The 69,244-nt window shown below is 56.1% G+C and overlaps 2 protein-coding genes and 1 long non-coding RNA gene across 4 annotated transcripts in view; 2 read left to right on the forward strand and 1 right to left on the reverse strand.

The window, feature by feature from the left end:
- The first annotated feature begins 5,160 nt into the window (after positions 1-5,160).
- On the forward strand, positions 5,161-42,185 carry THRA (thyroid hormone receptor, alpha). Of its 2 annotated transcripts, XM_019550336.1 has the most exons (9): positions 5,161-5,227; positions 18,114-18,413; positions 28,263-28,324; positions 32,001-32,101; positions 34,240-34,387; positions 34,973-35,178; positions 37,127-37,273; positions 37,501-37,759; positions 39,161-42,185. In XM_019550336.1, the coding sequence occupies exons 2-9, from the start codon at positions 18,361-18,363 to the stop codon at positions 39,409-39,411; spliced, it is 1,227 nt and encodes a 408-aa protein (XP_019405881.1). In that variant the 5' UTR covers positions 5,161-5,227; positions 18,114-18,360; the 3' UTR covers positions 39,412-42,185. The 2 variants fall into 2 exon arrangements, with proteins under 2 accessions (XP_019405881.1, XP_019405880.1); XM_019550335.1 differs by lacking the exons at positions 5,161-5,227; positions 18,114-18,413 and adding an exon at positions 27,977-28,107.
- Positions 42,186-49,186: 7,001 nt separating this feature from the next.
- Positions 49,187-60,669, reverse strand: NR1D1 (nuclear receptor subfamily 1 group D member 1). The gene is made up of 8 exons (XM_019550334.1): positions 59,883-60,669; positions 54,248-54,580; positions 53,806-53,894; positions 52,780-52,924; positions 51,651-52,285; positions 50,760-50,945; positions 49,973-50,183; positions 49,187-49,615 (listed from the first exon to the last, which is right to left on the reverse strand). Exons 1-8 carry the CDS (start codon positions 59,911-59,913, stop codon positions 49,416-49,418), a joined length of 1,830 nt encoding a protein of 609 aa, XP_019405879.1. The 5' UTR covers positions 59,914-60,669; the 3' UTR covers positions 49,187-49,415.
- An 8,265-nt stretch (positions 60,670-68,934) lies between these two features.
- The window catches only part of LOC109320303, a 20,058-nt gene continuing 19,748 nt past the window's right edge, over positions 68,935-69,244 (forward strand). The window contains exon 1 of the long non-coding RNA XR_002103773.1: positions 68,935-69,050. This is a non-coding gene — a long non-coding RNA (uncharacterized LOC109320303). The remainder of the gene's footprint in view (positions 69,051-69,244) is intronic.

A 69,244-nucleotide genomic window follows, 5' to 3' on the forward strand; every position in this document is an offset into this window, starting at 1 on the left:
GGGGACAGAACTAGACCTCACGGAGTCCCTTCCAGCCGTACTTTCTTATGATCTCTAGCGCAATTCCCTTATGCACCTGGGGGCCAGCCACACAGCTGCCCCTCAGCCCCTCTCTGCAGGGACTTCACGCACTGTCAGCCAGAGCACCACTGCCCTGTCCCATGGCACATCTGGGACTTCGCATACAGCTCTGGCGACACACGGTGCCCTTGAACTAGCTAGCTGGCTGCCATGCCAGCTCCTAGCCTGTGCCCAAGCCCTAAAATCCGCCCTGCAGCACTCCTTGCTATTACAGAGCTGAGTGTTGCATCCCCCAGCCCTGCAGGGCTCTGCTGACATCCACCCCCACCACCCCAGCTGGCACCCCTACCATCCTAGCCCTGGGCTCCCTCCATGATCTGCTGATGCCCCACCATCCTCAGCCACAGCCCCACCTCTGCCAGCCCCGCTCTGGTCTGCCCCCAGTTCTTCCCATTCCCTTCCCACCCCCAAGGTCCCACATTTGTGCTCTTCCAATAGCTCCTCTCCGTGAGTCACCTGCAGTCCTCACCTCTTTCTTCTGGGCTGCATAACAGGAGCAGCCTCTGTGCCCTTAGGGGGGTGAGGAGGGCAGCAGGTGCTGGCTCAAGAGCAGCAGGGCCCAGGCCTGGGGCTGTGCAGGATACTGCTAGTAGGTGGCACTAGCAGACACTGACGCATGGGAAGGAGATTGAGTGTGGGCTGGGGGCTCCAGTTGGCATCAGCTTAGCACTTGCCCCATGGAAAGGTGGGGTTGTTGCATCCAGTGGGCTGTGTGCGATGGGAGCTCATACAGCTGGGCCTAGAACAGGGGTCGACAATATTTTTGGGCAGAGTGCCAAAAACACCTGCACCTTCAACTTGTAAGATGTTGGCATGCCAGGGCAGATGGCAGGGGAACCACAAGGGGCCAAATTCTTGTTGCTGTGTAGCCCCGGCCCCCTCCCTGACATCCACCCAGTCACATATGCCAAGCAAAATGCCTTTGAGCGCCACACTGGCACCTGTGTCGGGGTTGCCTACCCCTGGCCTAGATAGAGCCTGTTGTCTGGGCCAGAGGCGCTCAAAATGGAGTAGATGCCACAAACTGCCCACCCCTTCCATGAGCTGTGGCCTCTGTCCAAGCCCCTGGCACCTGGGATGGGCTCCCCTTGACCCTGTTGTTCTGGTTCCCCGCTGTGCTGAGGAAGTGGGGGAAGCAGCTGGGTTGGCATGAAACCCCTATTTCTACCTCCTGCTGCCTGAGGAAGAAAGGGTTAAAGCCCCCAAGGCCCCCCCCGCACCTGCGATGGAGGGGCATGGGGAGGGCATAACTGCAGGGTGCTGTCCTGGAGCCCACTGGGGCAAAGGCATAGGCCCTGGCATCAGGACCCTTGGGTTCCCTCGCAGTTTCCCACAAGTTTGGTAACCTGGACTCTGCTTTGTGCTAGGAGAGGCTGGGGCCAAATTTGCCGGATGCCCTGAGACCCACTCTGTTGAAGGGCAACGCATGTATGTTGTGGACTGGAGGTGCCCTTGAGAACACAATTGGGACTGAGCCCTCTTCTGTGGGTTTAGCCTCAGTCACCCTCTCTTGACTTCTCTAGGGACTCTCTGCTTTCTGTAGGGGCTTCTTGGTTTTGCTCCCTTATGCCTTATAAGTTCTCCTTGAGAACTGTCTCTCACCACCCACCCGTTAAGTCATGGTCCTGCCCGCCAGAGGGGTGGAGGGTAAGGAAGTCCCTTATCCCCTGCCCCCCAAGCAGGTGGGGGGCGCATTGCTGTCGGTTGGGCAGGGGCTGTTATGGGAGGAGCCTTCCCTCTCACCCCCACCAGTAGCCCATGAACCAGGCAGGGCCATGGTAGGGCCTTGTGGAGCTTGCAGTAACATGTCCATCTCCCTGCAACATGTCCTTCACTCCCATGGCTCCGTACCAGTGAGCCGCGGGCACCTCAGAGTGCTCAGGGGGGCAGCCTCCCTGGCTGTGGCCTGCTCTGGGGCAGGGCCCACAGGATCACACCAGTGGACTAGCACCAGAGTGGGGGCATGGGACAGAATACTGGGAGTCCCCTTGGCTGGAGCCTGTTCAGGATGCCAGGGTTTGTGCCCTGGTTCCTGGGGAAGGGATCATGGAAGCTTTCAGCAGGGGCTGGGGGGGGCACCTCTGTGTTAGAGATTTGGCCTGTTCAGCCCTGACCAGAGGGCTAAGTACCCCATGTTGCCCCATGCAGCACAGCACCCCCTAGTGCAGTGCTGGGGACCCCACCGTAAGCAGAGAGCACATGAGCATGCTGAGATCCTGGGGCCAGCCCTTGCCCCCAGCAGCGAGACACTGACACTCCCAGCAGCACTTGGAGCACCCCAGCAGCTTCCTCCTCCAGTTCTGTCACCCCCAGGCATCCCTACCATCGCTGGCTCCTTTGAGAACAGGGGCCCCACTGGGATGCTGGAGATGGGAAGTGGGGACCCCCTCACCCCACTTCCCTGCTGCCTCCCCTCTGTGCTGCACTGTGTGGTTGTTGCTGTGCTATAAATCTGTACAAGGAATCTCTCCCTCCGCCAAGACAAACTTGACCTACTTTCCCGTTTGTCCCTGCACTGAGATGGGAGCTTTCGGCAGAGGCCGCTGGCGAGCCAGCCAAGCCCCATGCCCAGAGCCCCGCTGTGCGTCTGGGGTGGGAGATAGCTGCATGACTGCTCCTGGGACTACAGGCCCTGTCTGGCAGGCAACAGTGCCTGGTCCCTCTAGGCTGATGTCCCACCTCACTGGGTCCTGGGCCGTTTAGCTCTTCCCCAGCCAAACACCTGCTAGGGAAGTGCAGTTCTTCCCACAACCTGGTGACCTACAGGATGAACCCGGTGATGCCAGCCACTGCCTGGGCAGCCATGCGGTGTGTATGCATGCAGTGTCCTGGGGTGTGGCAAGGTGGACAGCCCAGCACACCCTTCATGGATGCCCCTGCCTATGCCCACTGCATGGCCTAGCTGATAATGGCTGGACTGACCTGCTCTGGATGATGCCTCTGTCACCTCCAGCATCCATGTTAGGGTCTGGGTGCCCTGAGCAGGGGCCTGGCACAGAGCAGAATAGGCCTGGAGCTGTGTCCTGTGTGGCAGGGCAGGGCAGGGCATTTGTTTGCAGCATTGTTCCTGGGTAGGATTATCTGGGTATGCTGGCACATGTTGTGAGGCAGGAGACAGGCAAGAGCCTGCAGAGAACATGGGTGAGGGCAGGGGTCTTGCATGGGTGTGGGGGGGAGTGGTGTGACAGGGGCCTGGAGGAGGGGAGGTCTGCTAGGTTGCTTCCTGCTCAGGTTGGCATGAGGGTCTATGTGGAAGAGGATGGTCATGGGAAGAAGCTCTGTGCTGGACCACTGCTGCTCTAATCACTTGTAAAGGACCCTACACGTGCAGTCCATGGTACAGAGCACTACCCCTTCTGCCATGGCATGAGCACAGGGTGCATCAGGCAGGTTAGGGCAGGATGGCAGGGGGCTGTGAGGCAGATCCAGCTCCTAGCTCTGTGGGTGAGTAGGGAGCGACCTACATGGAAGCTGGGCAGGGGTTGGGTGTGGGGGGGTTTCAGCCTCCAGCGGCCCTTGACGCCATTGAGGTGCACTGCTGGGACCTGCATATTATGGGCATTTTGGCCCTGGGCATGTCCCTCTCCTGGCAGACTAACCTGGGAACCTGTGACCAGGGCACCCTTTGACATCCCCCCCACCCTTTAGGCAGGCTTTGTTTGGGCTGGAACAGAATGCAGTGTACCCTGGAAGCATCATCTGGAGCAGTGGTTCTCAAGGTCTTTTGTACCAGGACCATGTAAACATTGATGGCCAGTCCCAACCCAGTAAATAGTTTAAATAGAAACTTCTCCCTGGCCCTGTCAATGCCCTTCACTCCAAACCTGGTGCCCCCTGCCCCAAGGCCCCCAGCACCACAGTGTGTGGGGCAGGGGGCCTCAAACAGCCCCTTGCAGTCTGGGACTCTGACAGCCTGCAAGAGAAAACCCACCATTTCCCATGATTTTCTTTTAAAGGAGAATCTACTTTTAAAGTTTTTTTGTGACCCTTTTATATATTCTTGTGACCCACTTTTGGATCGCGACCCATGGGTTGAGAAACATTGACCTAGAGCCTCTTGGCCTGATCCCAGAGTGGCAGGCCTGCATGGGGAGAGGAGCCGCCTTCCTGATATGCCTGGCCAGGACCACGCCAGCTATCATGGCCAGCTGTGGCCACCATGCCAAAGCAGGGCACTCACGGAAGGGCCTGTCCAGGAACAGCTCCAGCCCCCTCTGTCTGGAGCGTAGCCACACTCCTGCTGGGGATCCTCCACAGGGATCTCAGGTCATCCCCAGTGGGTGGAGGCCACTTCCCAGACCACCCACCTGCACCCTGCCCTAGGCTGGTGTCCCTGTTGCGCTCAGAAGCCTCTCAGACAGCCCGTTAGGTGGGAGCAGTGGTGGATAGGGATCCTGGGCAGGAGAATCCAGCATTCATACCCAGGCCAGCCTGGTGAGCTTGCGGTGGGCAGCGGGAAGGCCTGGGCAGCTGAGCTGCTGCTCCTGGGAGGCTCCAGCTAGTGGCATCCAGCCCTGTAGAGATGAGCCCACGCCATGGCCAACGGGAGGAGGTGCAAGCTGTCCTGTTAGTGTCTGAATGCTCCCAGCGTCCTTGGGCTGGTTTGGCGCAGGCCACCACCTTCTCCACTAATAAAATGCCTGTCCAGCACCCCGCCTCCCCACCTCAGCCTCCCCCCACCTTGGCCTGACTGTGGAGCGATTGAAGCAGGGATTAGTGCCCTGGCACCGGCGCCCGGAGCTGTTTGCTCAGCACCACACCCGCTGCCAAGAGCTCATTCATTAACGAGCAAACAAATCTTTGTGCTGCACAAATCGCTTTCCTATGGACTTCTTCATTCACAGCACATCCCATGCTGCCCAGTACCCAGCGCGGCTCAGCCAGGAGGGGGCACCAGACAACCAACTACCCTGGCACGGCCTGGGCATGGCCCTGACCTCCTGACCTCTCCTCACCCTGCACACCAGACACCTGGGTTCTAGGCTTAGCTTTGCTCCCACATCTCTGTGCCTCAGTTTCCCCCTGTTTGCTCAGCACATTTGGGTATTATTGACTGATTTTGCTGTTGATCTTTTTTACAGGCAGGATCTTCAGGGTGGAAGAGTGAGACACAGCTGTTTCCAACCCAATCTCAGCATCTGCCACCGTAAGTTGCTCTCTCTAGACTTTCCAAAAAGCCTGTGTGCTGCTAGGTGTCCCCACAGGGCAGCTCTAGGGGGCATCAGGGTGGCTCAATGTCTCCCTCTAGTGGTTGGTTCACAACCAGGGTTAAAAGCCTCCTGTTGTCACCAGTCCATTCAGCTGCTCCTTCAGCCCCAGTGCCAGAGAGGCCTGTGTTTCAGGAGTGGGAGGGGCTGGGGTCCCACCCTTGCTGGCAGCCAATGTGTCCTTGAGCTCTTTACACAGGTGCCAGCACTGCTAGCAACTGCCATGGCACAGGTTGTCCAGTTGTTGGGTAGCTCATGGGAATAGACCTTGGGGCCTTTTATCCCCTGGTCAATGGATGAGTAGTTTCTTTCCAGCCCTTGCATGCAAGGTGAGTTTGGGCTTGGTCTCCGCTTAGTTCCTGTTGCAAAACCTGCCTCTGTGCCAACCTCCAAGCTCAGCACCTGGCTGGTGAATGCCCTGCACCATCCCTGCAGCCAGCCAGGGTCGCCATGTCAGCAAAGGAGCTCGGCTGGGGGGACATGGACCCCCTCCTTCACTGAGGCAGTCAATCCAGTGCCAAGACCATCCCCCACTTCCAGGAGCCAGGCAGCTAGAGACCTGGTGTAAGAGGGGGCAGAGACTCCATGATGGCAGCAGGTGAGGGGCAGGCAGACGATGCCCCCAGGCGTGGGCAGTGTTGTTCTGACTAGAACTATCTGAGCCCAGGAAAGATCAGGGCAACAGCTGTTGGGGGAGGATGTGCCTGTGGGAAGGGTCTCCCTGCTTAGGACTGACGCCCAATCTCTCCCATGAGAGAAAGGGGTACTGGGGCCCATGCTGGCAGGGGTGAAGCATGAAGCAGAAGTGAACCCTTGGCCCTCAGAGCAGGAGCACTCTCCCAGTGTGCTTTTTTCAAGCCATCTGTGATCAGGTCCAGCAAGAGGTGTAGGCAGCAGTGTGAGGGGCTCTTCTCTAGTGTGTGGCCCTGGGATCCCGGTAAAGAGCTCCAGCCAGGCATGGGGTGTCTGAGTCCTTCAGCTCCCCTGCCCCTTGCTCTCCACCCTCAGAAGTCTTTAAGATGTGGCTGAGCCCATGGTAAGACAGACTGGGGGGCTTGGTGGAGGTTAGTGTGGGGTGCTGGATCAGCCTGGCCTGTGCCCGGAGTAGGCTGGCTGCAGCATGCACCCCTGGACCTGTGACCCCCTGCCCACCTCACAGCTTGACCCATGGAGGTTCTCCAGCTGTGGGGCACCCTCTGCCTCAGCCTGCCCAGGGATCACCCAATAGGTCAGGGCCAGCCTGGACATAGTGCACCTGGCTGTGGCACCTCTTTCCCCTGCCACCCAGGGGTTAACACAGCAGTCACACTAATGGAGGGGCTTTCACAGCCTTCAGTGCTGGTTTGTGTAATCTCCTCATGGCAACTGCTTCAGCCTCCCAGCTCCCTTCATGCCACAGCTAGGGCCCTCTTGTTCCCTTGGGGACCCAAGTTTCTTCACAACCAGCTTCTCAGGCACTTGTGAAGCCGGTCATGGAGGGCACTGTACCAGGCTGGCCTTGCAGTGGCATGTCCCCTTGCCAGCATGGGGTGAGGCAGGCCTGGGCAGACCAATGGCAATTCCACTGGCCCCTGTGCATGGAGCAAAGCCTTAAGCACATGGCTACAGCAGGGGTCCTTCTCTGCTTATAGGCCAGAGCTGGCCGCATCTGCCCCCTGCCCTCCAGCAGGGATGCCCCAAGAGCTTCTGAGCTGAGAACCTGCACCAAACACCAAACTTGTCTCGCCCAGAGCCCCCAGGCTGGCCTTGAACCTGTGTCCCTGAGAGTGGAGGGTGGGGCGATGCTTTGAGCATGAGGTCACCAGCCTTCCCTAGCTGTGTTTCTCCCATGCTGAATGCAGTGACTCAGGTGCATGCCTGTGAGAGGAAGGGGGCAACAAGGATTCTTCCCCACTGTTAGCTAGGGGTGGGATGAGGGCCATTTTCCCCATAGGGGCTGTAGCTGGGCTTCCAGAAGAGGCAGGAGACTGGGTGCAAAAAGGGTAAGAAGGGTCTGCTCTGGGACAGCAGGGACCTGTGGAGGGCTGTGGGGATGAAGGGTTCTACAAGTTGGCTGGACCTATTGGTCCTGACGTGGGGACAGGCCTGGCTGATTGGTGTAATGAGGAAACATCCCAATGTCTCTCTGTCTCCATACTCTCCTGCCCCCTTCTCTCTCCCCAGCTCCTCAGAAGGTTTCTCTCCCTTTTAGCTTCAATAGACAAATTCTGCCCTTCCCAGTATACATTTCCATAGGACTCAGTGTGGCACAAGGCCTGCCCTGCTTAATGTCCCAGCCTCCTCCTGTCCCCATTCTCTCCAGCCTTGGGGCCACTAGTGTCCCTAGAGCCAGCTCTGCCCCCTTTCCTCGTGGGGCAGGACATGGGGCTGGAAAGCCACCCCATGGCCCATCACCAGAGGCCAGGATGCCCCTCAGGCCTGGCCACAGGTGCGGGGATTAATTGTCCTGGGAGATGCAGCAACAAAGCAGAGCTCTGCTATTTCAGCTGCTCCACCAGCCACGCCTGGAAGGGGAGGAGGGGGCAGATAGGACCTTCTGTCTCCCAGACCCTCTTGTGACCCTAGCATTGGTCCAGGGTCTAGCCCCCATGTCCTCTCCTACACCATTTGGGATTTCCTGCCCTGAGCTCTGGCTTTCAGGAGGGACACGGGCAGTGTAGGGCTGTGCGTCCCACGCTGCCCCACCCTACTGGAGCAGACTGGGCTAATCCTGTGCAGGGCCCCTCAACTGAGTTAGGGCTTCTCCTGCCAGGTGTCTGGGGTGTGGGGGGGGCGGTGTTTGAAGCCACCACTCCCTCCCTGTGGAGCTGGCGGGAGCTGGTTTTGCAAGACTTGTGTGGGGTTCCATCCTCTCTCTCCCTACCATGCAGCTCCCAGCGCAGTAAATCATGCTGCGTCTCCAGGCCAGGGCCTGCATTCCTCATGCCCTGCCCCAGGCAGCCGCCCTTCTGTGTTGCTGTGGGCTTGGGAGACGGATGCTGTGCCCCACCCCAGAAGTGGTTGCATTTGGGTCCCAGGTGAGCGAACCCTCTGCAGCATTACTGTGTAGCTACCATGGTCCATCCCAGAGCTGGTCGCATTTGGGTACCGGATGAGCAAACGCTGCCCATCGTGTTGTCCAGCTGCCATGTTCCACGCCAGAGGTGGCTGCATGTCAGTGCTGGGGTGAGTTCATAGTGGTATATTTACAGAGCCAGCCCTGATTTCCTCAGTTCCCCTACCCTGTCGCCAGTATTGCCCCCTTGCCTTACGAGCTCACTAGTGCTTCCCCTCCTCTGACAGTCCCCCCCCCCACATCCCCTTGCTCTCTCTCTGTCTCTCCCTCTCGCAAGGAATGGTGGGGGGTGGGGGCAACTTCTGTTTCAGCCTGGCACCCAGCCAGCCTCCAGGGATGCCTCTGGGATCTGTGCTGGCTCAGGGAGCGAGTCGGCTTTCCCCATCGACACTGGATAGCGCTGATCAAATAGCTTTTCTCCAGGGGCCCATGTGCCCAGTGCCCAGCCCAGGTCCCAGGCTGCAGTGGGAGATTTCTATTTATGGGAGGGCTGTGGGGCCTAACAGTTAGAGTGGGATTGGAGGAGGCGGGAGGGAGGGACAGGGAGTCAGGTCTCTCCGGGGTTTTGTTCCCAGCTCTGCGGCCGACCTGTACGCGACCTTGGTAAGCCCTGTCTGTCTCTGCCTCGCTTTTCCATCTCTGTCTTTAGTCTTGGGAGACGAGGGCTGCCTCTTCCTCAGTGTCTGTGCAGCATCTGGTGTGATGTGTTCCCAGCCACTGCCACTACTGTAAAACACCTAGTAGCAATCCAAGCTTTGTAGGCTCAAACGGATGCAGCCAGGCATTCCCACCCACTTGCCTGCTGCCTGCTTTGGGTCACAAAGGGTTACACAGCACATCGGGCTCCATCAAAGAAAGCATTCCTTGTCCAGGGGAGGTTGTTCTCCTCTTTGCCCAGTCCCGCGGCTTCTAAAATTAAACACTGATTGGTCACTGTGGGGCCTGGCTCTACCCAGGTGCTCGGTGCCAGGGGGCCCTGCCAGCTCCTCCACCTGGCTCCCAAACAGTAACTCAATACAAAGCAGCCAGGGCTGCCCAGTCCCACTCATCGGTGGGCTGGCTGCCCCTGCTGCTGGGCGGATCTGTGCCTTTGCAGCCAGCATCCGAGGCAGGCCCTGCCTGTTTAAACCATGCCTGGCCCTGCTCAAGGCCTGGGCCCTGACAGCGGGTGGTTGGACAGATTGGACTGGGTTATAGCTGCCTCAGTCAGAGATTGCTGTGTTAGGTAGAGGGAGCAGAGAGCTGCCAGCAGGGAGACCCATCGCTGGAAGCGTGCAGAGTTCAGAGAGGTGGTAGTGCCCAAAGTGATGGTAGCACCTAGCAAGGTCCACAGCCTCCTGGGTGTTGTACACAGCACACACACACAGAGGCTGCACACGTGTGTGTGTATCCAGAGCCATGGACCATCCAAGCCCCTGTGAGCTTAGAATTAAACATGGGTCATTTGGCTTCTGGGTTCCGTCCTCTGCTCTCCACGTTCAGTGCTGGATAGGCCGTAGTCTCTGTCTTGGTTTCCTGGCCTGCATGACAAGACAGGGCCTCCCCATCCCAGTCAGGAAATAATTGTGCTGTGCACGGTGCTCAGTGGAGGGCACTAAGGACAGGCAGAGGGATCCAGATGGGACCTGCAGACTTACATGCTCCCTGGCCTGTGGCTGTGCCAACGTGATAGGGTGGGGGCTGGCGGTGCATTATGAGTGGCCCCCAACAACTGGCTGTCATTAACTAGCCCAGGGGTGCTCAACTCCTGGCCTGCAGACCAGATCTAGCCCCCAGCACTGTGTCATCCAGCCTGAGGCTGTGACTCTGCATGCTATTGAGTGCAGAGCTCAGTCCCAGCACACAGGGCTGGGCAGAGGCAATGCAGCATCCTATGGTCTCAATCCCCACCTATGAGGCAGGACAGGCAGTGCAGGGCCCCACAGCCCTGATCATAGCACATGGGGCCAAGCAGAGGGTACATGGGGCTCCAAGGCCCTGATCCTGGCACACGGGGCCAGACAGAGGCTATGTAGGGCCCCTATCCTGACACCCAAGGTCCAATCCAGCCTGTAGACTGGCCTCTCACCACTCATTTTGCCCATGTAGCCAAAAGTTTGAGCACCACTGAAGTAGCCTGCTGGCTGTGGAGTCTGGCTCCTCACCTTCCGGCCCCGCCCCACCTCCACAAGCAGAGGGACCTTTGAGGTTTTTCTCCTCACTGCCTGCCACATGCTGCTGCTGTGTGACTCCTGCCCAGCTGCTGTGCTCCCCCCGGCCCTGTAGCAATGCTGCGTGGCTGCTACCTAGCCATGCCATGCTCCACCTCAAGTGGCTGCAGCAGTTCAGGGAGTGAAGCAATCCCTATGCTCAGGAACAATCCTTCAGGGTGAGGGCACGTTGGCGTGACATGGAGGGATCTTCCCCACATGGGTTCCGGGGGGGAGGGGAGGGGCTGCGCCCCACAGCCCACCCACCCGCCACAGGGTGACGGTGGTCAGGCAGGGGTCTGGCTTGTGCAGGCTGGCAAGCCAAGGCACAGTGTGTCTCCAAGGGATGGCACCATTCATTCCTGCTGAGTCACTGCTCCAAAACTGGGGAGACCAGTAGCAAGACACGTCAGCGTCCCAGTGAAAGTGAGTTTGCAGAGCACCCAGGCCCTGTCTCAGAAGGCCTATTACTCACCAGGGCAGCGACGTCTGCTGGGTTCATATGGAGTTCCTGGGGCTTTTCAATACCTGCCCCTCCTCCAAGGGGAACGAGGAATGGGGAAAAAAGAAGAGACAGGCTGCATTTCCCGTCCCCTCTTGCATGATTCCCAGCCCTAGGGCTGGGGAAGGTGCAGGGGCTGTAAGTCTCACCCGAAGTCCATTAGGAAAAGCAGAGTCATCCTATGCCGCAGTCCCTGGCAGGGGTGCCAGCCCCCACCCTCTTGCTGGGCTCTTATGACAGGCAGGGAACACCACTGAGTTCAGCCAAGCTCCCAGTACTGCTCTGGATTTCCCTAAGGACCACCAAGACAGAGGTGCGTCCATTGCAGGGGTGAAGTGTGTGTTTGCAGGGGCTGGGGCTGTAGGAGGCTGTGGCAGTACTGGTTTGGGGGAGACCAGAGCAGATGGCTAGCTCATCCCAGGGCTTTGGGCTGCTTTTGGTCCAACATGTTTCAGGGAGAGGGGCTGAGAGTCAGAACTCCTGGGTTCTTTTCCCATCTCTGACACCATGTGACCACAAACCAGTCACCACCACCCTACGCCTCTGGTTCCCCATCTGAACGATGGCTTATGAGGTCCAGTGAACTCTTTCCAGCCAGCTACTTTAAGATCCTTGGGCCACTTCAAAGATTCCTGCCTACCCTCTGCCTGGACCTGTCAGCTTCCACAGGCCCCGTCCAGCCACTGGCTACTCCTACACCACATCCGCTCAGTGACACTGCCTCTGTAGCCTAGTCCCTAACAGTGCCAGCTCCAGCTGTGGTGCCCCAGTCTGCTCCCTGCAGTTAACTGGTGCGGCCCCAGGCTGATCCCTGGGTTAGCTGCTGCTCTGTGGGCATATGGATTTAAATGCAGGAATTTGTGGGTTTCCCTGAAAAGTGTTGAAGGAGTGTCTTCAAGGGGGATTCAGATCTCCATGCTGCATTCACCCCTGTGGGTAGCTGATGCCTCCATTCCTGCATCATGCATCATGTCCACACCTATTTGATCTCTCACCCCCTCTGCTCAGGCTGGAGCATGTGCAAGGGTTGCTGTGTAGATGGCCATGCTGTTACGTGTCTCCAGCACAGCAGGTCAGTCTCAGGAGTGCACTTCACGTTCAGGGTTAGGAAGGTCTCTGGAGGGCCCAAGGGAATTGACTCCAGTGTCTGGGACCAGCTAGGCTCCAACTCCCATGGGGGTGAGCTTGGCCCTAGCTGTGGAGAAGCTTCATGAGCCAATGGATTGAACAGAGTTAAGCCCAGGCCATCGCTGCTCTCCTGGCCTCAGTGCTCACCTCAGCTGCATCCGAACATGGGTGTGGGGATGCCCTAGGTGCACACTCAGCCTGGGCTGCAAGGTGCCCCAGGGTGGGCAGAGCAAGGCTGTCTGAATACACTGACCCCCTCAGCACCTGCTGGGATTGGCAGGAAGGAAGACAGGAGGTGGACTGGCATCTGTGTTTGGCAAACAGACATGTGTCCGCACCTGCTAACCTGTTTGTGTGCATACAAATACACTTGCCAGCTGGAGTGGCACAGACTCACGCGCATGCACACTCTCTCTATGTCAAGGGTGCTCAACCCCCAGCCCATGAATCTCCCCACAAGTCAGGAAATTGGGTGGCAATTAACTCTGCCATCTCTCCCCTGCTGCCGAACTTCCAAGCGCTGCACAGTAGGGCTGTGCGAGGCTTTGGACTGTGCTTCAGATCCAGAGAGGCTTTGGACACTTCAGCTTCTGAAGCATTGTGTCCAAATCGAAGTGCTGGCTTTATTAGCCTTTCTGAAGCAGTTCGGAGCTTCCTGAAGCTTCTGAACTTTGGAGATCTGGCCATAGGGTATAATGGGGAATCAATGAAATATCTATAACTTTGTTGTTTTTTGTCTGGTTTGGATGAAACTTGCAGGGGTGGTATCCTCTGCTAAGAGCATGAAGCCTGCCAAGTCTCAGGAAGATCGATGCAGGGGTTTGGGGGGAACTGCACCCCAAAGTCTTGAAAGCAAAACTCATGTCATGTGTATGTGTTACACCACAGGGGGGTGAACACTGCAGGGATGGTAGCCCATGGTGAGGCCACAAAACCTGCCAAGTTTCAGAAAGATAGTAGGTGCAGGGGTTTGGGGGAACTGCACCTCAAGCTGCTGACAGGCAAAATTTGTGACATGGGTGACACTGCGTGTGTTAAGGCACAGTGGGAGGAAAGCTGCAGGCCTGCTAGCCCCTGCTGAGGCCACAAAGCCTGCCAGCTGTCAATGAGATAGGCACAGGGGGGTTCTGGGGCCCTTTACCCCTAGATGCTGACTGACAAACTCATGACATGGGTGCTTGTGCAACTGACTGTGTCCCTCATGGGGCAGTTGATTGTATTGATTATTTCCTCTCCTTAGTCTGTGGTTTTGTAGGCGTTAATCCATGCTCATTATGTACTGTGTATGAGCTGGTCCCTGAGTGAATCATGATTAATTGGTAACTGGTAACACAGTAGCTTAGCAGCCAGGCCTGCAGCAGTCTTCCCCACGACCCTCTGTGCCCCAAGACAGACACAGTTGCACAAGCATCCATGTCACAAGTTTTGCTTGTCTGCAGCTTGAGGTGCAGTGCCCCCCCAAACCCCTGCACCTATCACCTTGAAACTTGGCAGGCTTTGTGGCCTCACCAGGGGCCACCCCCAGTGCAGTTTTCACCCCCCTGTGGTGTAACACATACACATGACATGAGTTTTGCTTTCAAGAATTTGGGGTGCATTTCCTCCCAAACCCCTGCATCGATCTTCCTGAGACTTGGCAGGCTTCATGCTCTCAGCAGAGGCTACAACCCCTGCAAGTTTCATCCAAATCAGACAAAAACAACAGAGTTATAGATATTTCATTGATTCCCCATTATACCCTATGGTCGGATTTCCAAGGCGGCTCTGAAGCTTTGGAGCTGCTTTGGCCGAATCGACGCAGGAACCCGGTCTGGAGCTCCAGATCGGATCCCTGGCATCCAAAGCGGCCGGATCCAAAGCTGGATCGAATAGCTGCCTACTCGCACGAGCCTCTGCACAGACGAATAAGGCCTGGATTGGGCAGTTGCCATGCAGCCAGATTGGGGCTGGGTCTTTGCTACACAGCTAGACTGGGCCCCAGCCACACCTGCCCTGCATGCCAAATCAGGCCCTCCATTTAGATTGAGCCCATAGATGGACCTGGTACTGCCCATTCATCCTGTGTTTTTAAGCCTTCCTCAGAGCCATTGGGTGTTGGCTGCAGCCGAGCCTGGGGATTTTGAGTGGAGTGTGCTGGTGCTGCTGGTGGGACTTAAAGCCAGAGGTTCCTGGCTAGAGGGTCTGCCCTTCCACTCCGGGTCACACCAATTGCTATAGGGTCAGGAAGGAATTTTACTGCATGGTCAGATGAGTACAGACTGAGGGTTTTTGCCTTCCTCTGTAGCAGGGGGGCATGACCTGCTACCCGGGATCTCTTGAGTGTATATCAATAATCTTTTACAGGAGCAGGATGTTGGCTGCCATTGTTCCCCTGATTTACCTGGGACAGGTTAGGGTGTTATGTCTTGTGTTGTCAGGGTTGACGGTAGTTTTACAAAGAGTAGATTATGGATTTGTACAGGATGGTTTGGATAGGGACGATCCTGCGTCAGGCAGGGGTTTGGACTAGATGACCTCTGGAGGTCCCTTCCAGCCCTGCTCCTCTGTGATTCTATGAAAAGTTTGGGCAGCACTGCTCTGCACATTTGACACAAGGGTGTTAGTTAACCCTTGCGTGTAGAGAAGTCAGCATTGTTGCCTTAGTTGTCCAGATAGGGAGACTGAGGTATGGGGAAAGATTTGACTGAATTCACTCACCAGGCCAGTGGCCACACTGGGGACAGAACCCAGGTGCCCTGACTTCCAGCCATGTCTTCCCTAACCAAGTTCTCATTCCACTCCCGGAGCCGGGGATGGAACCCAGGAGGCCTGGCTCGCTTGCAGCCCCTGGGCAGCTGCCAACAGTCAGAGTACTGGGAAGCTATCGGCCTCAGGATAGAGTGGGCCATGCCCTATCCTCTTTGCTTATTTCCAGCTGATCGGGCTGCCTCCGTCCTCCTGGCAGGGTTCACTGTGGGGCATCCATCGGCACCCTTCCTCTCAGGCTATAGAGATACATCATCTTCCTCTGAAGGGGGTGGGGGGGTGCTGAGAACCCGCCTAGCCCTGGCTGCTTCCCAGGGAATTCCCCTGGGCAAGGCCATGTCCTTAGGCCACCCCATCCTGCCTGGGCCCTGGGGAGCATACAGCACAGGAGAGGCCAGGGGAGGTCAGCCCTGCAGGGAGGCACCGTGCCAAGGGGTGCTCTAGCCACAGCAGATGCTTCCCCTGCCATGGCTGCTTCATTCCGCTTTGAATGATCATGCTCATCTGGGAAGCTGTGCTATGCTCCTGGGAGCAAGGGTGGCCCAGATTGACTGAGGTCCAGCAGCAGAGACAGAACATGCTGGGATCTGCTTGCCCAAGGAGGTATATGCCCTGGGGTGCCTGGATCATGCCAGCCCCAAACTCTCCTCAACCTGCCAGTCCTCCAGGCTGCACTGCGAGTCACCTATGCTCTGTGCTGCCTCTGGTAGGGCCAGTGACGGAGCTGCCCCCCTTCTCCAGACCAACGAGGATGAGTCCTCTGGGAGGATTTGTTATGTAGCAAGGAAGAGCAGAATGCTCCCTTTCCCTCGGGGCTCCTGGCTGACATGCCCTGGGCTGGTGACTACATCAGGGGCCTGAGATCCAGGATTCCTGAGTTCTCTTCCTGGCTTGCTAAGCAAGTCCCTTCCCCTCTCTGTGCCTCGCTATCCCATCTGGCCATGGTGGGAGGCAAGCCCTGCCCATGACCCTGGGGCAGTGCTACTTTCTCTCCCTTCCTGCCTGCCCTTGTTTCCTGTTCCTTCAGCCCAGAGCCAGGTGACCCCCTGGTGGGTGCTTCTCTTACCCAGTGTTGGCTCTCTTGCTTGTGCCTTTTTGTTAGAATGAGAGGTCTGGACACTTGGACACGAGGTCCCTGTATGTCCCAGAGACTCCCACACACACCTCTTCTTTTCCGTAGGGCCCCAGGACACCAGCTTTGTGGCCTTTTCTGCTCTGGGTCTCTGCCAAGACTTCCAGTGGTAGGGGGTGTCTGGGGCATAGTGGGAAGTGCAGGCACCTGCAAAGTGAGCTGAGACTTGCCAGGCTTATCACACACGGGAGTGGAGAGGCAGGGAATGGAACTGGGTGGGGCCTGATCAGACCTGGAGGCCTGAAGTGTCCATGCCCCAGCCTCTGTAGCCCCCTGGTTGTGCTGTGCTGACAGATGTGGGAGCCCAGGGGCTAGGGATTTACCAGGGCTCTGGGAATTTGCACAGTGTTTCCCCCAGCTCTGGACAGATCATGCTTCCCTGCACATGCCCCCTCTGTCCCACTTACCCACAGAGCCTCCCGTCCCCCGACCTTCCAAGGGAGGGGTTGCCCCTTACCCCACTTGAATGGTGAAGCCCACCCCAGCTGTTCCCAGTGTCCCTGCCAGGCTTCTGCATTTTAGTATTGGGGGGGCAGTCAGCCGCATTGCATACAGCAATCACATGGAACACCCCCCATGTGTGCACACACCTGCACTCTTGCTAACATGCACCTAAGTGTGCACAGGTACCCTATACCTTGCTGCAGAGAGCCTTGTGCTGTGTGGGGGGCACCCCCCCAGCACATCTCTGCCAAGTCTGGCACATGGCCCCGCTCCTTCTTACAAACAAACCCACTCTGGGTCTTACACCAGCTCCTCACACCCTCACGCAAACTCCTACATGCCCCTGCCTGCTCACACCCATCCATGTACCTACGTGTGCTTGTGCAAGTCTTGCACTCAGTGGTACAAGCTGAGCCAGAGACGAACCTACTGATCACACGCCGTCTCCCCTGCCCAGTGGTTCTACCCAGGCCCTGCTGCCTATCATCCTGGGGGTGGGGGCACAAATCTGGGGTGCTCCATCTCAAACCCCCTCCAACCAGACATCCCACTTTGTCCCAGCAGGGCTGGCAGGCACAGAGCAGAGTGACTTGTGTCCCGGCCACTTCTCCATTGTGCCATCGCAAGGCAGGGAACGCTTCTGAGCCTCTTGTCCTCAGTTCACCCCTGGAGCGCGCGATTGTTCCCACACGTGTGGTATGTGCAGAGCCATCATGCACCGTGCAGAGACCCCTGCCATGCGTAAGCCCCGCCAGGGGTCACCCGAGGACACAGCCCATTCTCTCCCCCCCTGCATCCCCTACACTTCCTGCCTCTGGGGGGCCCCGCGGGGACCCCGCGTCGCCGCAGCCCTTTGATGCGCTCGCTTAGCTTGGCCCTGTGCCAGAGCTTTTGCAGAAATCCTTAAGTTTGAGGGGGGGCCTGGACAGGGAGGGAGAGGGGGGTGCACAGGGAAGGGGGAGGAGCCATGCCCTGCGCCAGGCTATGAGAAGGGAGCCCAGCTGCTTCCTAACCTCGAGGTAACCTCAGTTGCTTTCCAGCACGCCAAGAAGGGAAAGGAGGGGCGCCTGGCTCAGACCCACCAGCCCCAGGGAAGGGCAGAGGCAGCAGTTTGGGGGGGCAGTTGGTTCTGCCCTGTCCCATTTATGTGCTAAATGGGGTCATGTCAGTCCAAGGGGGAGAGGGTTGGATGGACTCTTTGGAGCTCCTGTCCTTCACATTGTGGCTCTGTGGCCCCTTCCTGCCCCAAGGGTGACCCACAGCCCCACTTCCCCCCACACCTCTTTAATGAAGGGACTTGGCCCCATGCTGGCCAGAGGGGAGTCAGTGGGCCTGTGTGTGGCACAAATGCCTCTCCCCAGGAGTTGTCCACAGCTCTTTGCTTACAGGAGGACATGAGCTGGGGGCCCTTAGAGCCTGCCCTGCCCTTCTCACAGAGCAGGGCAGGAGCCCTGGTAGGGGGTGGGAGTGGGGGGCAGCTCTGAGGGGCAAGAGCCCCAACACAGCTCAGTGCCTGGGAGTCTTCCACCACTTCTGAGCAGGAAAATGGTCCCCTCCCAAGGTGGAGGGTTCTTCCTCTGTCCCTGCAGCCCCCGTTTCAAGGCTGTGCCTGCTCTGTTTGTTTCCATAGGGCCTGTTGCACAGGCTGGGCCCAGAGGGATCGGCACCCCTTTCCATCGGCTGCTCCTGCCCCCCGGGATGCTCTGTGCCAGCTGGTGCTGAGGCGGGCACCATGGGGAGTGCATTGTAACTCCTCCCCATCCCGCCGTCCCCCCAAATCCCGGACCCACATCTGCCGTGGCGACCGCGGCGCAAAGCAGCTGGGGGCGGAGCCCACCTCGGTCTCTCCTGATTGGTCCTGGATGGAATTGCGGTGAATGGAACAGAAGCCCAGCACCCTGGACTCGCAGTCGGAGCCAGAGGACACCCGGTAAGAGCTGTGGGGAGCCCCTGCCCAGGCCGCCAGAAACCCCCTTCCTGTGCTCTCTGCACCCTTACGGCCCAGGGCAGCCCTGCAGTCATGATTTGGCCTGGTCTAAGATGTCAGTCTTTGAAAGAGATAACAACCTACTATCGCTGCTTGCCCAGGTTGCATGGAAGAAACCCTGTGCTGCGGATGGCATGGTTCCGGGTTTGAATGCTACTGGCGCCTCGTGGCAGAGTCGAGCTCACCTGTCTTTCATGATGATTTCCATTTGGGAGACTACCGTGACCGATGTTGAATTTGTGTTTGAGGGAGCTGGTAGCTTCGGGTTGGGGTGTGTTCAAAGTGTGATCTCTTGGGGGTGTGGCTGGCTCAGCTCACCATGGGGAGAGAGGCTGTCTGTTCCATACCCATTGCTCTGGGGGTCCCATACTAACTACTTGCCTTTTTTTTGGGCCTGGGGGACTCTAAATGGAGGGCTGTTAATGTGCTCTGTGCGCAGTTCAGCATTGGCTGTCACTCCTAAGCAGGGCCGCCACAGGGACGGTGGGTTGTGTGAGCACATGCCAGAGTCTGAGTGTGCATGGACCATGAGCACATACGATCATAAACGCATGTACAAGGGAGCGTGAACACATGTGTGAGAAGGCTCATGTGAAAGATTTCTCCAGATCTGTGTGGTGGCAGGCTAGAATTGGGTCTGGAGAGATGTGAGATGCCAGCCCTGCCCATTGCCAACGTGCCAACGAGACCTATTTCCCACTCTGCCCATCCAGGCAGGGCTAGGGTGAACAGGAGGGAGAGCAGGATGATAATGACCCCATTCTTTGACCCTGGCAGGGCCTGGGCCCTACTGGGTTGAGGGGCATGGCAGGTGTCCCTGGCAGGCAGACAGGCAATCGGCCCCCACTGCTGCTCATGCCGTAGCCATGTGTTTGCACAGCCTCTCACTCCCAGAGTTTCCTGGCATCAGGCTCTGGCATGGGTGCCCGCCCCATGCCTGGCACTGGAATTTAGGCAGCCATGCCTGGGGTGGCATCCAGGCAGCCAGAGGGAAGGGCAGGATAGAAAGCCCCTCCTGTGAGATCATGGTGCTTTGAAGGAAAATCCATACACCATGGGTACATGTGGAGGGCAGGGGGGTGTCTGCCTTGGGGTCCTTTCTCTACCCCACTCCCTAAGCAGCTCAGCCAGGCATCTCCCACACCCCTGGCACTGCAGTGGGTCCAGGGTTCTGAGCCCAGGCCATCAGGGGGACAGAATAGGGAGACAGCTCCCAGGGGCTGGGCCATAGCAAGGTCAGCCCTAGGTACAGCACACCTCAGCCAAAGGCAGTGGCATGTTGGCACCTGCTACCCTGCTGTGGGACCCAGTAGAGGGTGCTGGATGGCAGGTGGGGGTACTCAGTAAGGTTGTCAAGCTGGGTGGGAGTAACATGCTGCAGAGAACAAGGTGAGGGGCCCTGTTGGGGGCACCAGGGTGCAGGATAGGTGGGAGTGACAGCAGGGACCTCAGTAGGGGGCACTGTGCTTCAAGGGCAGTGCATTGTGCTAGCAGAGGGTGTTCGGTAGGGGGCACTGCCATGGAGTGCTCTGGCAGGGGGGCACTTCCGGTGGGCACTGTGGTTCAGTGGGCAAGGCAGGGGCTTTGTAGGGGTGCTGTAGAGCAGAGGCAGGGCACAGGGGCTGCATGGGGCACTGCACTGCAGGGCGGTGCCAGCTGTGAGCCAGGCTGCAAACCTGAGGTGGTGCCCCCTTGTGGTCAGTCAAGATGCCTGAGAACTCTCCCCAGGAGTTGGGCATTAAAACCTCATCCCCTGGGCAGATTCCCTGAATGCCTCCCATCCCTATAGTTTCCATTGGAAATGGGATCCTCCATCCCCTCCCATCCTAAAGTGACTGCTCAAGGGTGTTACTGTGTGACCCCAGAACAGCCACTGTGCCCCACCCCAGGGCCTGCTTTATCAGTGGGGTGGTGGGGAAGGCAATTCCTGGGCCCAAAGATCTTTGGAGCAGTAACTGTTTCAGACCCCCTCTATCTCAGCCTAAAGGCCACAGGGTCAAATCCTCCCTGGTCCCCATGAATGGGCAGATTAGACAGTACCATAGAGCTCAGCATGTGGAGTGGGCTTGGGGTGCAGGAGAGGGGAGTGACAACCCTGTACCCCAGTCCTTGGGCAATTCCCCCCAGCCCCTGCTCCCTATTAGCCAGCAGCTGAACCCTCCCAAGATGGAGCAAATGGCAGCAGGGTCCCCCCCCCCATATACCCTGCTTTGGTTTCCCAACCACCCTGTACTACCTGGAGATGGAATCACTTGTGTGTGTTATCATCTCTCCCTCCAGTAGGACTTTCCTGGGGTACAGGGTTCAGGAGCATTTGCTATGTCTTTTGATCAGCACCCCCTGGGAGCCCATGTGTGGGGCATACTCCTAAGGAGCCCAGCAGTTTGCCAGGGGGAGGATTCATTTGTGCAAGGGGGTGTGTCTGCAAGCATGCCATAGTATGTGGGCAGGTGAGGGCATCCAAGCTGGCTCACGTGCCCCATGTTGTTCGAGTTGTACTTTCAATTTTGCTGCTCAGTGGCCCGCTTGCTCTCATCAAGCTGCTCTTTGAAGTCTTGGCTCTGAAGGGCTGGCAGGAAGGCCTGAAAAAACAGACACGTGTATGTGTATGTGTGTGTGCGCGTGCGCGCATGCGTGCATGCATATGTACATCCAGCCTCCTCAGCATCACGTGAATTCACAGTGCAGAACTGCAGCAGCCTGCCCTTCCTTAACTGCTGAAGGAAAGAAAAATGCACACACCACACCTGCAGGTGTGCACCAGAGACATGCATGGACACCCACAGACATATATATGCATGCCCCCATAATCACGGCCTTGTGCACAGACGTGCACATGCATGAACTGTAGCTCGTGCTCTCTGCTCATGGCTGTCATCAAGTGCTTCCGTATCCTCCAGCCTGAGGCACTGTCCTCCTCTCTACCCACATCACCTCTTGTGCCACTGTGGCAGGGTCCCTACAGTGTGGGGAGGGACCCTCTTGTTCAAGAAGCCTGTGGGAAAGGAAGTTTCCAGCTTTGCTGGTGCCATAATGCTGCCCTCTCCTAGTGTTCCCTGCCTTGGGAAACAGCAGTGGCCAGGGTCTTCCTACAGAGAGGAAGTGGAGGCAGGGAGGAGGGGCGGCCTCACTGCTGGCCCACGCTAGGTTGCAGAAGCTGAGAGCTGAACCCAGGTGTCCTGGTTCCAGCTTGCCGGCAGGAGTCACACACCTGTGATTAGTGCACCTGGCCACCAGGTGGCAGTGCTGCTCCATGGAAACCCAACACAGGGGCACTTACCTGGGGGAGGAAGGGGAGTACTTATGTGGAGGAGGGGGGCATGCAGCAAGTGCATGCCCGCCTGGGTCACCCTTAGGCTTGCAGGGGACCCAGGCCATGCCCGAAGGGCTGGGAGAGCAAGGCTGGGGCAGTCCAGGAGGTGAGGAATGGGGGCAGGAGGTCCTGGGATTTTCTTACACCTGTATTGCTCCAAGTTTTTTCCTGTGAGAGCCAGCTTGGAGTGAGGAATCTACTAACCGTCCCACAAGGCTCGGGCCCTGGGGCACTGGGAGCAGGGAGGATGTGGCAGCAAAGGATCTTGGTGTGTAGGGCATGAGTTGTGCTTGTCCCCTGCTGCCAGGGCACAGCTGGGGCACAGCCTGAGGATACACAGCGTGGGAGTCCCTTCCCCACTGCACCCCAGTCACAAGCCTGCCAGATAGGCACATGAAGAGGGCTGCACACAGGGTGTACAGTGCATGGATCCACATGCACCACAGATACCTTCACAGCCCTCACACTGATATATGCAGAGCACAGATACACACATGTGGACAAATGTACCCCAGACACATACACACAGCCCTTATGCAGAGGTACCTAGATGGATCCACACACACACCATAGACAGGCACAGAAACCCATATACCCCAAACACACACACAGCCCTTGTGCATACATGCATACAGACACATGCACATGACAGACACACAGCTGTCATGCAGATATGCTCACACACATCTGTATACACTCAGCCCTCATGCAGGCACTCGCACACCACAGCACAGTCCTATACACATGCATGCACACACACTTCTCTCATGCAGAAGCGCGCGCACACACACACACACAGCCCTTACACAGATGCACACATGCATACTCCAGAGTTCTCACCTTGACACACCCCACACTCCTGTGCAAACACTGATACATCTTACAGACCCACCACACATGGCACCTCACATAGCCCACCTCACTAAATACATCCCTGTCTAGAGAGCTGCCTTCACCTGGGAGCAGAACATACCCATGGCAGCCACCACAGTTCAAGACCCCCTCACAGACAGTGCCCTAACTTCCTCAGCACAGCCAGATAACCCTAAGCTCAACCGTAGACTGCAGACGTGCCAGCCTGACTCCCCATCCACCGCTCCCTGACTCACCCAGCCCCTGGGGTGAAGCAATAGGAGAAGATTTTCCAGTTTGGGGCTGGCTGGGTAACGGCTGACGTGCCGACTGTGGCCTGGGGTAGGGGCTGTGTCTGGGGTGCTGATGTCCCAAGAAGTGCCCCAGCTTTGACCTTTTGTTCCCACTGTTTTGCCGGCAGGATGGTTCCTGCTGTGTGCACTGTTTCCGTCAGCTCCCTGCCAGCCCTGGGGCTGTGGGGGTGGGGCTGGGGGCTTGATGGCACAGGAGAAGGTGGTTCCTGTGTCCAGAAGGGTAGGACCAGCCTCCCATATGGTCTCCCTGGCTCCTGTAGCCATGGCTCTCCCTGCTAAGGCTGCAGACCAGGGGCTGGTCATGCTGCAGGGCTCTGGCTCGAGGTAGTCAGGCCTCCTGGCAGCCCCAGGCAGGGTAGGCTAGACTGGGTCCAGCTTCACCCAGCCAGGCTGTTCCCAGCTGGGGGCATCTCTGCTCCGACCTCTGGGCCCTGACACTGGTCCCAGCTGAGCCTGCTGTGTCCTGGGTGTCTTTGACCTGGTCGTGCCAGGTTGGGGTTCCATGCCGGGAATCTCTGCCCTGCGCCACCCCAGGGGCTCTGAGCTGGGCACTCCAGCCTCACAGCCATGGCCCCTTCCCCATGCTCCTGCTTACCTCACTGTTAAGCTCATGCAATTGCATGTTCACACACACTTGTTCACTTGCACATTTGCATCCTCTTGCACATGCTCAGTGCTCATGCTGTCATGTTTGTCTGCATATGTTTGCTCAAACACTCCTGCTCACACCCTTGTCCATACGTTTTTGTACAGGGTGCCTCATGTTCATTGTATACTCACTTCTGGCATACTCACGCTCTCTCATGCTCACTTGGGGATCAGCTCCACAGACCTGTCACAGTCCATCTCTCCCTGTGGCCTGCATGTTTGGGCTGTGCGTCTTGCTCACTCATGGGACTGGCATATGGGAAGGGTGCCCTCCTGGCTGGGCAGGTGCCAGTGTGTGTGACCGGCAGTGGCACCTGACAGTTGCTTCTTCACGCTGCCCAGCCTGAAGAGGCCCAGGCACCCCTCACCATGGCTTAGTCTGGAGAAGAAGCAGCGGGCCCTGTGGCTTATTGCTGCCGTGAGTGCTCACTGGGGACAAGGAAAGGAGCACGGACCTGGGAGGGCCCTACAGAGGCCAGGCCCCTGCCCTCGCCAGCACCCAGGACTCCTGGGCTTGGTCAGCTGCTGTGGGAGGGGTGTGGGGTCTAGTGGTTTGGGAAAGAGTTGGACACCTGGACTCCTAGGTTCTTTCAGCACCTCTGGGAGGGGTGTGGTATCTAGTGCACTGGACTCCTGGGTTTTCTCCTGGCTCTTGCCCTGCCTTGCTGGGTGACCTTGAGTGATCTCCATACCCCCAGATGCCCTGGGATCAGGCTGTTTCTCTCTCTGGCAGCAATATGCCCTGTTTAGAAACCCCCTCCCCCCAGTACGACCTCTGGAGCTCCCCACAAGGGCCCCGTGCCCCTGTCCACCCCGGCCCAGCTGGTAAACAGCCTGCATAAACACAGCCAGGCTCTATTTTGGGCAGATTCCCCAGGGGCTCACGTGCCCACAGGGAGGGACCCGAGGTTGGCAGGGCGCTGGTGATAGGGGTGACCCTGGGGTCTGGGCCCTGCCTCAGGGAGCTCCTCTGGGGTGGATATAGGTCCAGGCAGGGCATGGGCTGCCCAGGCCGCTCTCCCGGCGGGAGGGTGCTCAATACTGTCTGTGCCCATCGCCCCATGCTGCTTTCCCCAGGCTTGGGTGCTCTGTGCCGTGCAGAGGGCTGGCGGGCTGGAGAGCCCCTCCATACCACACGTGCTCTGCGCTGGGCACAGCCTGTCCCCGCACTGCGGCACTGGCTGAGCAGCCAAGGTTCAGGTGGAGTCGGCCCTGCTGGCAGGCAGCCAGGCTGTGCAGAGCCTCGGCGCCCCTTGGCCTTGCGCCCAGGAGCTGTCTGGGACAGCAAGTGCTGTCAGCACCAGACATGGTGGGGGAGGAAGGTGGGGGGCTCCCAAGCTCTTCCACAGGCTGCTCCCACATCATCTCCAGGATGACAACAGGCTGCTCAGGTCAAGATCCCATGGCCGGGCATCTGTGCAGGCCCCCACAGCCTGGGGAAGGGGCGGGGACGCTGCTGGGCCTGGCACTACTGGGTTTCTGTAGGGTCCATAGGGAAGGTTGGTGTGATTGTGAGGGTTTGGGGGAAGTTTTCACTGTAGCCGCTGGTGTGTTATTGTAGGGTCTCCTGGAATGGCTGGTTTGTTGTTGGCGGCTCTCTGGGAGGGGCTGCCCCACTGGAAAAATGAGGATGTTTGCTGGAGTGGTTCTGATATGGACGATGCCAGAAATGACTAGAAACATCTGGCCAGAGGCTGAGGCCCTCCTCCTCCTTTCCCCCAGCCCTGACAGTGTTCACCCAGCCTGGCAGGTGCAGGCGGGAATGGGCAGGACAAGGAGCAGAGAGAGCTCTACTGGCTCGGCCCCCACAGGAGGCATGGACAGGAGAAAGCCATAGGCTGCAGGCGGATGAGCTGAGGCGCGGCAGCTGGGGCCTGGCTTCTGTCAGGGGGCAGACAGCTGCCTCTTCCCCAGCCCTCCCCTCCCTGAGCTGCTCCAGCTTCGCACTTGTCTCTGGCTCTGGCCAGGCCTTGGGGTTTCCCAGCCCAACATCCCGCCTGCTGAGACTCTGCCTGGGGATGCCAGGGCCATTGAGCTAGCATTGCATCCCGCACAGCTATCAAGCCAAGGCCAGCTGCCAGCCCAGGGCCTGTACCAAGAGGCCAGGGAGGTACTTTGCAAGCAGGGCCCTAGTGGAGGTGGATTTGATATGCAGCACTAGCAAAAGGGGCAGCATGAAGATATCTCTCACCACCTGCTGGACCCCTTGGTCCTGACACAGCAGGGCCTCCTGCCCCCATCACCCTCTACAATGTGTCCATCCTGCCAGGGCTCTTGTGTAAGCACAGCTGAGCTGGTGTCTTCAGTCTGGATCCTGCCAGCCCTGGGCTTCTGGCACCCCCTCCTCCTAACTCTGCCTTCCCTCCTTCCCAGCTCTTCCAGTGCCCCTGGATCCCGCCCCGCCTAGCTCCGCTCTGCAGTGCCCTGGCTCCCCGGCTCCCTGCGCTAAATTCCCTTGCATGAAGACCGCGGAGGGGGAGACAAACCAGCTGACCGTTTCCAGCCAGCCTCACCAATAGGGTCTTGCTGTGCAAATGAGGTGCAGATCTCGGCGCGCTGATTGGGCCGAGCTCCTCTGATGTCATGTTCCAGCCGAAGCCAAAGGGACATTTTGTCTTTGAGAGTTATTGAGCAGAGCCTCCGCACCGCGCCAGGCCGGCGGGGGCTCCCCTCCATCCTGTTGCACAGACTGGGGGATCCCCCTGGCCCAGCCAGCCATTGCAGATGGCGCTGCCATCCTGCATAGCTCACAACTGGCAAGGGGCTCCCCAGTTCAGGGCTGGGAGTTGCTTGGTGCCTGTTCTGATCTGTGGTCATGACACAAGCAGCCTTGCTGCAGCAGAATCCCTCCAGGCAGAGCAGGTTTGTGTCCCTGGGTGCAGCCAGGACACTGCTGTTTCCCATTGTGCCACAGTACTGAGCTGTCACATGCATCAGACCCAGGGTCAGGGGTTACATGTATGTGCACAGACATGGGCACACTTATGTATGCACACAACATGGTGTGGCTGGACAGAGGTCAGGAATCGGTTTAGTTTGCCCATGTACATGCGCGTGCACACACAAACTGCCCTGCCAGCCCTAAGGTCAGGGATAGGTACATCACACACATGCACATGCATATACATGTCCACCAGCTCCAAGGTCAGGAGTTATGCATGTTTGCACATGGACAGACACGCAAATCCATGGCTCTACTGACCCAGAGGTCAGGGATCTCTCTCTCTCCTCTCACTCCCCACCTCAACACATCTTTTTCACCAGTGAGGTCAAGGATCTCTCTCTCACACACACGTGCACACACACACACACGCACACCAATTACACGCTCACACACATATACTGTCTGCCAGCCAGAGCTCAGGCTGTGGATCCAGCTGGGGGATGTTCTTGTTGCTTCGTGTCACAGTGCCATCTTGTGGGTTGCTCAGTGCTCAGGCTCAGCCCGCTCCCCTGGGAACTTCTTGTGGCATGTGTTGGCATGTGTGGCTGTGCCTTCTGAGCTGTCCAGGCCCCCAGGACCAGAAGCATCACCATCCCCCAAGCAGCTGAGGAATCTCCCAGCTGCACCCAGCTGCTGTGACCCAGGACTCAGCGAGTTCTGTGCTGATATGGCGCTAGGGCCCAGGGATCCTCAGCCTCAGAGTTGCCACCCCCATGCTGCCACCTACAACATGTACCCATCCATCCGTCCATCCATGGGTCTTTATGTCCTTCACTCTGCTGATTTATGTCTGTCATGCAAGTGCTTTGAGTCACTATCAAGTGATGATCACCTAAGAACATAAGAACCTGGTGTCTGCATGTCCTGCCTTATCCACTACCTCTGCATTGTCTGTCCTGCCTTATCCACCCACCCCTGCAGACACCTGTCCAAACTTGCCTGCCTGTCCCCCTACATGCCTGTCTGTCTGGGATCCAGCATCTCCATCCATCTCCTCATCTACCCATATTCATCTCCATGTCTGTCTGTTTTCATGGGCCTTGTCTGGATCTCACTAGGGGTTAGGCTCGCTCTGAGATGGTGCTCTGGGGTCCTGTCACTGGCTCAATCCATCTCTGGTTGTGTGTTCTCATGGAGGGGAGTGGGAGCTGGGGAAGCAGCCACTAAGCCAAGCAGCACAGGCTGTCCATGGCCTGGCAGTGGTGTTAGGGGGATAGCCACAGGACTGTGAAGGGGCAATAGGGGGATGGAGGCCCAAGCTGTGTGGAGGGACTGGGTGTGTGCATCGGGACCTGTTCCCAACCCAGCTGCCCAAGCCCTCCAAACCCCCTTATCTCCCCTGTTCCTTCCAGATAACAGGTCACAGGACAGCTCCCTCCTCACTCCCAGCCCCTTAAAAGGAGCCTGGCGGGCTGGACCCAGCAGCTAGGGGAGCTGGAGAGCACAAAACATGTGGCCTCCTTGGGGCCTCTGTTTCCCCATCTGTGGAGCAGGGATAAGGAGACCAGCCCGCCTGCCCAGGCACGGCGCTCCCTGGGCCAGGGCGCCTGTGGGGAGTTCTTCCAGGTGGAGCAGGTGGGGGGAAGGCAAGGGTTTCTCTTGGGTGGATGGGGTGGGGGTGTGGAGGGAGGCTTGGGAGCTGGGAGTCATGGCAGGGTGGGTGGAGGCACAGAGACCATCACTGCAGTCAATAACCAGGACTCCCCATGTCTCCCCTGCAGGTGGCCGGATGGGAAACGCAAAAGAAAGAGCAGCCAATGTTCGGTGAAGAGCAGCATGTCAGGTACTGACCCCTCTGCACCACCCCTAGGACAGCCCATCCCTAATCCCCCAACCCCAACCCAGGCAGCTGGAGCCCCCTGCAGCCTCTACCTTGTGTGCCCATCTGGTGGGTCAAACAGCTGCTTCCTAAGCTTCAGGGCCAGCCCCAGTGGTGGGGGGCAGCAGGTTCCTACCAAGGCTCAGCACCCAGTCCTCAAGCTAGTGGGAACAACAGACTGGTTCCCCCAGGGGTAGGGGAGGGGCTGGATCCCATCCTCATCCCCCCCACCAGCCCCTCCCTGCAAGTCCTGGGACTCTCAGCAGGAGGTTCAGCAGGGTCAGCTGAGGGTATCGGCTCTGGCAAGAGGGAACTTGAACTCTGCAAGCCCTAGATAATGGTGGAAAGTGTTGTTCCCCAAGGCTGGGGCAGAGTCTGCTCCCAGTGCTGGTGCTGACAGCGCTCCCTGCCACTGTAGTGGGGGTAGGGAGGCTTGTCCAGAGCTAGAGTGAGAGCTCCAGGAACCATCCTCTGCTGGGTCCCTCCATTGGAGGCGCCAGGAGAAGCCAATATAAGGTTAGACTGTCTCCCTCATGGAATCCTGGCCTCCCTGAACCAGCACATGTGTAATTGGGCCTGGACCCTGGGGTAACACTGAGTGGGGCAGATGAGCAACACAGTGTCCCAGCTGGCCTGACATCTGCTTCCAGCTGCCACAGCCCCCGTCCCCCACCAAAACTGTCCCTATGTGCAGGCCAGTGTTTGAGTCCACAGCACCTTGGGTGCACACTCACACACGTACAGACTCCTGAGAACACCCACCTGCACATGCATGCATGCATGGCTACCTGCTACACTCATGCTCCCAGGAGATGCAGGCAGGGCAGGTGTCCATCACACACCCCGTTAGGGCAGGAGTGGCTGCCCTGGGGGTCTCGCATGGGCAGGTTTATGCAGATAGGGGAGGTAGGTTCTGTTTGTTCCCTGATATCCACGGTACAGATGAGAGTAGAACCCAGGAGTCCTGGCTCCCAGGCCTCCTACTTTAACTAGGAGCACTCCCCAACTCCCCTCCCTGGCCAGAGGCAGAGAGCCCAGAGCCTGTGCTGGCTGAGAGCAGGGTTTCTGGTTCACAGGAGGGTTTGGTTCTTTTTTTAATGGCTCCAATCCAAGTTGGACCAAAATCAACATTTTTTCAGAATTTCCAGCAAGCCGGAAGCTCTCTGGACCCTGCAGCTGCTCGCTGAAATTACCCTTCTCCTCGGTTTTGATGCTAACAGCAGCAGCAAGGCTAACAAGAGTGCCTGGCAAGGGAGGGAAGACTGCTGGCTTAAAGCGGGGAGGTGGGGGCTGGGTGCCAGGATGCCTGGGTTCGCTCCCCAGCTGTGGGAGGCGAGTGGAGCCCGCTGCATTAGAGATGCAGAGGCAGGGTAGGATTCCTGGGTTCTCTCCCCAGTTCTGTCACTGCCTTTCCCTGCCTCTTCAGTGGCTGCCTCAGTTTCTCCAATGAGGGCCACAAGGGACAAGCACAGCCTTTCTGGGACTCCTGCCCTGGCAGCCTTGGGCTAAGCAACACCAATGCGCCATGCTGCCCTCCCCCACCAGCGAGGTCACCCCAAGGCCATGGGGGTGGGTGGGGCCAGCTCTTCCCAAACCCAGACAAAGGCAGTGACAGTGGGGCATTGTCAGGAGGCCCTGGCCTGGTGAACAAGGGGACAGGCCCCCCTGCCACCAACGGGAGCGGGGGAGGCAGGTCACGTGAGCTGAGCAGACAAAGGGGGCACTGGGTGGGGGTGGGCTCGTCTGCACACCCCTCCCAGTATAATGAGGCCTTTCTTTATTGGGAAGGAGGGGGGGAAACATTCAGGGCTGGGGCCCTTCTGCACCAACAGCCCTGATCTCCCTCTTTAAATTGCCTTTCAGAAAAAACAGTGGGCCTGGCTGGGGGGTGGGGGGAGAGGACAGACCCAGTCCCCTCCCCCCACCAAGCTCTGAAGGGTCAGGGGCTGAAGAAACCTATTTACATCCCCCCCACCCCTCTTTCCTTTAACCCCTTCAGTGTCTAGCTTCTCCCACTGTGTCTTACATGTGGGAGGGGCGTAGTTCCCCCCTCCCCCCCCACAGATGGGGCAGTGTCAGGGCCAACCCCAGGAATTTGGGGCCTCCTGTGGATCCAGGAAGTCCTGCAGGTCACTGTGGAGTGAGCCCTTGGGGGTACAGAGGGCCCAGGGTCTCCGCAGGACAGTAGGCATAGCCCATCTCCTCTCTGTACCTCAGTTTCTCCTCTTCCCTGCAGGCCTGGGAGCTCTCCGGCATGTCCTGCCCTCTGACTGTGCACACACCGCCAACCCACCAGCCTAGCTGGCTCCCTTTAAAATGGCTGTCCTGACACCTTCTGCAGCCCCATTCCTCCCAGGTCAACCAGGTCTAGCTGCAAAGGACTTGGTTTCTTGGGAGGCACAGCCCCACTGCAAAGCCCTCTGAGTCTAGCATGGGCCACGGGTGCCTGAGTCAGCTTTAAACCTCTCCCGAGTGACATTTACCAAGTAGGAGAAAGGCTATCTTTGCACTGGCTTTAAGGCTCCACCCATGGGGCAGCCAGCACTGGGAGACAAGGTAGAGATCAAGTCTGTGCCCTGCCACAGACTCCCTGGTGCCCTGAGTCAAGTCTCTTTTCCTCCTGGGCTCACAGCTACATGACTGCAGGGTGAGGGCAGGAAGGAAGCGGCCCTGGCACCAGCCCAGCCTGGCTGTGCATCAGGCCTCTCCCCTCCTTAGAGCCATGAGGAGCCCGTCTCTCAATGCACATGGTAGAGAGCTGCTTTGCCTGTTGCCCAGGGAACCACGCGTGGTTGGATTTCATGCAGTTGTGCGTTTGCGGTGACGCCTGTTGGCAGCTCCTCATTTCTTGCTGCTGTCATTCATGAAGGCCTCCTGCAGTGCAGGCCGGTGGGTCTCTGTCCCTGCTTCTGCCTCTTCATCCTGTTGTGCAGGGTCCAACCAAGCAGGGGGAATATGTGCACTGTGGGGTGTTCACAGAGAGCAGGCCCTGGCTTTCATCTGCCCTGTGAAGGAATCAACCTTTCAGCAGTGACTTCGGGGGGAGGAGTGTGTCACCCTGACTTGCCTGCAACCAGGGCAAGGCGTCTGCACCTCTTGGGGTAGTGGGGGATTGAGATAATGGCAGGGTACAGAGTAGGGCTCCTGCTACTGGCTGGCTGTGCTGTTATGTGGGCATAGGCAGCACTCAGGAGCCAGCTCTGGGTGTTGGGAACAAGGCTTCTAATCCTAATCTTAAAATGGGCCTAAAGTTTGTACTCCAGTTGCGTCTCTTACAGTGTATACCCTGGGCCCGTCCTGCCCTGTCTTGTCTGGGCAAAGCAGGATCACTGTCCCCCATTCCCACCAGTAAATCATGCATACACGTGTGCATAGGGGTGTGCTTATTGACATGTTTGCGAAAGTGCCTTAATGCGCCTTTGCATAGACCCGATGATCTGCAAGATCCCTTCCAGCCCCTAACAATCTATGAATCTACGAATGCCCCCATATGCATGTGCTTGCACCCACATGCATATCATGCTTGGGTGCCCACCTGTCCATGTGCCCTCCAGGTGGTGGTGCCTCCCCGCTCCTCTGGGGCTGGGCCTGGCTGTTGTGGCCCCAGCGTTCTGACCTCCAGACTCTGTCTCCTCACCAGGGTACATCCCTAGTTACCTGGACAAAGATGAACAATGTGTCGTGTGCGGTGACAAAGCTACAGGGTACCACTACCGCTGTATCACCTGTGAGGGCTGCAAGGTAAGGCATGGGCACAACCTGGCAAAAGGTGCAGCCTCCCATAGATCCATGGGGCATAGAGCTTGCAGAGCAAGAGAGGAGGAAGGTGCCTTTTTAGTGAGAGTGCAGCCAAGCTCAGCAGCCTTCAGCCTGGTCAGTGCATGAAGGGGTCTCCAGGCAGTACCTATAGTGGAAGGATGCTGTGCCCTTAGTGCTGTTTGCAATCCCCCAGTGCAGTGCTACTGGATAGAACAGGTGCTCTGTAGGGGCCCCTGTCCCCTCTTAGCCACTGCTGACTCCAGTGCCGTGGCATGGTGCAGAAGGGAGGTGGGCCATCATCACTCAAGGCAGACCCGGGATCTCTCCTCACTTGTGCCCTAAATCATTGGGTAGGTATTGCTCTGCAGCCCCCAAGCAGCCTCTATGCTGCATCCCAAAAGCAGCTGCATTTCAGTGCTGGGAAAGCAATTGCCCCTTAGTTTTAGCCCAGGACTATATGTGGGGCTTTTTTGCCATTAGTTCTGGGTAGGGACCATGCTGGAGGCCTCCTCCAGGCCTGCTTTTGGCACTGGCCTCTCTATTCAAGCTACTGACAGCACCAGGTGTGGGATGCCTGGCATGACCCCACCATGGGGCACAAGGGCAGGGGGTTCTCAGCTGGAGTGAAAGATGACCAGGACACCTGGGTTCCATTCCCAACTTGCTGCATGACCTTGGCTGCTAGGGATTGTGGGATGGGTTTTCTTGTCTCAGTCCAGCAGCAGGTGCTCTGTAGATGGGCACTGAGGTCTCCATGTGCCTCTTGCTCTTAGCCTGCCATTAGGACTCACCTAGCATTAGGCTAGGTCACCAGGAGCTCCTGCCTTGAGGAGGTAAGATCAGGGCAAGAGCCTAGTCAGAGATGGAGCCTTTCCAGCTTCTGAGGATTTTCTACCCTGAGCCAGGTCCTGGGGGCAGGGGGCAGCTTGTGTCTCTTGTGCAGCACTCATCCGCAGCCCTATCTACTGGGAGTGACTGAAGAAAATTCTTCTCCCTCCCTGCTCCCCTTCCCTAAAAGCCATCATTCAAGTTCAGGAGCAGCAGTGAGGGAAGTGGGGGAGGCGGGGAGCACAGAAAGCCTCCTTCCCTCCCTCACAAACAGCTGGGGAATTCAGCAGGTGCCCTGCAAGGGGTGTCTGTGTCCAGAGTAGGGTGCGGGGGTAGGAATCACACAGGTTGGCCAGGGTGTCTGTTTGCGCATACATGCCAAAACCAAGCCTGACGGGTGACCAGGGCCTGCATAGCTACTTCCAGCACTAGATCTCAATAGACACTTAGGGCAGTGTTTGGCTCCCTGTGTATGTACAGGAGGCACTTGATGTCCAAGTAGGCACAAGCCAGGGCTGGGTGGGAGCAGATGGGTATGGGGGTTGGTTGGAAAATAATTGGCGAAACTTGGGACAACTTGGTAAAGCTGTTTTCAGCAACCAAAGACATTCACCCAAACCTCCAAACAGCTCCCAACCAGTCCTGGCAGATACACAGACCTCCATGTCTTTTCCTCTCTCTCCCACTTTTCCTATCATGCTATTCCCACTCTGTCAGTGGGCTCCTAATCTAGAGGAATCTGGATGGTTTAGTTAGAGCAGGGTGCTGTGACGTAGCGATTCTGTTTTCTGCCCCTAGCCCTGGCAGCACTATGTGTCAGTTAACAAGAAGTCACCAGCTCTTTGCATTCCCCTTCCTTCCTTGCCAGGTCTGGATGCTGGCCAAGGTTCCTCAGGGATTCTAGAGGTCATTGGTAGTTGCCCCAAAGACCAGAACATTGCTCCTCACCCTGAGCGCAGGACCCATCTCCCTCAGCCAGAGCTGGGCAGTGGTGACCCTTGCTTGTTTGCCCTCCCAAGGAGGTAGCAGAGGATGTGGCTGGGCTCAAACACACACACTACAGCCCTCTCCCACCCAGCACTGCCTGTGTCTGGAACAGGATTGCCAGAGTCCAGAGTTCAGCCCCTCTCACAATCCATGGATGCCTCTTTTCCCTGCCACTCCCTATCCTCCCCCCAGAGCAAGGGGTGGAGAGTGGTGCGGCCAAGGACAGCATGCTGTGTAGAGGACTGTGCCTCAGTGTTGGGCCAACCGAGCAGAGGGCTCACTGGGACCTGTCTCGCTTCCCACAGGGCTTTTTCCGACGGACCATCCAGAAGAACCTGCACCCAACCTACTCCTGCAAATACGATGGCTGCTGCATCATCGACAAGATCACCCGCAACCAGTGCCAGCTGTGCCGCTTCAAGAAGTGCATCTCTGTGGGCATGGCCATGGACTGTAAGGGCCTCAGGGTGGTTTCAACACCTACTCACTGGATCCTGTCATATCTCAGTCTGCTGCACTCTAGAGACCTCTAGGATCATGCCTCTGTTCCCTATGTGGGCATGGGCATATGAATGGATGGGGAAGGAGGGAGTGGGCATGGGTGGAGAGGGCTGTATGGGGCAGCAAGGATTGACTGCATGGAGGACACTTATGGAGAAGGGTAGGGGGATGAGGGGAGGGCAGTGTCAGAGGCTGCAGAGGATATGTTCTGTGACTTCTAGAGCACAGGAAGGAGCAGAGCTCCCCACACCTGATGGCACCATCTCCAGTTTCTAGCATGGATGTTCTCAGGCCCCCTTACTGCTCCCACCTAACAGTGTTCCACTTAGAACTAGGCCCCATGGGTGACACCAGCTCCTGGAGGGGCTAACCCAGCCTGAGATACCTTGTCCTGGTGGGTTGGAACCTGTGTCCTGTCCGCAGGTCACATGCTGTGGTGCCTTGGGCTGATGCTGCTATGTGCTGCCGAATTCTGGGTGCAGGGAGCCACAGCCACCACATTTATTCATGCCCCTTCCCTCCCTCTGCCATCTCCAGTGGTGCTGGATGACTCCAAGAGGGTAGCCAAGAGGAAGCTGATTGAGGAGAACCGGGAGCGGCGGCGCAAGGAGGAGATGATCAAGTCCCTGCAGCACCGCCCAGAGCCCAGTGCCGAGGAGTGGGAGCTGATTCACGTAGTGACTGAGGCGCATCGCAGCACCAATGCCCAGGGCAGCCACTGGAAACAGAAACGGAAATTCCTGGTGAGGTCACAACTCCCACTTGCCTGATGTGGACCCACACCCAGGCCGCAAGCCACACCTCTGCATTGCACACACGTGTGCAGGGTTGCTCATGCACATACCTTCACCCACTCTGCAAACCCCTTCCCCTGTCCCACATGCATACCTTTGCCCATCATGAAAGGCCTGGTAATACACCTGTTGTCTCGTGTGTGCATGTGTACTTGGCTCTCCCTGCAGTGTGGAGCCATTGTTGGCAGTAGCTGAGGGTTACTTTTGTCCTTTCCCTTTGCTCTGTCACTGGGGCAAAACTGTGAGTTGATTCTGGTGTCAAATGCATCTGGATCAGCATGTGCAGCTGTTGCATTCAACTCCCCTTCCACTGAGGCAGTGCTGTCCTTCTCCCATGGGGTGTCAGACCCATGATACCAGGATGATAGAAATTTGGTGACTGTAGACCTCACAACTCCTCCCTGCTTCTGTGACCCTTTCCCATGCCCCACCATCACAGGGATGGGACTGCTTAGGGGTTCACGGCACCCTTGGTCCACCTTGCATTCAGGCCAGTGAGGAGGGAGGGGCTTTATGACAGCTGCTACAAACTGGACCAAGTCCCAGAAACTATATTTCATTCATGGGCCACCAAAGCACTCCTGGGCTGTGGCTGCCTTCTGGCCTTGCTGTCCCAACCTGGATTCGAACCCATGACTTTAAGTCTAAAGGCATGGAGTCCCAGTCCCAGCTGGTGGGTGTCTTAGAAAATCTTAGGGGTGGAAGAGAGCCCCTCCTTGTGGCAGGAAATGGGAAAGGACCCAGGCACACAAACACTGCAGTCCTACCAGACATGTACACTGCACCAGCCATTAGCCTGGGGTCCAGGACCTGGGGAGAAGATGCAACATGGTCACAGGAGTGGAAGCCAGGTCTCCTGGATTCTCTTCCCAGTAATGGAAGGGACATGGAATCTGGTGGTTAGAGCAGGGGACAGAGCTGGGACTCCTGGGTTCCATGCCCAGCTCTCTTGGTGTGCTTAGTGAGGATTTATCTGAGGATCACAGCATGAGGGTCTGCACTGAACCCTGATGTACTGGGAATAGTGGGGGAAGACACAAATCCCTACCCCACCCCACCACTGAGAGGAAGAAGCCTCCAGCCCCGTGCCATCACCCCACTGTTGCATAGCCACTGTTGCAGCTAACAACCCCTGCCCCACCCTGTTGCTGCCTTGAAGCTTGTGAAGGGTTAAATCTCCTAGTGCCTGGTGAATGAATGGGACAGCTGCGCTGTGTCCCCCCCCATCCCTCCCCCCAGCAGATGGGCCGGAAGGGAAGGAAGTCTCCCCTGGTCTCCCTCATGTGGCTGGGGCTTGGCCAGGGAAGGAGCTCCCCCTCCTGGTTGCAGCTCTTTGGTGTCCCTGGAGCCCATGGGAAGCCTGTGAATTGAGCTTCACTGTTGGCAAGGTGGGGCGGGGGGATGCGGGAAAGGGACACCAGGACTACTGAGTTCTTTTCCCAGCTCTGCAAGGGCAAAAGGGTCTAGTGGTTGCACCAGGGGACTGGGAGTCAGGATGCTTGGCTTTCTCCCTGGCTATGGAAGGGGGAAGGGGTGGAGTCAGGACACCTGGGTTCTCTTCCCAGATCAGCTGCTGATTGGGAGTATGACAGATGAATTCTCCCCAGCTCAGCCTCTATTCAGGGGTGTGATCAAAGTCTCCTCCTGTGCCCCTTTCACCTCCCCTCTCTCTAATCCTGGCATACACCCACCACAAGGGAGGTTTCTCTTGGATAGATGGAGCTGGGGGTGTGGAGAGGGCCTTATCCCCCTCAGTCCTCTCCCAGGGACTGTTGAGGCCTGCCTCTCTTCCCTAAAAGGCTTGGAGGGGGGGACAGGCTGGAAAGAGGGTCCCAGCCAGCACTCTGGGATGCATGGCTGGCAGGCCGCTAACATGCAGTGCTATCCTTCCCTGCAGCCTGAAGACATTGGCCAGTCTCCCATGGCTTCAATGCCTGATGGGGACAAGGTCGACCTGGAAGCATTCAGCGAGTTTACAAAAATCATCACCCCGGCCATCACCCGCGTGGTGGACTTTGCCAAAAAACTGCCCATGTTTGCAGAGGTAGGAGAGGGGTGGACAGCACAGTTGGGGATGGGGGGTTGGAAGAGGGGCTTGTGGGAAGGTGAGAAGGGTCTTGATAGAAGGGATAGAGTGAGGGGTTGGGAAGAGGGTTGGAAGGAGCAGACAAATGGAAGGAGACAGTGGGGGAGAGGCAGGGTCTTGGGTCAGGAAAAGAGGATGTCTGCCCCCCTGTCCCCATCTAACCCCCCTATGTGCCTTGTGCACAGCTGCCTTGCGAAGACCAGATCATCCTGCTGAAGGGCTGCTGTATGGAGATCATGTCCCTGCGAGCAGCAGTGCGCTACGACCCTGAAAGCGAGACTCTGACACTGAGCGGCGAGATGGCCGTCAAGCGGGAGCAGCTGAAGAATGGTGGGCTGGGTGTGGTGTCGGATGCCATCTTTGACCTGGGCAAGTCGCTCTCTGCCTTCAACCTGGATGACACCGAAGTTGCGCTCCTCCAGGCCGTGTTGCTCATGTCCTCAGGTAACAGCCAGCCCTTTACCCCCTACACCCAACCTGCGCCCACCTGCACCCTGCTGCTGCTGGGGAGGGGCAGATATTCTCATCATGCACCTGGCCAGACACTACTGTGGCTCCTGCAGCTGCGTGATTCCTTCCTACCTTTACAATGATTCAGCTGAAGTTTGAGATGGCAGCCTGGACCTCAGCTCTGGCCCCTGGCTCCCCCCAGTGCCCTCTGTGAAAGATGCATCAACTCAGTGCCTAAAAGGAGGGTAAAGCACCTACTATTGGTATGATAAGAACATAGAACATTTACTGAGTCAGACCATAGATCCATTTTGCCTGTGTCACTCGGTGGCAGAGACCAGATGCTGAAAGAGAGAGTGACGGGGGGTTTTTCCACTGTTCCTCTCTCAGTTGCAGCCTCCAGGGTTTAAGGGCTAGGAAATTCTGACAGAGGCTGTATCCCTAGCTCCCATGCTCAATAGTACTGATTCCCCTTTCCTCCCAAATTTATCCAATCCCTTTCAAAATCTGGCTAAACTATCAGCTTCCACAGTCTCTTGTGACAATGGGTTCTACTCTTGAATGTCACGCAGCGTGGAAAAGATCTTCCTTTTGTTAGTTTTAAATCTACTACCTACTCATTTCATTTTGGCACCCTTAGTTCTTGTCTTGTGAGTGGTAGTAAATAATCAATCCCCATTTACTTTCTCTTTGCTATTGAGTGTTTTGTAAGCCCCTATCATGTCCCTCCCTCAACCATCTCTTTTCTAAACTGACCAGGTCTGGCCTCTGTAGTCTCGCCTCATTTGGAAGCCCTTCCATACCACTAATCATCCTTTTTTCCCTTCTGTGGACATTATCTAGTTCTTCTCTATCCTTTTTGAGGTGTGGGGACTAGAAATGGGCACAGTATTCAAGGGGTGGATGCACTATGGTTTAATAAAGGGTCATGATGATACTTTCAATTTTGTTTGCAATTCCCTTCATAATAACTCCTAACATTTTTTTTTTTTTGCCTTTTTGATGGCTGCTGAGCACTAAGCTCATGTTTTTAGTGAACTGTCCATAATGGCTCCTAGATCTCTTCCCTGTGTGGTCAGCTATTATAGTGCCAGCCAAGGGAGTGCTCCCTTTGCTTTAGAGTCAGGGTCTGGGTTATTGGGGGAAAAAGCCCCTGGGTGCAGCATGCATGAGGCTCTCCCAGTGGCCACGTATAAGCATGTGCCACACTGGGAGCCCACCCAGTGCTTGAGCCCATGGTTATCAGCACAACCCAAGCAAGAGATGGATGAACACAGATACTGGTGGGAGGGCGCAGCGTGGGTGTTCATAGGGAGTGAGGGGCTGCTGGGAGTCCAGACACCCACTACATGTTGCCACATGGCCCATACCTGATGCCTGTCCATCCCTCCTCAGACCGCACCGGGCTGCTCTGCATTGACAAGATTGAGAAAAGCCAAGAGACATACCTGCTGGCGTTTGAACACTACATCAACTATCGCAAACACAACATTCCCCACTTCTGGCCCAAGCTGCTGATGAAGGTGACCGACTTGCGCATGATTGGTGCCTGCCATGCCAGCCGCTTCCTGCACATGAAGGTGGAGTGCCCCACTGAGCTTTTCCCACCCCTCTTCCTCGAGGTCTTCGAGGATCAGGAAGTCTAGGGCAGACAGGGAGGGGGAAGGGTGGGAGCAGGGGGCGGGGCTAGGACTTGGGCAAGAGCCCCGCCCCGGCACCTCCTGGACACATTTTAATTTGTTCTTTTGTTTTGTTGGGTTTTTTTTCCTAATATCGCGCGTGGGCGTCAGCGAGCAGCGCAACAGGCACCCTGCCGGGGGGCAGGGCCGCTGCCGTTTCTCAATGGGGGGTGGGGGGTGGGACTGGGAGAGGAGAGGGGCTAAAACTTGTATCACATGTGGCTTTAGACCACACAAAACTTGGGCTGGGGGTGGGGGGAGGGTGTAGGCATTGGATCGGAGGAGAAGGGGAAAGAAATCGCAACCTGGATGCCACTTCCTGTGAACCCCTCTATTCTGGGGGGGGATGGCAGGGGTGGAGAAATAGCCCCGATTTCAACCCAATTGCAGGAAAAATATGTCCCCGCCCCCCCTCCCTCCACACATGTGGCATTCTCCGTCCTGTCATCTCCCTGGCACTGGGCTCAGCTCATACCTCATGGCTTCCCCTGAAGGAACCTCTCTCGTTGCAAGGACTTTGTTCATTGTTTTTGTTTGCACAGGACAGTCCCAGATGACAGAGGGTTTCCTTTGATTTTTTTCTCTTAGCATTTTTTTCTTCTTTTGTTCCTTTTTTTTTTTAGCATTTATTCCCTCCCTGAGAGGCTAAAATATGAACTAACTGCACTTTGAAAAGAGAAAAGCTATTAAATTATTAGTGGGGGATGTTCCTGGACGCGGGGGGTCACAGAGCCGAGTGTGAACGCCAAATGCACTTTTTTTAGGAAAAGAGGGAGCGTCCAGTGGGCAGTGGATAGGGTCATTTCAGGGGGGCACCTTGATGGCCCATTGGGGGTGGGGGTTCATCGCACTGCAGGGCTTGGAGCCAGAGTGCCAGCCGACCCCAGTGCTAGGGCTGCAAGGTCTGACTGCTGGAGAATGCTCACCCTTTCCCCATTCCCCACCCCCCCACCACACCGGAGAATCAGGACTCTGAGGTGGGGCTGGCAGTTTCCTTGGGGGACTTCTCCCTACAGACTCTCCGCTTTGGCCCATCTACCTCTTGGGCTAGATGGGGTGGGCAGGGCTGCCCTGAAACCCCAGTGTCCCCCCTCTGCATCCCATGCACCTGTGTCTCCCCTTGCAATGTCTCTCCTCCGCCAAAGGCCATGGTTCTGAGATGGTTTCCCAAAGGTGAATCAACCATGGGGGAGGGGTGGGGGGCCCAGGAGCAGGTGCCCCTGAGGTTGGTAATTACCATCTGAAACCATTTTGCAGCAGATAACTGGGTTCTCAGCTAAGAAAAGCAAAATGCAGGGAGTTTCAATATTTCATCAAGGCATCAAATGCCCAGCAAACATGGTCTGTCGATCTAAAGGGCAGTGTCTTGGTGCCACCTTGGGGTTGTAGTTTGGGCACCTAAGCTCCCAATCTCTATAGGTTGGGCCTCATGCCCTGACTACATCTCCCATGATGCATCACAGGCAGGGACTCCTCTGATGCCCCTCCCTCTTCACAGAGGAGAGAGGATGATACATCCTGGGGGTTGTAGTCTGGGAAGAGAGCCAAGTCCATAGAGAATGGGATCTGTAGGCTCCCGGCCTCCCACTTCCATGAGCCACAGCAGCACCCTTTGGAGTCGAACTACTTCTGTTTTTAAAACGGTGCCGAAATGTTGGCATTCTCCCAAACTGAACACAGCATGGCCCAACCAGAGGAGTCTGCCAGGCTCCACCCTACCAGAGTTTCTGTCCCGCTGCCTGCTGCTCCTTGTCTCTGAGGACAGGGCCATCCACGAATGTGCCCCACGGCACTTGCCTCAGAGAAGTCCTTGCTTCTACAGCCCACCCGGGAGGAACCACGTGCTGAGCCCCACCCACGCCACTCCCCACAGGGGCGACCCCTTCTCTCACCCCCCACTGTTTTCCACAGAGCAGACCCCTTCTCTCACCCCCCACTGCACTTATGCTGCCACCCAGTCTGTTCTGTATAGACCTATAGGGCACTATATACCATCTACCAGCTATATCATGCCGGTGTCTAGCTCACAGACTCTGCTCAGCTGGCCACCTTAACGCCTTGATTCTCTGCAACTCAGGGGAGCAGTGGAGAGAAGAACGTGGGGTAGGAGTGGGGAGTGAAAAGCCCTCCCAAATGGCACTTACTAGACACAGGGAGTTGGGTTGGAGGGGGTTCACAGAGCCCTTCAGGGCAGTGGAGAGAGGACAGATTGAGCAGGGCTGCAGGAGGGAGCACCACTGTAACCAGTGAGGTGCGGAGGGGTTCATGGTCTGCCCCTGACATCCTGCCCCACTGGGCAGCCATTCCCCAGGAAAGGCTGTGCGCTTATTACCACTGGCCTGCCCTGGGGCTCCCCTGCACCCCAGCCCTGATCTCCCCCACCCCTGTGCCTTCCATGCTGGGAGATGCATGGCTACAGGAGAGACAGCACCAAACACAGCTCCCACAGCCCAGCCTGGAGTTTGTCCATCTGTCTGTCCTCAGCCACCCCACAGGCTGCTTTCCCATCTGTCTTTTGTTTTCTTGTTTGCCTTGTCTTACCTGGGAAGGGAGGATCAGGATGGGGGTGTGAGGGAGCAGGGGAGGAGAAACGAGGATTTCAAAGGATTTAAAAACAAACAAGCAGATCCTGCATCTCTGCTAGGACTTCCCGGTGTGTCAGGCTCCTTGACTTTTCACACTAGCCATATTCACGTGTGTAAAGCCACTGCGGTCACTTTCCTTGCCTGTGGTCATGGGCACTGACTGATAGCAATGCTTCAAGTTCCCCCCACCCCAGCCTTCCTTTGCAGGAGATGCCCTGTCTCTTTTCCTGTCCACTGATGCATTAGCAAAGCCCCAGCCAATACATACATACATATATGTGCACACACATGTGTGTGTGTACATACATGTGTCTGTGTATATGGAAATATCCATGGAGGGGTTAGCTCTTAATTCCACCCCCATCCCCGATGGCATAGGAAGGGGAGTGAGGGCTTTTGGTTATGAATTTTCATTTTCGTACCTCAGTCAAGAGGCTGGCAATGAATGGGAGGAGGGTGGGAGATACATGGCTGCAGGGATTGGCTTCTGAATGTACCATTTAAGGTTCAGGATCAGGCAAGACAAGCCAGACAAGGGATTAGAAAGCCGTGATGATTTAAGATTTTATATATATATATATATATATATATATAACATTTTATTAAAAACATTTTTTACGGGTCAGTTAAAAACAGTGCTTTTTCTTGGCTTGGACTGGAGCTTTCAATTCACTGTCTCCCCGAGAGCACTGGTTGGAAATGCAGCTGAGGTGGGAAAGATAGACTGTGGACAGCTTGGTGGCAATCAAAGCCATGCCTGTAGCTGGATACTGGCTGAAGCCTTGCCTCTATCATGGTAGTCGGCTGACTGAAGTGAGCAGCAGCAGCTAAGGAAACATTGATGACACAGAAAGGGGAGTGAGGGCTTTTGAAAGCCCTCCAGTGTTAGCCTGTATCAGTATTCATGCAACCTAGACCCATGAAGTAATGTTGCTGCAAGCTGGCAGGTACAGAGCTGCATTCACAAGAAATTGCCACCCAGTGTCATCACCCAGAACTCAAATGATCTGTGTCCTCTGGAAAATGAAGCCCCAAACACGGAAACCTGACCATTCCTCAGCATTGCCAGCTCTTGCATTACCTAGCAGTTCAGGGAAAGTCCCAACTCCCAGAGTCACCTGATGAAGATGGAATCATTTCCAAAAGGAAGGGACTTTCTTGATCTTCTTGCTGCAGAGAAAAGCTTGCCAGCAGGGTGGGAGAATCCCCTTGAGGGGCTCAAAACAGAAAGCCAATGAAAATGGATGCTAATTCGATTATTAAACAGGAAAACAAAAAAAAGCCCTCCTGATTGCTGGAGGTCTGGGCTGGCAGCGCTGCAGCAAATGTTGTCATGTTTCCCTCCTCTCCAGTGCTTTCGTCTGTGCTGCAGTATCGTCAGGGGCTGGATCCTGGGAGTGTCACTAGTGCCTGCTGTCATACTTTCAGCTGTTATCAGCCAATACTGGAGGATTTTCTTTACATAAGGGAAGGGGCAAAAAATGGGAATAGCTGTGGCTCTTTGTGGTGTCAAAAGCCCAAACTCAAGGGCAGTTTGGAAATGAAGCCTTGTGTCCTAGCTCCCACTTCTGGCACTAGGGATGATTAGGAAAGCCAAGACCACTTTTGCTACCCCAACCCACCCACATCCCCCAGGTTAAAGCAGGCATCAGACAGTCCTGTTTTGAAGCAACACTATAGGTATTCACCAGCATCAACTGCAGCAATGCTGTGGCCAATTAACTGGGCAAGGGGAAAGTTCAGATCTGAGAAATGGGATGTTTAATGCACTTACACCCTCCCTCTTTGCAAACACATGCACCCTCCTCACCCCCCCTCCCCCCCACACACACACACACTGCAGGCTGGAAGGCGGGATACTGCTCCAAGTTGCTGACCAACCCATGCTTCTTTGGGTGTGATGCTTTGCAGCTGCTGAGTCTAGGCAGGAGCCAGGCTCCTCAAAGAAAATGCGGGTAGGGGGTGGGTGATGGGGGTGGTGGTGGGAGGGGTGGGAGAAGGGAGTGCACTTCATCTGCTTTGCAATATTGGTGCAAAAATGTCTTAAGCTCTTAGAGAACCCATGCAAGCTCTGATGAGATCCCAACTTAATGCTCCCATCTTCAGCATGTTTTTGAGACTCTGCTGAGCAGCTTTTCTTGGAAATGTGGTAACTCGAGCAGGGTTTGGGGTGGTCTTTCCCTGCTTCCCCCCCTCAGCCCTTTGCTCTTGCCCCCTTGTTGGTTTGGGCTCTGGGAAGGCATGGAGGGGACCTGGAGCTGAGTGTGTGTGTATATGTCGTGCATTAGAGCTAGGTCACCAGGTAGTGTCAGTGCCAGCCAAGTGAATGGGTGAGAGGCGCAGCCTTCAGCTAAATCTAATGCATAACACTAATGACCAGAGCTGGACAGGATAATGGTTGCCTGGGCTGGGGGTCTGAGGCAGGTACATTTCACCCTCTGGCATGGGTTGTTCCATCCTGCCCCGACGTCTCCCCACACACCCCCAGCAGGAGGACGGGGCTCCCTGTGTGAAGCCATCTGCACAGTCCAGGCCTGCCTGCCCCTGTCCTACACCGTGCCTGAAGCCTGTGCTGTGGAGTGTCTGCAGCCTGGTTCTCTGGGGCAGGGGTTGGGGAGCCCTTGTCACCAATGCTCAGGGAAGTAGTAGCCACACCCTGATAGACTCCCATGGGAGTCCAGGGAGAGAGCAGGGTCCCAGCCAGGCTTGGCTCCCACAGCCATCCCATTGCATACTTGTGTGCATGTGTGTAAGTGGCTCTTGCATTATTTTGTGTTTGTGTGTGTCTGTGTACACGTGTGAGTGCAGTAGTCTGGCTTCATATGTGTGTGCATGTTGGTGTGTGCATACATTGAGGTATGTGCATTTTGTGAATGCATACAAGTGTGAGTGCATGTGTCTGGCTTTGTGTGCGTGTGTGTTCACTGCATACATGTGTGAATGTACATGTGTGTCTGTGTGCACCCAAGTGTGTTATGATGTCTGCTTACATATGCAAATGCCTTAAGTTTGGCTTTGCTTGTGGGCATAAACCTGTGTGGGTATGCGTGTGACAGAAAGAGTGATTGCATTAGTTTAGTTATGTGCAAATGTGCCTGTGACTAAGTGTGTCTGCATGCATTAGTACACATGCCTGTATGTACCTGTATGGGCCCATATATATGCTGATGTGCACATATGTGTGAGTGCATTAGTTTGGCTTGTATATGTGGGTGTATATGTATATGCAGGTATTAGTCTGCATTGTGCGTCTGTGAGTACATTTGTGTGCGTGTGCCCCTGTGCATCACTCTGCCTCTATGACCTGATTTTCCCTTGCTGCCCAGACCAGTTTCCTCCCTTCTCCCCAAAGCTTTCCTGGCTGCTAACTTGCTCCTGTGACCCAAACACTCCACACTCAGCCAGCCCCCTCCAGTTGCCACCCAGGGCCCACTCCCTCACCCTGCCTCTTGGGGTTTCCCTGCACAAGGCCTTAACACTGTTCCTGAACCAGTCAACAGGGATGCCACTGAGCTGTGAGCCCTGGGCCAACCCTCCTGTATATTGTATACATATAAATAGCCATGTACATAGTTGTATCACCTAGGCTGAGGTGAACCTGCCCCAAGAGAAAGCAGGGACCCAGACTGTGGACAATGGTAGAGCGCTGGCCAGCAGCCAACCCCAGAGCCAGGGGCCCTTCTATCCTCCCCATTGCTAGTGGACACTAGAATAGAGTATACTGGGTGGATCCTAGTAAAAGTCCATTGCTGGTATCCTGGGTCTCCCACCCAGCACTACTTGCTCTTTCTGGGCTGTGGCAGAGTCCCCTGAGTAAAGGTGGCAAGGACTGGAGCCCGGGGGGTGATCTATCTGTATTGAAGTGGGGAGCCTTGGCTGTGGAAGTATTAAGAGCATGTGTGTCTGAATGTGTAGACAGGAGTGCCTGAGGATAGTGTGCGTGTATGTCTGTGTCTGTCTAGGATGTGTGTGTTTATGCACAACCCCCTATGCACACACAGCCAAGCCCTTTGCCCTGTCAGGGATTGCAGTATGGCTGCACCAGGGTATCAGGGTCCCCCATCCCACACATATATACACACAGGCTTGATCTCTCTTTTGCTCTTGCTCTCTCTGTCTATGTATCTCTCTCTTTCTTGCGCTCCTTCTCAACCCTCATCCCTGCTCCCTGGGGAGGTGGTAGAGCCCCGCCCCTTCCCCAGGGCCTGAGGTTAATGCTGACCTTGTACACTGCTTATGCCCTGCCTGGCTGGGTAGGATGGCTCCATGCCCATGGGCCAGAATATCTGGCCTCCGAGGCCCAGCTGGGACCCAACACAGGCAGCACAGCCATGGCAACAGCTTGGTCCACCCCACCCACTCAGAAAGGGACCCGTCCCGCAAGGGCTGCCCTGTGCCCAGGTGGCCTGTGGCAGAGGCAGGAGCAGTGCTGTGGGAGAAGGGCCCCATTGCCAGGCCCAGAGGGGTGGACAGGTGCTTTGTGCATGAAGTATCTTAGTATGGGTATGTGAGCTGGGCCATTCAGGGCTGCAGTTTGTGGCTGTGAGGCCTTGATGAGGGGTTGCTTGGGAGATGAGGGACAGCAGACCAAGGGGCAGATGGCACAGGTGTGGAAGGGGGAGCTACACTGAGGAGGGCCCTGAGGCCTAAGGAACACCAAACCCCTCATTCCCCACAGCCCCCGTTACAGAGTGGGCAGTCTGCAGGCATCTTCTGACAATTCACTCACCTCCCCCTGACAGTGTCGCTGTGTCTGACCTCCCCCATCAGTCTCTGGCTTGGGGTGAGGGAGCTTGAGGGAGGGGGGTCTGTACACAGTAGGTAAAGAGGCAGCATGTGTTGCTGAAATGTGCCCCATGGGAGCTTGTATGTTCCCTGCTCCCCCACCATCCGTGCTGACTCCATTGACTTATGGTGGGGATACAGTGCCAGCTGCCATGCACACAGGGCGTACACACACATTCACACACACCTGCCAATGGGGACAGGCCTGCCTGGCCCCCCCTTGCACCTAGCACCCAGACCTGCAGCCCATGCTCATGGCAGAGGGGGCCGTGCCACCCCAGCCCCTGCCCTGGCCAGCCGCAGTCATGGGGGGGCAGCTCCATGTCTTATCCGTTGGTCTCTCCGTTGGTGTCGCACGTCCAGTCTTGCTCTCCCTGGCCCTAGCCCTCCCCCAACTGCTCCCCAGGGGCATGACTGGATTGCCCCCCATGCTGTCAGCCTGGAATGGGTATGGTGTACCCTCCTGCAGCTCTGCCCAGCAGGGAGGGAGCAGGCAGGATGCAGCACTAAACCCCCCAGGTCATCATGCTTGGGTACCCTGTGGGAGGGTGGGGTAACGCCGCTGAGTACCCTTTCTTGTGGCTTCTGACTCCCCTGCCCCAGAGACCCCCCACCCCCACCCCAGCTCCTCCGTCTCAGTATTCAGTCGCCAAGCACATACCTCATAGCTCCTGGAGATGGTACCTACCCTCCCTCCCTTCTCCCTCACTGCTTCCTCCCCCTCCCAGCCTGGCACATGGGGCAGGTAGGGGGTGGCGTAGTTTGTCCCTCAGGTGCAGCTTCAAACCCAGCCAGTCTCTAGAGAATGCAATCTCGCTTGGATTAGAGGAGAGGGGACACAGCGGGGGTGGGGGGGAGAGACCCATTCCTCCCTTCCTCCCATACCCCATGTACTATGCATTGTGGCCCCTGCCCCAGAGTTGGGGATGTGGGGGGGAGGGGCAGGGCATGGCAGGGAGTTACTGAATGTATGTCGGTGTTTGGGTCTCCGTGCATTTCAGAGGTGGGGGAGGGGGAGGGGCAATGGAAGGGGGGGCACCCACCAGAGCCTCGGGTGGTAAGACCACCCTCTCCCCCCTTGCCCTTCCCCCCACCTACCTGCCCTCCCCTACCCCGTGGGAGGGAGAGGGGCCAGGAGGCCGAGAGCTGCTGATGTACATGACAATCACAGTGTCTGTGACGTGCGATTTTAAACCCTTTGTGTTTTTGGTCAGGATTTTAAAGAAAGATATTTTTATGGTAATTGTTGCTGGTCTATTTTACTATATATTTATGTAATAAATATATGATGAAAAAAACAAACCCACCCACACAGCCCAGCTGGCACCTGGCCTCTGCTTTCTGTCTGTCTGTCTGGTCACCAGGCTGTGTGTGTACCCCTTGTGGATGGCATGTGGCCAGGGGAGCAAGGGGGGCACTACAAAGGGTCCTTGTGCCCTGGCTTTTGTGGCACTGCCCAAGTCAAATTTGGGCATGGATGCTTGAGGGTGGAAAGGTCCCCACCTGGTAAGGAGCCAAGGTCCATGTGTTCTGGGAGTACCAGAGCTTGGACAGCTTTGGTAGTCCTTGACTGCACCAGTAGCAGCCGCAACAAGCAGGGGGTGCCAGGGTGGACCATGTGTCTTACAGGGCAAAGGCAGTGCTAGGGAAATCGAGCAGCCCTTCCTCCTCTCTGCAGGAAGCAGTGATGGATGGGCACCTGGGGGGTACCAAACTTCCCAATCCACTCCCCTCCAGCATCAATTTACCACACACTGGTGATGGGAGTCCATGGGCACTCAACTCCCTCTGCATTGCAGCAGCAGATGCTGATTGGACAACTCTCTGCCCCCTCTGTCACTCCTGGCAACATGCCACCTGCAGAGGCTGAGCCAGTATTGAGGGTATAAGTGACTCCTGCCTGGGAATAGCAGGGTGACTGTCCCCCGCACTTCTGCAGCTGCTGGAGCAACATGTGGACTTTGTGCCACTGGAGACTGGGGCACACTGGGGTCCTCTTTGGGTTGAAGGTGCCAGAGCTCTGCAAAGTGAGTCCTGGCTCAGCGCGATGGGGAGACAGGCAGGATTAGCAAAGCAGCTGGGGACAGAACCCCACCGTCCACCCAGCTCTGTCAGCACCCCTTCCCCCCCAATCCCATGGCTTCATTCATAGTGCCACCCTGCTCCCAACAATAGACATGAGAACCAGGTGTCCAGACTGCGAGCCCCTCTGCTCCAACAGACCAGGTGAGCATTGCATGCAATGGCAGATAGCCAAATCCTCAGGGGACTGGGGCACAGGGGAGGGCCAGAGGTGATCTTTGACCCCTGGATGCAGGGCTGGAATTAGGGTGGCCACGGTTGCTCAGGAAGGGGCTGTCCAGGCAGAGGCGTTGCTTTAAATATATTATTCCCTGCGGGGCTCCGGGCCTCCACAGGGTAGCGGCGTGAGATCCACAACTCCCATATACACAGGTCAGTATTTACAGAAGGACCCTCGGCCCAGGGAGGGAGGGTGGGGAGGGGGCGCGGGGGTCCGTGTCCTTGAGGAGCAGTCAATTCAGTTGTGGTATAAATAGTCTGGCTGGTGTCCCTCGGGGGATGGGGGGGAGGGCATGGGCCCTACTGGGCATCAATGCGAAAGGAGAGCAACTTCTCAGAGTGCAGGTTGTTGAGGGTGCGCAGGTCAGGCAGCTTGAGCAGCAGCTTGGTGAAACGTGATGTCTCTGTGGGGCGGTTCTTCAGAATCAGGGCACGCAGGGCACGGATCAGTGTCTCCTGCAGCTGCTCCACCAGCGCCGTGTCCTCCATGCCGGAGCGGTCTATGGGGAGGGGGACAGACAGCCTGAGTCGGGCAGAGAGCACGAGCAGCCCACAGCCCAACCGTGCCATGCTGGAGACCTGTGCTGTGTCCCCACCTCCTTGATCTCATGGCAGATCTCTGCACTGGGTCCCCACCTTCCTGAACTCACAGCAGATCCTCATCTCCCTGATCTCACAGCAGAGCCCTAAACTGGATCCAAGACTTTCCATTACACTCAGAGTTGTTTTAATATCCCCCTGCCTCCCTACTCCTTCCCCCTACATTGGATCCCTAGCAGTCGTGATCCCCCTCTGCCAGTTTTCCCTACTCCACCAGACCCAGGAAGCTGCTTTCTCACAGGGCACTTGCTACCCACCAGCAGAGACGAGCACAACAGCAGTGAAGAGGCCCAGCTCCTCATCGGTGAGCTCCAGGGCGCTGAGCTTCTCGCTGAACTCAAACATGGAGTTGAGCAGGTCACCCATCCCCATGCCCCACAGCTCCTCCAGGCTGTACTTTGTCCGGCTCATGAAGGTCACTGTTTGCTCCTTCACGTTGAACAGCGAGGCAAAACGCACCATCAGCACCTGGCACCAGGAACATGACAGTTGTGATGCTCTGGGGCAGCCTCTAGGCCCACCTGCACCCCTGCCTCTCTACAGCCAAGGGGTTCCCTGCCAGAAGAGGCAGCCAGCCCAAGAGGGTGCCCTCAGCCCTGCAGGGTGTGGAGTGGCACACAAACCAGCCCTCTTGAAAGGGTGACTGCCAGCTGCTGGTGGATGGACCCACACATCTGGTGAGCCTGGGTAGAAAGTGGGGACCCGACAAAGTGACTGCTCCCAACAGAAAAAGCAAGTCCTGGCCACAGCTGCTGGCCAGGTGAGCAGGAGGGGGAGCCACGAGGGCCTCTGCTAGGGGACCAGTGGGGCTGCCCTGTCCTCCAAAAGGGCTAGATCCCATGGGTCTCTATAAAGAGGAGCTTGTGCCAGGGAAGGGAGGCTGTGCCTATTCCCCACTCTCCATCAGTGCCCAGAATATCTACTTTAAAGGAGGCTCTAAGAGCAGTTCCTTCACTATGAACTCCTCCCACAGCTGCCCCACTAACGACTCCAGGGGCCACAAAATCAAAGGCAGCTCTTGCAGCCTCTGCCAGGGAAGCCTACCTCGAAGGTGCCGGCTTTGAGGAGGGCAACCTGGTCATGCTGCGACAGGTCCTGGAAGCCCGGGATGTGCTTGGCAAACTCCACCACCTCCCGGACAGCAGGCGTGAAGCTGAGGGAGAAATCTTCCCAGATCTCCTGCACTGTGCGGCCACTCTGGCCAGGTGGGTGCATGTTCATGGGGCAAGCCTGCAGTAAGAAGGGAGAGACCAGGACAGGAGTGTCAGTTAGAGGCCAAAATGCAATAAGATGAGTCACCCGCTACAGCCAGTGCCAGGGGAGGGTGGTGGCTGCCCTGTCCCCCACAGCTGGGGCTCTTAAACTGATCCTGGCAAAAGACTGCTGACTGGGTAGGATGGCATTCAGCATGGGCAAGGTTGGGCTTTGCAGAGAGAAATCAGAATGTCACCCAGCCCCTTGGGACATGATGGGGTGGGGGCCAGAAGACCCATCTCTCCCTGCTTTCATGGCCCCTTGGGTTATCCAAACCCAGGAGAAACGTGACCCCAATCAGATCTGACCTACAACTTCCTGTGGTGACCAGCCTGCTCACTTTCACTTCCTTGCTGTTGGTTTTACTCCAGGCCACTGGCTGGGAACCAACTAGGCTTGGGAACCTTTGGGGACCATCTGGGGAATCTCACCATCAGATCTTTCAGTTTCCAACACTGTTAAAAGGGCCCTGTTCTTGGCTGAACCCCTACTCCCCCGCCTGCCAGCCCCCACCTTGTGGAGATCAGCACTGCAGAGCCACAGACAGGACAGTCCGTGCCTGCCTGGCGTCAGAGACAAGGCGATTACTGGGGATTAGAGAGGCTAAATATACCCCTGGGGTCAGCGGCTCAGGGGCACTTGTCCCAGATGGGCTCCCCACTGTGGGGCACTGGGACTCACCGGCAGGATGTCCTTGGTGCCCCTCTGCCACCGGCTGCCCTGGCTGGCCAGCGTCTCAGCCTCCTGGGCAGAAGAGGAGTAGGTGGAGGGGCAGAGGCGATGCCCATTCATGTTATTCTGGTGGCAGGCACCGGGGGTGCTGGCGTGCCAGGTGGAGAAACGAGGGGTGTCAGGGTGGGGTAGGTTGTTGTTGTCATGGCGATAGAGACCACTGGCATGGTACCCATTGGAACAACGGTCGTTCTCCCGGTTGAGGGCGTCATTGTCCCGGGCAGGGGCCGGAGCCGTGCCCAGCTTGTCATGAGCATAGACGAAGATTTCCTTGTGTGCCTTGGCCACCTGTGAGATGATGTCCTCCATGGCGTCCCCGGGGCTGGGGGAGCGTGGGGGCGTCAGCTGCTGTGGGAACTGGGAGAAGCAAGGCTGCGGCGGCAGCTGCTGCTGGGGGGAGGCGGGGAGCTGCAGCTGGGGCTGATGGCAGGGCAGGGGGTTGGTGGGCTGGGGGTGCCCTGCAGGGGAGCCATCGGGCAGGCACTGCCCGCTCAGTTGGTTGTTCGCCATGTTGTTCATGGCACTCTGCATCTCTGCCAGCATCCGCTGCTTCTCACGCTTGGGGATACGCCCAAAGCGCACAGCTGCAGAGAGAAAATGGCAGACGTTAGCATCAGGCATGAGGCAGAGCACAGATGGGGAGCCCCAATGCTCCCCCCAACACAAGCAGGCACCCCCATCCTGCAGAAGCTGTATCAGCAAACCAGAAGCCTCCCTGTGAGTCCTTTGATTTCGTCTTCCCTGAACTGACTTGCTGCAATCAAGGCATGGCCCAGCCTACAGGTCAGATCACAGGGCAGGGAGCCATGACCTCTAAGCCCAGCTCTGAAACCAGTTCCCCATAGTGGCCACTCAGCCACTCCTTACCCCTGGCCTGCAGAAAGGAGGGAACTATAGAGACCTCCTCCCTTCTACCCTGGGTCCTTTGGCAGCACCCAGCTCCAAGGGCCCAGACCCTGACTGTCACCTCCAGACACTACCATATTCCTACTAATAAATGGGGTGGGAAAAACTTGGCACCCCAGGCAGGGTCTCCCCTTCACCTGCCCCCCCTCCCACATCCCAGACTGGGCCTCACCGTCACGGGACATGCCAACCAGGAGACACTTCTTGAAGCGGCACTGCTGACACCGGTTCCGGTTGATCCGGACAATGGAGCAGTTCTCATTCTTCAGGCACTTCTTGTACTGGATGTTCTGCTGGATGCTGCGGCGGAAGAAACCCTGGAATGGAGAGCACAGGGCAGAGGAAGGGTGAGTTGCGGGGGCCAATGCTCAGATCTCTAGCAGTGATGGAGGCCACAAGGGGAACAGGCTGGGGGACACAGCTCCAACCCCATACTGAGCCCTAGACTTGTAGTGTCTCATGCCCCCAGTGCTGCCCCCCAGATCCATCTCAGGGTGGCCACCCAACTTCACCCTTGGGAACCCCTCAATCCACCTCCCCCAGCCCACCGGGAACAAACTTATGACAAACAAGCTATGCAAGGAAGCAGGTGGCCTACAGTTCTCCATCAGTAACAAGTTCTAGCCATGTCCTCATCCTCCCCTTGACTCAGGAAAAATAACCAGCTGGAGCTGAACATCTTTCAGGTCTGGCCCCTGCCTCAACAGTGAAGTTCCCCAGAACAGTGCAGCTGTTTGCAAGCAACACAGGAGCCCCTAGAGGGGGAAATCCTCCCTCCACTGTTATAATATGAGGCCCAAATCATTCTGGCATAAAGCAGCCACTTGATCCTGGCCACTTGGCTTGCTTTTGCGATCCCTGCCCAAGATGGTGGGAGGGATGAACCAACATGACAGGAAATTTTGTAGAGAAAGATTTTCATCATGATGTCATACGTTAAAGGTTTCCCAAACAAGCCAGCTGGAGGGGCTTTGGGTGCATCCCTGCTACTCCTCCAGTGCGCCTGCAGGGGGTGCTCTCACACTCGCTGGCAGGGGATCATGCCTAAACAAGATGCTAAGAAGAGGATCCTGATTCCCCTGTCCATATGAAGCTGAGCTGAACCCCAGAAGTGCCCCCCTTTGCCCCCAACTGCACTCAGAGCTTTGCAGGCCCCACCTGCACCATCTCTCCCTCTCTGCCCTGCCCTGTCCTTTACCTTGCAGCCCTCACAGGCATGAACCCCATAGTGGAACCCGGAAGCAACATCTCCGCACACTTTGCAAAGCAGGACCATCCCGTTCAGCTCTGCCAAGGGAGAGAGACACCCAGGTTAGATCCCGTCTCTGTGCACCAGCCCCTGGGAAGGGTGGTAAACCAACCTGTGGGTTGGGGGGTGGAGCTTCGTCCCTGAAAGTGCCCACAGGGGGTACCTGGCTATCTGTGCCCCCACCCCACCTTGTAGGAAGGAGGAAGTTGTGGGCTTTAGGCTCCCCCACAGGCAGCTCCATACTGGGCAGGCCACAGGGGCCATGGGGCAAGAACAGAAACCTGGCAGATCCAATGGAAAGGAGCTGAGTTCTGGCCCTGGGTAAAGAGCACCAAAGCATCCCAGTGCCCACCCCAAGAAGATCCCTCTGTACTTCCAGTTCTGCACTCACTTGTGATGCTGCTGGTGGTCTTGCTAGGAGAGATGCGCCTGCCATCATCCATGGCAACCTGCAGGCCCCCAGGGGAGGTCCCAGAAGAGCCATACGAGGAAGAGGAGGACGAGGAGGATGAGGAAGGGGAACCATCCTCCCGGGAGCCCAGCACTCCCCCACCATATGGCCTCGTGTCCTGGATCAGGGAGCCAGTCGGCGAGGGTGGGAAGTAGGTGGGGAAAGCCTGCGAGCCACACTGGAAGCTGCCATTGGAGCTGTCACTGCATAGAGAGACAGGGCTGGTGCGACTGGGAGAGGAGCCACTGGAGCCCACATAGCTGATCACACCACCTGTGAGAGAATCAGAGAGGGTCTGGGTTAGAGGCCAGGGAACAGTGCCCCATCACAGTACAGAGCCATCCAACCCCTCCAGCCACACAGCACAAAAGGAAGACCAGATGGTTTGGGATGAGTGGGGAATGGGACACAAGGTGCTGCCCCATATGGGACATTGGCTCTAGTAAAGCCAAGCAGCAGGGGGCAGGTGGGCTGGGCGAGTATGGGAAGCACCCAGGGAGCCCTCCCCTCTACTGGGTCACAAGGTTGGGGCACTGGCTGGTTCGGGGGAGGGTCAGGGGATGGGCATGCAGGGCACTTCCCCTCTAGGGGGCGCCAACTCCAGCCTAACACAGCCATAGCGGTTGGTGGGAAGGGGTTTGGTTGTTGGGTGAGCCACCTATGGCATAAGTTGGGGGTCTCAATCCAGCCCCACAGGACAGGTAATTGCATCCCAATACCCCTTCCTGTACACATGGGTGGGCCCCCGATTCACTGGATGCAAGGAGTGAAAGGTTTGACACTAGTCCTGCCTCTCAAGCCCCCCCATACATACATGCACATGCATGTAGTAAGCCTATGCACGCACCCCTGTCCATTCCTCCTGTCAATACATGCACACACCCTGGCATATATGCATGTTAATCCCATGCATCCACACAGACATGCCCTACACAATCTCCACCCCACCCCCCCGGTTCACTGGATGCAAGGAGTGAAAGGCTCCCAGCCATTAGATCCAAGAGGGGCTCCCAGTGGGCAGTGCTCAGGCTCCCTGGCACATTGGGAGCCATCTCCACTGCCCCCCTCCACCCTGGATCTCAGCTCCTCAGGGTTGTGCTCCCACCAGGAGTACAATCCCTCAGGGCAGCAATTCACCCATCCCAGCCCTTGCCAGATCTCAGCACCAGACACAGGCACGAGTAAATTGAACCTCACAACCCCTGCCAAGTTGGCATCACCCCTCCACCCTCCCAGAGAGAGGGGGGCTCAGCCCCATGAGGGCACCTATAGCAGGAAGCTGTGGATAAACCCAGTGGCCATGCCCCCTCTCCCTCACTGCCCTACTTGGCACTCAGGTGGCTGGGAGTGAATCCTGTGGCCCCAGAGCTGGGTGAGCTGAGAGGTAACTTAACTGGGGGAGGAGGGGGAGGAAGACCAGCTCTATCCCTTAGGTCTGAGCTCCGCTGCTCAGATAAGGGGCATGACAGGACTCAAGGGACCCCATTCCACTGCAGCTCCTTCCTAGGCTGTGGCTCACCAGCCAGTCAAGAGTTAAAATCCAACCTTGGTGACATTCCCCCCCAGCCCAAGGCTGGCACTCCGTGTGCTGGTCCTTGGTGCAAGGAACAACTCCCCCGAGGTTCAGCCTGAAACATCCTTGGGCTACATCCCCCCCTCCCCGCCCCCCTCTGCACTGCAGTGCAGTGGCAGCTGCTGCTGCGGAGCACCGAACAGGTACAGCAAACCCAGCGTTAGCATTCCAGCCGCGCCAAGGACAGGCAGGACACGGTGGAGGGCGGGGGTGGTATGGGGAAGGTATCTCCTCTCCCTTTCTCTCACCCCTGCCATAGGCAGTCACACCATGAGGGGTACAGTCATAATGAACTTCTACAACCAGTGAGATTAGACAGCAGTATGCAGAGGGCTGAGGAGTGGGTGTGTGGGCAAGAGGGTCAGTGTGCATGGGGGGGGCACACACACATATAGGGACATGTGCTGTGTGTGTGCACAGAAGGGTGCATGTGTGTCTCATGAGCTGGTGCAAATGTGTGCATGCAAAGCTCCACACAGGGGGTGAGCAGATGTACACACACGTGCCTGCGTGCAGTGGGGGCTAAGCATGTGCAGGGCATGTCTGTATGCATGCATAGGATTAGCATGCATATGCGCCAGGGGGATGTACATGTGTTCATAAAGGAATGGACAGAGATGCATGTATGTATGGGGGGGGCATGAGAGACAGCACAAGTATGCTGTGTGTGCAAGCTGTGAATGTGAGCCCTCAGACTATCCATGTTCCCCAACACCATATTCCTACACAAATGGCAAAGATCTGCAGAGCTCCCACAGTCCCTTCAAGGCAATGGGGTTTGCAAGCCCCAATGGGGATGTGCAATTTCATGCATTTGCAATAGCTCTAACTCCCCTCTCTTTCCCCCTTGGGGTTTGAAAGGCAGACATCCCACAGTCCCAGTGCCCCCAGGGGTAGCTGGCCCTGGAGAGCATCCCACAGCCCCAGCTGCTCCTGGCTCTGAGGGACAGGGCTCACCAAGGATCTGGAGGCCAAATACACAGGGTGGGAGCCAGGAGCCCCATCCTGGAAACCTGGTGCTTAACCAAAGCACCTTTGTTTATCCAAGGGATGGGAGCAGCTGTCATGCTCAGAAGCACTGCAGGGGGAAGGTAGACTCCTAGGGGTATCTGGGGTCACTCAGGCCACTGCAAAGGGAAAACAAGAACCAGAAGGCAGTTGGGACTTCCACTGCCTTGCACATGCCAAGCAGCAAGGGCGGTGGACAGCCAAAAGCCTAGAGCACAAACACCAGCAGCATCCCAAAGTGGATGACAAAACGTGGGGGCGAGCACGTGTGCAGGCTCTGCTGACACAGGGGCCAGTTGCTACTCATTACTCCAACACGCCTAGGGCTTGGCACACCCCGGATCACAGCCGCTGGTGACCCAGAAACATGGCTAGGCCCTGTGACTGGGTCAGTGACCGATGCTGGCAACTCATCCATGCTAGGTCACCAGCTGCCTGCACGTGCCACGGCAGAGCCAGGAACAATAATACAGGGAGGTCACTAAGGAACTGCTCACGGTGACTGGTTACAGCCGTGCTCAGGAAATGCCTCCCTCCCTCACTGCTGTTGCACGTTGGGGAGAGGAATGTGTGCAGATTCAGTGTAGCATCAGGGCCAGATCCAAAACTGGACTGGTGTAAATCAGTGTGAAAGCTACACTGATTCACCAGTCAAGGACCCAGCCCAGCTCTAGGGAGCAAAGCCAGCTCTGGCAGTGGGCTTACAAGAAAACAGAGCCCCCGTCCCAACCATGTAAATGGAGGGGGTGCCCCTACACCCTTCAGCTTGGACAGGTCAGTGAAGTGTTTTCTGGAAGCAGCTCAAGGGGGAAATCAAGCAGCTGCTCTGATTGATTCAGTGAGAACAGCAATGCAGCACTGAACAGGGAATGCAGGAGAATGACAAGGAGCCAGCTCTTAACTGGGCTGAAAGTCACTGGCACAGGGCTAGGGGCTGGCAGGGGGTTGGGTTAGTGGAAGGAAATTGCAAGAGAAAACAAAGTATTGTTTTTTTAAACAGAGTTTTCGGGAAGGGTTGAATGAGTCAGAGGGCAGGGCAGGGCGGGTGTGGGGCTCCAGGAAGGGAATCCCAGCAAAGCCAGAGGCTCTAGCAAATATGTAAGGAAATAGGATGCAAACTCAGCTCCTCCAGCCTCCATCCCTGCCCACACGCCCTCAGTGCAGGCTGCTCTCAACTGCAGCGTCAGCTTTGGTGCATTTGTTTCCTTGTCTTTAAATAGCCCAGGCTGGGAAGCAGATCTCAGCAAACGGGTCACAGGAACTGTGCCCCTCCAGCCCCCTCTCCTTCAGCCTGTGGGGAGGGAGGAGCTGTGGAGAAGACTGGTCCCCAGGGGGTGCCTCTGAGGCACAACGGTGTGTACAAGGACATGAACAGGGATCCTCAAAATCTCCGCACCCAGCCGGCAGACAAGGAGCAGACACAACTGCCCACAACACCCATCTCCCCGAGATGAGTCAGAAGCATCTGGACACGTGACCAGAACTGCTACAGCACACGAGCTGAGCCAGGCCATGTGTCACTCAGCCCACAGGGCATGTCTAGCAGATGCCCCTGACAGAAGCCAGCCTGCAACAGGGCAACACTGGGGGCAGGGCAGCCTGCTTGGTCACTCCACTACGGTGTCCCATAACAGTCGGGGTGGACAGGGGTTATTAAGCCACTGGGGCATCCGCTTGGGGGCACAACTTCCATCCATCTGTATCACAGGGAGACACTGCTGCCTTGGACCAGTTCCAGGGAGCATATGATACTGGAACAGGATGTGGGGTCCTGGCTTGAGCTCTACCCCTGTGACCTTGAGCAAAACACAGAGGGCCGCAGACTTGCGTGGGTGTCTCGGGGCCAAGCTCTCATTGAGAGTAAAGGGAGATGGGGGCCTAAACCCCTTGGCCATCCAGCCCCTTGGAGCCTGAAGCCCTTGGTCACCAAGCCTCTGGGACTCTAAACCCCTTGGCCATCCAGCCCCGCTCCCAGGCTTAAACCCCTCGGCTGTCCCTTCCTCTCCAGGTGCCTAAACCTCTTGGGCTTCCAGCCCCCTTTGTACCTAACTCCCCTGGCCACCTCCAGGTGCCTAAACCCGTTGAGCACCCGGCCGCTAGTCCTCGGGATGAGGCCGGTTACTGCCCGAGGCAAAGGGTCTGGGGGCGCAGGGAAGCACCTTACAGGCCGCTGCCTCCACCCCGTGGGGAATCCGCAGGCGCCCCAAGCCCCGGGGCAGCCCCGGCCCCGGGCTCTCCAGAGCCCCGCGCCGCGCGATTTTCCCCGGGGGGAATCCCGGCCGCGGCCCCCGCGCCCGCCCAGCTCAGGCGGCCGCACGTCCCGCCTCCACGTGTTCCGGCCGCACGTGGCTACTCCTCCCGGGGCAGCCCATCACGCTTTGCCCCGCCCCCGCATCCCTATTGGTTGCACAGCCCCCCCCCCCCGCGTCCCGCCCGTCCAACAGCCCCGTTATGCCGTCACCGCCCTCTTTCTCCTCCCCCGCCCATTCGGGGGCGAGGGGAGCGCGGCGGCGTCCCCACTTCCGGGTGTCACGTCACTGGAGCGATGATGTAATGGGGGGCCGGCGACCAATGGGAAGGGGCAGGGCGGGGCCGGGCCGGGCCGCGAGGAAAACAAACCCTGCACGTGGCAGCGCCAGGGAGGGGGACACGTGAGCCAGGAGGAGCCCGGGGCGGGGAGAGGGGGGGCGGAGGGCGCCCCCGGGGGGCCCGGGAGTCCCTGCGGCAGCGTGACAAGGGGCGGCGCAGGCGACCCCGGGGAGCACAGCCCCCTCCCCTCGGGGCTCCCTGTCCTCCAGCCCCTCGTCCTGCTGGGAGGGGGCGGCAGTGAGTACAGCCCCCCGCTCCCCGAGGTGCAGCCAAGGGCAGCGCGGAGCACCCGGTGGGGCCAGGGGCGGTGGGCAGAGCTGCAGCCCGCGCTGGAGGGGGCACGCGGCGGAGATCGAGGGGTCCCGGGTGGGCACGGGGGTGCCAGCCTCCCCGCTCGGCAGTTACCTGTGTTGTTGTTGGAGTCGGTGGCTGCCATCCTTCAGCGGCCCGCTCGCATTCAAGCCCAGCTGGCGGAGGGGGGCAGCGGAGGCTGCGGCGAGCTCCGGCTCGGAGCACCTGGCCGGGGGCAGATGGAGCCCGGCGCTGCTGTGCAACCCTTGCACTGGCGGGGAGGATGCCCGCGATCCTCGCTTGGCACCTAATCAGAGCCCGGCGGGGGACGGCGGCTGCTGGCAGGGGCTGAGCCGGTGCATGCAGCAGACGGGAGCCCTGTGCGGCGCTGCCTCTCCGCCCTGCAATCCAGGACTGTGCCAGGGCTCTCCAGCGGCAGCCTCTTTGCTTGGGTCTCGCTGCAGCTGCGCAGTCTCCAGCACGCGGCTCGGGAGCATCCACCATGTGATTCCCAGGGAGAGCCTCGTGCCCCAGTGACACACTTTCTGCAAGCACCCGGCTCACGGACAGGCGAGCCAAGGCGCTTGCCCAGCCCGCTGCCTGGCGGGACTTGTAGTTCCCTGGGCTCTGCCCTCAATCCCTTGTCTGTGTGGCTGGAGCATGTGAATTCCTGCTGAGTGACTTTGCTTCTGCTGCTGGTTCCCGTGGGGGATCAAAAGAGACTGAGGCTTAAAACAAAAAAAAACAAAAAAAACCCCAACCCAACACACACACACACACACACACACAAAAAACAACCCAAGCCCTGGAAAACGTGATGGCTTAACGTGATGTTAGAGCCCTGTGTTTGCAAAGCTCCACCAGGCTGCAAAGCGGGGTTTGCAAAGGGCAAGGTGCTTTCAAGAACGAGGTGTGCTCGTGCAGGAGGGAGAACAGTCACATGCTGGGTCAGAAAGCCCCCCTTCCGCCCCCCTTTTGTAGCTGCAGCTCCCCTGTTGAAATATAGGGCAGCTCTCTATTGCAATCCGAAGCCCCCTCTGCTGTAGAAAATTCAGAAGCAGGGGGAGGGGGTGGAGGGAAACCAGAGACTCTGAAACTGGAGCAGTCGGGTGTCACAAAAGGAAACCGCAAAGGAAAGGTGGCAGGTCGGGTGGCAGTTGCCCCCTTTTGCCATTGCAGGGCTTGCTCATGAGGCCACTGGAACAGCAGCTGCTTTTTGCCTTGTGCAGTGCAACATTTGCCAGACAAGGGTGCCCCAGTTTCGTAATCTGTCCGCTGCAGGAGCGAGGGGGTGAGCTGCGCAGCTGTTACTCTGGGTGCCAGGTAGCAGTGCCAAGCCAGAGCTGCTGCAATGCATATTTTTCAGGTCAAACTGTAGTAGCAGCTCTGCTGCTGCTGCTTCTCTCCCGCACCTTGGGGGAGTAGGGGGGTGGAGTTTGCAGGGGAATGAGATTGGGGAACAAGGTGCTGGTGCAGTGGTGATGGAAGGTGCCCATTTTGGACCTTGGCAATCATGAGCAAACCAGCTCTTTTGATAGATTCCTTTGGGTCACTAGCAGAGAGGTAGCTTCTCCTCCATCCCCTTGTCTAAGGGGGGATGTCCCTGGCAGGTCTAGGGGGTATACATGAGCACATGCCACCTACCCACCACGCCTGCACCAAATGAGGACATGTAGTGAGAAGGTCAATCCAGGGATGCCTGCAGCAGCCCCCCTCCAGCCCACCGGAGGCCAAGGTCCTAAAAGCTGATCCAGGAGAGGGATGCATTTGCTAGCTAGGTGTGTGCAAGCATAAGCAGGCAGGAGTGGTGTGCACAGGAGCCCCTCCCAAGCTGCACCATGGTTCTGACATGCTCTGAGTGCACTGCCCTGCATGCTTCAGTCTGTCCCAGACTGGAGTTCCACAGTTCTTAGAGTACTTCCTGTACTACCATAACCTGGGCATGATGAAGGTCAATTCATCCCACCCAAAAGCAATTTGGAAAGGGTTAATTAAAAGCCTCATTACCCCCCCCCCCCCCCCAGCTGGAGTCAAGCTGGCAGCTGCTATAAGACTTGCAGGCCAGGCAGAATAGTGATGGGGAGGGTGGTTACTATTGGTAATTTGTACGGGGTTGTAGTGGAAGGAGTAGTAGGGAGGTAGACTGCTAAGTAGGGCAGGTAAGGTGCAGCTTAGGGAGCTGGGGAAGGACTTGGCAGAAACAAGCCTTTGCTGCTGAATTTTAGATCCCTGGGCAGGAGCCTAGAGGATGGGATGAGTTTGGGTTCTTGCACCTTCTCTTCCCAACAGTGATGGTCCTAGAGGTAAAGGTCCTGGGGATCTGTGAGCCCCAAACTGGGTATGTTGCCTTTGAGACTTTGGGCTATGTGTCTAAGTTTCCTTTTTGATGAGAGGGTGAGGCCTTGAGTTACATACCTAGCAGGGGTTCATGGGTGACATGGGCTACAGGGGTGGTGTCTTGGGAGCTGTGAAAGCCTTTGGCACTGGGTTTCTGCTGTTCTTACTCTGAAGGTCAGGCTGTGGTACTTTCTCAGGGGGTTGTTGACCAGGTATAGCCAGCAGGAAGGCAGACTTTGTCAAAGCAAAAGCTCCTCTTCTAGGCAGTGGAAGCCAGTTGCTTAGAGAGAAGGGTTTAATGCTGTCTACTCTATGTGCATGTTGGGCTTCCCAAGAGTATTCTGTCCTCTACTGTAAATTATAGGGATGTAACTTGAGAATGGGCCCTGTCCCTCAAATGTGTGTAGTTCTTGAGTTGTTTCTTCCTTTGGGAGCTCTATTAGGTTCCTGAGCTGTGGTCCTGTAGGTGCTGAAAGCAGCAACCTCAAAACCAACATGTTGAATACTGTCCTTTTAGCCAGGACTTCACAGATGCTTAGTGTGACATCCTTTGTCCTCCTTGCCTGTTTTTCTGGACAGGTGTGTTGATCTAATATGCTCTTGGGAAGTGGAGGCAAGCCTTTTGGGCAGGTGTAGCCCAAGTTAAACCCCACACCCTCCCTGACTACTGCTCTTCCTAGATACTACTCCTTGTACCTTATCTGCTGCGTTCCAGACAGAAGCTTACCTTGCCACCTGTGGTACACCGTGTTACCTGTTGGCTACCCTAATCTACTGTTTCAAGTCTGCTTTAGCTGCAAAGCAACCCTAGCGTCCTACCCCAATGACCAGGCCACCATGCAGTATTCTAGTCATTAGTGACTTGCTCCAAATGAGGTGTCCCTTAAGACTGAGTGAGGGAGTTCTGATGGACTCCTTTCATCCACAGCTTGACTAGCAAATGGCTTCCTCAAGAATGGAGGAAGGCTTATTGTTCCAATTAGGGAATTGTAATACTAGGAAAAAAATACCTTGTTTCACTCTTCAGCATTCTTGTAGCCCCAGTATGGGCTGAGTACCTCATGCTTTTAATGCATTTATCTTTGCAAGCCCCTGTGACAGGGCTGTGCTATTATTCCCACCTTACAGATAGGAAAACTGAGGCACAGGTGGATAACTTGCCTAGGAAGTGTGGTAGGGAACAGGGTATCTGAGCTTAAATTCTAAGGTTGTGGTGTAACTGGTGCTATACTGCTGCCTCTTGTGGATTCAACCATTAAAAGTGCTCTAGTGACCATAATGATAGGTGCAGGAGCAGAACTAACCTTTCTTGCAAGCTGAGGCTCCTTCTAGTGTTGCTGAACCTTCTAGGACATGTCCCAGATGCGGCCAGCCATGCCCTACACATTACAGAGCTAGGTCAGCTGATCTGGTAAGGAGCCTGATCTGCAAGGGTAGCTCTTGCAAGTTAATACTTGGGAACTGGATGGCAGCCATTAGCACAGGAAAGTTTTTCAATCGCATTTCTCAACTGAAGATCACCTGTACTGGCTCTCTGGGAATGCTGGCAGGGAGGGGCCACATTTCCCAAACCAGCACGTGAGATGCATTTTTGGGGGAGTAGCAAACTCATGTCTCATTGGATCCAGCTTGTCACGTCCTCCAGGAGCTTGGCTGTGGAGTCAGGAGTTTTCACCTGCAGCCCAGTTCCTGCCAAGATGTAGATGGCAATTCACAGCAATGCATCATAGAGGTGAGAGGGTTCAGGTTCAGAGAAGCAGGCAAGGGTTGATCAGCTCCTGAGCTGGGACTCTTGAAGGGCAGTTGGCTTTACCATGTTTGCTCCCATCCTGGAATTCATCTAATGCTACGCTTGGCTACAAAACCCAAAATAAGAGCTGGCACAGTTGGGCAATGGTAACACCTCATCCATCCCCCCCACTTCCCCTTATGTACCATCGTTCTGTAATTTTCACAATATAAGGAATACCAGTACTCAGTGGAGTATTTTCAACTCTTTGGTTAGGAAACTGTGCACTTTAAAATTTGATATTGTGCTCTCCCCTCCACCTCCTTTTTATTTTAATTGGAAACTCTAGCAGCTTGAAGAACAGTGCAGAGCTGGCAACCATGCTTGCATCAAAATCTTCCCACCCTTCTCCTGCCTGCACTATGTTTTCTTGGCATGTTGCCTACCTGCTGGTGAGTGTGGTGTGTGTGGTTGTTTTTTTTTTTTTTTTTTCCTCCAAGCACTCCTAAGGCACTGAACAGACTTCCCTGGGAGTTCAGAGACAAGGTCATGAGTGACTGGCAACCTAACTTGCTCCAAATCCCAGCCTCTGTTGTGCCTTTCAGAACAGATAGCAGGGGGCTATGGAATGCCTCTACCTCCACTCCCCATCCTGGGCTTGCTTTTGTCTAGCACCAGCTCCCTCCCCCTTGCTGATAGGGAAGCCCCATCTAGGCCCCTTTTTTTTGACCAGGCCACATAGTGCCATACTGCAATTGGTGTGACATGGAGAGGCAGGAATTCTAAATATCTAATCCTTAATGAAAGCCAGTCTATCCCTGAGCAACTAAACATATAAATGCCACTGTTTGTGTAGGTCCTTTGTAAGCCATGCAGTGGACTGCAGCACACCCTTAGCTAGTGCTGGGAGGGGGAGCATGGGGATAGCATTCCTTTGGGTCTTCCCGAGTTGCCTGCTAGCTGCTGCTTTACCTGTTGCAGTCCACCGAGCACAAGATAATGGGTCTGGCAGAGCCCAGCTTACTTGACCTCCTCCAACCAGTCCTGCATCCAGCCAACTTAGGACATGCCTGCGCTTTGAAATTCAGGATGCACAAATGTGAGATTCCTAATGGCTCCCAATTAGCTCCCTTTCTCCTCTACACACACATTCCAGAGCCACTATAATTAGTCATGACTAAGCTAGTCATTTTCAATTCAGAAAACAAAACCGCACGCACAACTGCAGCAATTCATTCTAACTGGGGATCCCTGCTTGGAATCTGACCTGGTGAAATGCAACAGTGTCTGCATTCTAGGGCCTGATTGGGTGTCTCTGAGTCACTCAAATCTGCCCTTTTTTTCCAACCCCCCAGGGGGTTTACTGCTATAAGATTTACTCATGTGAGTAAGGGTTAGCATAACCTGAAGCTATGGTTAGACTAATGCTGCAAACCTTGTTGAACTGACTCGGAGAGAAGTAAGGCTGGAAGGGACCACCAAAAGTCATCTAGTGAAGTCTAACCCCCTGCCTGAGGCAAGATCATCCCTGTCCAAACCATCCTATACAAATCATAACCTAACCTTTTAGTAAAACTACCATCAACTCTGACACAATACAAGACACAACACCCTAACCTGCCACAGGAGAAGCAGAGGGACCATGACATCCATCATCCTGCTTCTGTAAAAGGTGTTTATGCTCAAGAGTCCCAGGTAGAAGGCCATGTCTCCAGCTACAGAGGAGGGCAACCCCTCAGTTGGCACCAATCTGACAATGGGATAAAATTCCTTCCTGATCCCAAATATGGCAATTGGTCTGACCCTGAGTGAAGGGGCAAGACTGGAATTTCTGGCTTTGAATCCCAGCAGGAGCACTGGCACTCCCCAGTCAAAATTCCCATTCTTGGCTGCAGCCAACACCCAGTAAGCCTGAGGGAAGCTTTAAAAAACCCCTGACACATGTAGCAGAAAGGGGAGGGGGAGGGCGACTGTTGATTCTCCCCCAGCTCCTTGTGGCAACCACAGTACAACATACACCTAGATCACTCCGACCAAACTCTTCTTGAACACCTCCGGTGATGGAGAGTCTACAACTTCCCCAGGCAGCTATTCCACTACCTCACTTCTAACAGTGAAGAAGTTTTTTCTGATATCCATCAGTCAGTTCATAGTTTGGCATCTCAGTTTCTCTCATCAATGTGTTCAGCTCCTGCTGATTTCAGGAGGTTTCCCAGGGCTCCACACCTGTATGATGGACTTGAGAAATGGCTTTCAGCCAACAGTGGGTTAATATGGCAAAACTGGACCATCATGGCTACAAAATTACTCCAACACTACCTTAATAGGCAAAATAAGAGAAACATGAATGAGTCAAATTCATCCCAGCAGTCACCCCAGGGATGAACTGGGTCTGGGATAGGAGTTCTTTAAGTGCTTATCAAGAAGGTCTTCCCCTGAAACATCTAGTTCTGACCAGCTAGGATGCTGGGCTAGTTGACCTCTGGTCTGATTCATTCTAGTAATGACCCTGTTCCATGTTTCTTCTGGTGTAAAGGAACAGTCATGCCAGTTCACCAATTCACCCCAACTAAGTATGTGCCCTGTTGTATTCTCAAGATCCTGCTGCAGGAAGGTATATGTTAGACTGTGTATTCTAAACCTACTGCTTCTTTCTCAGGTTGGTCAAGTCATTGTTTTTTTATGTAGAACCTCAACAAAAGCCAGGTTTTTTCTTCTGGAGTCTGAGACTACTGCTGCAGCAGAACCAAGTTAGGAAATTTAATCTGGGTACATGTTGAATCATAGGACATGGTTATGATTCCCAGGGCACAGGCAATTCATCAGAGCTCTTATTTGAAAAATAATTCTAGTGAGCAGCAATTTCTACTGCTTTTGTATTATCTAAAAACATGTGACAGGTGCTTTCTACTCTGGAATGGGGATAGGGGGAGAGATGCATTGGACCAAAAGCAGTTGCTCCCTTTCATTATTTGGATGGAAGCCACCGTAAGGATTCAGACTATCACAAAGCACTTGGGGATTTTGGAGCAGGGACTGTACTATAATTCTACTCCATAGTTATACAGCACCTAGTAATGTGGAGTCCTGGTCCATCATTGTGGCTCCTGTACTGCATGTAATAAAAAGGCAGTAGCATGATGCTCTGGAGTGCTCCAGAGCAGAGGAATAGATATAGAGGATCTCTTCTCTAGTCCTGCTTTTACCTTCTAGAGAAACAGCTATTTCCTGCCCTGGTCTGAGTTGAGTCTCAGGATTCCCAAGAAAAGCTCTAGCAATGACCCAGATCAACCCATAGAGCTGTCCACTTCCCTTTGCTGAGTCCCAGCAACGCTACTGGTCAGCTGCAAAGCCTGCAGAAGTCACTGGGATTCTTGCTACTGATTCCAGAAAGTACTCACCATCAAGACTGACTTAGGCAAGTGTCTTTTTTCTTCAGTGTCCTAACACAGTGAGGTAGCTACTGGCATCCCAAGCCAACCCCATACTGCTCCTGGACTTAAATATGTGCAAGGTACACCACTTGTTCACTCTCTGATTCTTCTACACGTGCCCAGACTCATCCCTGAGATGGAGTTTGTGAAGCTGGTTCTGCAGAAGTTGCCTCAGACTCTAGGAAGCTAAATATGGCTTTTGCTGCCTCCATCCACCCCAAAGCTGTTGCTTGTTTCCTGTGCCTTGCACCAACGTGATCAGATCTGCATATCAGTGCTGTCTCCCTTCTTATGTGCGGACAGCAGAAGCCTGCTGGGCCCTGATCCTTAATCAGGGTCTCCAGGCAGCACAGCAAGCAAATAAAATATGTACTATAGAACTGTGTGTGGCCTGTCTCTTATGGATTTTAAGTGTTTTTTTGTCTAGTACACAATTACCCACCACATAGCAGGAAGTAGGTTTCTGCTCAGGGCATGCATAAACCTCTAGCTCTTAGTGAAAATGAAACTATGAGATATCAGAAAAACCTTCACGGAGTTTAGAGGCCAAGGAGTCCAGTTTTACCTGGAACTGATCCCTCTGTTTCATTTCACCCTCTGAGTCTTCCAGAAAAAGTACTTGGATGCACTAAAAACCTCTCCCCATCTGTTGTTCCCACAGCCACAATATTCAGCTTGGCTGAGCAACTAAAAATCACATGGATCCAAATATGCAGCTTAAAAATAGACCTGAAAGTCCTTCTGCATTTACTGACTGAAGGGGAGGCTCTGGTCACTGCTGCTCATCAAAGAGTGTGGCAGTAAGTCTCCACGCCCTCTTTGTCCCAGTTCATCTACATGTGCCATGCTGCGGTGCCATGTGACTTGGCACTTGCATTCCCAGCTAACGCCTGTGTGTGAGCAAGTATTTATTTTTGCTTCCAGGCAAGCCAGATTCTTTACCTTATTATACCTTTTCCAGGAAAGAGCTGCATTTTCATTAAGGCTCTGCTGTTACCCAAGCCTGTATCATGTCTGGAGGTTCAGTCAGTTGATGTTGCAGGACAAACAGCATTTGCCCTATTCCAGTTTTGCCCTTAGTCCTGCAGAAACTTCATGTATGTAAGTAACCCCCTGATACTAACTGGGCTGCTTGCAAGGAACTCTTGCATACAAGAACAGAGGTTACAAGCTTGTTCCAAAAAATGGCATAGAGTTTACATGATTAATTAGGGGGCCTGACTCCCCCAAGGTCTTCCCATTGCAGTCACCCTACTAGATCCAAGGAACTGACTCCTGAGAGTAATTCTTGATCATGGGAGCAAGGGTTTAGAATACCAGCCTGGGAGGCAGGACAGATGGGCTCTACTCATGGTCTGTCACTTGCCTGAGGCAAGTAATCTCACTGCCCTTCCTCCATTTCCCCATCTGTATGCTGAGACTGGTGCAGCCCTGCTTTGTAAAGCACCGCAAGATGTGCAGAGGAAAGACTGAGGTTCTTAATATGACTTTTAAATTATATTAAGGTTTCATTCTTATTTGTAGCACAGGTCTGCAGGGTCAGCCTGTGAAAACATTGCACTTTATAAATGAAATACACAATATAAATAGTCGCCCTCCCCGCCCCCTACTTTTATATGGTATGAAAACAAATAAAAGTGTTTTTTTCCCCCCTCAAAGCCTGAAGCTGCCTGGTAAGGGGAACTTTAACCACAAAACTTCCCCAATGCTGAAGTGGCCCTAAGAAACAGCAATAGAGGACTTGCTGTTGAATGTGTTAAACCACATGTGTTAAACCAGTTGGTGTGTAGCATTATCCCCCGGTGAAACTGAGACCCAGAAAAGGGATGTGTCAAAACCATATACCAATGGTTCTCAATCTTGTTAGGTTCATGTTACAGTTCATGGTACCCCTCAGAAAACGCCAGCATTTCATATTTTGTTTTTTTGACTACAGAAAAATAATAGGTTCTTCTGTAGCAAAGAACGCAGAAAGG

The sequence above is a fragment of the Crocodylus porosus genome, unplaced genomic scaffold, assembly GCF_001723895.1.
Source record: "Crocodylus porosus isolate Cpor-Errol unplaced genomic scaffold, CroPor_comp1, whole genome shotgun sequence".
Classification (NCBI taxonomy): Eukaryota; Metazoa; Chordata; order Crocodylia; family Crocodylidae; genus Crocodylus; species Crocodylus porosus.

Excerpts from the sequence above, each read along its gene's own strand:
- THRA (XM_019550335.1), top strand. The coding sequence starts at position 27,992 with ATGTGGCCTCCTTGGGGCCTCTGTTTCCCCATCTGTGGAGCAGGGATA. Across the intron at positions 28,108-28,262 it reads CCTGTGGGGAGTTCTTCCAG|GTGGCCGGATGGGAAACGCA; the intron begins GTGGAGCAGGTG and ends TCTCCCCTGCAG. Across the intron at positions 37,760-39,160 it reads CGTGTTGCTCATGTCCTCAG|ACCGCACCGGGCTGCTCTGC; the intron begins GTAACAGCCAGC and ends ATCCCTCCTCAG.
- NR1D1 (XM_019550334.1), bottom strand. The coding sequence starts at position 59,913 with ATGGCAGCCACCGACTCCAACAACAACACAG. Across the intron at positions 52,925-53,805 it reads ATGCCTGTGAGGGCTGCAAG|GGTTTCTTCCGCCGCAGCAT; the intron begins GTAAAGGACAGG and ends TCTCCATTCCAG. Across the intron at positions 49,616-49,972 it reads TGTTGTGCTCGTCTCTGCTG|ACCGCTCCGGCATGGAGGAC; the intron begins GTGGGTAGCAAG and ends CCCTCCCCATAG.